Raw genomic sequence first — 72,089 nt, 5'->3', positions numbered from 1 at the left:
AGTGTCTGAACCGGCCTTAAGCCAACGTTGGTAGGCCACTGGCTAAAGGCCGGTTCAGACACTTGCGTTTGAGTCCGTTTGACTGCGTTGCGTCGAGTGCAGAAAGCTAGTCACCGGCACATCTGTGCTTCGTATGAAGCGTGGAATCCAATCCAAGGAATCATCTTGGCACGCAATATAAGCAGCAGGGATGTCCTGGTTTCTCGCTGCCGCAACGCAGTCAAACGCAGTCAAACGCAACTGTCTGAACCAGGCTTAAGACAGGCAATTGGTGGCCAGCTTAAACCAATCGATTGCCAACTTTGGTAACCCGTTGGCTCTATTACAGCTTATATTTCTGAGGGCGTTGTCACTACCGTAGTCAGTACTGCAGTTGCCGTATTTTGTACGCACTTTGAAGTCATTTTTGGGCAAGCAGGCATAATGCTCAGCTTCTTCTGTTATAGACTTTCCAATGTTTACAAATCCACAGCTCAGCGTGCGATCTCCACAGCTCAGCGCGCGCGTGTGCGTCGCTTCGGAAAGCGAGCAAATCACGCGCGATATGCACGAACACTGAAAATGAAACCGGCCAGCAGCCCTTTTCTGGAAAGGTCTATATGTTGCGTGATAACCTTTCTTTGCAGATTGAAATGCGCATCAGCTTTATGTCACCTCTTACCTCAAACATAGGGTGTTCGAGATGTTAATTCAACGCAATTTTTTATTCGTGAAGACATGTAATTGCTTAATCAGTCACTGGATATTTGTTTAAGGTTTTATTTTTTTGCTAAAATTATTAGTGCTTTTTATTTATTTTTTTAATTTTGTCCGGTTCAGTCCGAATTATAGGCCGCGTTTTGCGGCTCAGCAAAGCGGGTTGCCTTGAGGTTTTCAAGATCACATACAGCTGACAATACACCCGTGTCCTAGGTTGGGGAGGCGGGTGGAAATTTCGGGGCTGAACCCTGCCTCCCCCCCCCCCCCCCCTCCCAACCCTCTTCGGAAAGGTTTCCCGGCTGCGTCGCTAAATGGGCATAAGAGAAGAGGCACTATGCTTTTTGCCGTATAAACATATACACAAATCGAAGGAAGCGTGCATTTTGTATTTTGTGTGGAATTTACTAAGCATAACTATCAGTTTTGGGAAGACGCGTGTTAGTTATACTCGGTGACAGGTGGTAGAAGCTCCTCCCATCTCTTTCCATATTTGTAGATCGAAATATCAGGAGGAGTAGACCTCCTCCCCAGCGTTTATTTTTAACCTGTCACCGAACACGGTTTTTTTCTGCGTGGACGTTCAAACTTGCTACAGCTCGCAATGCATACAGCGTTCTAATTCAGTTGCTAACTTGCTCTGCGTGTGAAAACAGAAGAATCGTTCCCCCTGAAGGCATAGCTAGAGATTGTTCTCAGCGTGCGCGATCAGCACATTAAAAGAACTAAGCCAATTATATATAACATTGGTAAGCCACTGGCTAAGACAGGCCAATGTTGCCCAGCCTAAGTCAATCGATTACCAATGTCGGTAATTGATTGGCTTAAGCTGGCCACCATTGGCCTGTCTTAGCCAATCGATTACCAATGATGGCAACTCATTGGCTAACATAGACCAATGTTGGCCAGCCTAAGTCAATTGATTACCAATGTTCGCAACCAATTGGCTAAGACAGGCCAATGTTGGCCAACCTAAGCCAACCAATAGCCAACGTTGCTAAGCCGTTGGCTGAGGTTGGCCAATGTTGGCCAGTCTACACCAATCGATTGCCAACGTTGGTAAGCCATTGGCTGAGGTAGGCCAATGTGGGCCGGCCTAAGCCAATCGATTACCAACGTTGGTGAGCCGTTGGTCAAGTCAGGCCAACGTTGGCCAGTATATTCCAGTGTACCACCAATATTAGTTCCACGATGGCCACATTGGCCCAATATTGGATCATTGTTTGCCAATTGAACACCAATGTTGGCCCGACGCCGTGTGCTGTCTGGGTTATGTCCGATGAAAGTCTGGCGGAATGCTTTAACACTCACTTTTCGGTTGAACAACCCACTGCTTTTAATCCTAGTGCCCTTTCATATGTAAGGCATAATAACGATACTTTTTTCCTAAATCCAACTGACGACATTGAGATATGTAATATATTCTTAGGACTAAAAAACAGCAAAAGTAGTGACGTTGATCAATTACAAATAAAGCCGGCTAAATATGTAATAGATATAATCGCCCCATGCTTAGCACACATATATAATTTGTCATTATCATCTGGCCAATTTCCAGCAAACATGAAGTTGGCAAAAGTTTCTGCTATATATAAAGGAGGCGATAAGAACGTCCCGAATAATTACAGGCCTATATCAGTATTACCTATCTTCTTTAAGGCACTTTAAAAAATTATACTCGCACGTCTAAATTCGTTTTTTTTACAAAACATTCTATACTATCGGACTGTCAGTTTGGTTTCCGACAAGGTAAATCTACTGAAGCCGCCTTATTACTTCAAAAAGAAATTATATTGCAAAATATTGAAAAAAAGGCTTCTTACGTTAGGTGTGTTTATAGACTTCAGTAAAGCGATCGATGTTCTCAATCACCACATTCTTCTTGCTAAACTTGGCAACTATGGTGTCCGCGGAGTACCCCTTGCTTTACTTATATCATATCTACGATATAGGAAACAGTGCGTAGTAATTGACGGTCATTACTCTTCTTTTCATAATGTTATTGCTGGTGTGCCGCAAGGAAGCATACTTGGGCCTCTTCTATTTAATGTATACATAAATGATATTGTTAACATCGATCACCAAGTTCAGTTTGTCATTTATGCTGATGATACGAGCTTCTTTGTTTCTGCTACTGATGCTGATGTTCTGATATGTAAAGCGAATAATATCTTAAGTAAATTTGACATGTGGTTCAAAGTTAACACCCAAAAAAATCTAAAGCCATTTCATTTAGATCGATTAATAAACCAGCTCTGGTTAAAAATGAAATCAAACTTGGTGATTCACAAATTGAATTAGTTAGCCACCATAAAATTTTAGGAGTACTTTTTTCCGAGTATGTGATGTGGGACTGTTATGTTAACTATCTAATTGCTAAACTTTCCAGAGTTGTTGGCATTATTGCCCGCTGTTGTCATGTTCAACTAATCAGTATTAAGTTAAAACTTTACTACGCACTATTTGAGTCCAATTTAAATTACTGTAATCTTGTATGGGTTACAACAACTAAGGCAAACCTTCAAAATATACTATTATTGCAAAAAAAAAAGTTTTACGTTATATCGCGAGTGTCTCATATACAGACCATACAGAACCATTATTTTCCAGATATCAAATACTTCCCGTAGAACGCGTACATAATTATCGTTTACTCTGTACCCTTCGTTTCTCATCGCCAACAATCGTAGATTTTTTGTATTTTATTTCTGAACTTGAGAAACGTGAAACTAATATAAACACACGCCGTGTCGACACTTGGCTCTTTCCTCGGTGCCGCACAAATTACAACCTCCAATCATTGCATTACAAAGTACCGTACGTATTAAATAAATGTTTCACGAACAACATAAACATCTACACAATTGGCAAAAAAGACTTACGTACCTACTGTTTTAACTATTCATAGCTAATTTTGTTCTTCTGCTACTCCAATGTTATTTGACCTTGTTTTATTTTTCTTATCACCCTGGTAAAGTGTTTTATATGTTTGTTGTACGAGCTGCTGCCATGTATAAGGGGGACCCAGACCAAGTCAAGCTGCTTTTAGCAGCCTTTTGTTTGGGGACCCCTCCAGGTTTTCTGGAAAAATAAAGTTTATTGTATTGTATTGTATTGTATCCTTGGAATATTTCGTCTCGAAGGCTGGCAAAAACAACCAACAGCCATGTAGTGTTGTTGTTGACGAAGTTCTCCTTGTACAGCACGCCTTGCCGCATGGAGAATGTATGCAGGATTCTCAAGAAAGCACGGGAAACCGAACTCGCTTGTCCGTCTAAGTGCTCGATGAGCGCTCGCAGTTCAGGGTCGTCTCGTTGGAGTGCTGTCATGTCGCCGATGTCCAAAGCGCCGAGGAAACACTCATCGTCGTCGTCTTCGATACAGGCAGGACCGGCCTCGACAGGAGCTCTTGACAGGCAGTCGGCGTCATTGTGCTTCCGGCCGGACTTGTACACAACGGTCATGTCGAACTCCTGCAGTCGTAGGCTCAACCGGGCGAGGCGCCCGGAGGGGTCTTTCAGATTCGCGAGCCAGCAGAGGGAGTGGTGGTCCGTGACCACGCGAAAAGGACTTCCATACAGATATGGGCGAAACTTTGTTATCGCCCAGACGACAGCAAGGCACTCCTTTTCAGTTGTAGAGTAGTTCCTCTCCGCCTTAGGCAGCGTCCGACTCGCGTATGCGATGACACGCTCTGCCCCGTCCTGCCTTTGAACAAGCACCGCGCCAAGTCCGGTGTTACTGGCGTCCGTGTGGATCTCTGTATCAGCGAACTGGTCGAAATGGCCAAGAATCGGGGGCGTCTGGAGTCTTCGTTTCAGCTAATCGAATGATCGCTGGTGTTCGTCTGTTCATTCGAACTTTACGGCGTCCTTCGGGAGGTGCGTCAGCGGTGCGGATAGTTTGGCGAAATCTCGAACAAAGCGCCTGTAGTAGGCACAGAATCCGAGAAATCTCTCACTGCCTTCTTGTCGGATGGCGGCGCAAATGCAGCTACGGCGCGGGTCTTGTCGGGGTCAGGTAGAACACCTTTCTTGCTCACGACGTGGCCGAGGAACTTTAGTTCCCCATAGGCGAACCGACACTTTGTTGGCTTGAGTGACAGGCCGGCGGTCATGATGGCTTGAAGCACAGCTCGAAGTCGTCCGAGGTGGGGAGGAGGAAGACGAAGTGTCTCTAAGAAGGTTGCACTTTTCTAGCCTCGTTCGGTTGAAACCGAATATTTATTGTTATCAGCTGCCTTAATAGCCAGAATTTGAATCAACATTGAAGAACGCTTATCCGGTCATCAACTGGCGGGTATCCCCGCACTGGGTCTTTCCCAGTGCAAGTGAATCGACCTCGCCATGTCCCTCAAGTCATCTTCACTGCATTCGAATCACAAGGCCACCACCGAAAGGTACAGTCTGCCTTCCTCCATATGCGGTGACTCAATATCCGCATCAGAAGCTGATAACAACAGCCTGACTGGAAATCCTGCTGTGGGTCCCGCTCTAGAGGATCAGGGTGCTACCACATCCCAGCGGCGGGTGATAATTCCCCCTAATGACATGGAAATGTCCGACATCGATGACGAAGGCTGGACCCCAGCTAAGATATAAAAAAAGCGGAAAAAACCTAGCTCGAATTCAAGCAACAGCACGGGCACAATCCGCACAGGCACCATAATGACAGAAGGTCTTACGGTTATCTTTGTACCAGGTGCCGAAGACACTCTATTTACGTCATTGAGCAGTCTAAAAGTATCCGATGCTCTGAACTTACTCTCCCCAGAGTGCATCGTAGAAATAAAGTAAAACAGACGGCTGAACCTCATAGCAATCGATACCAGAAATGGACAGACGACGCGTGCTCTTCTAGGCTGGAAGAAGCTATGTGGGATTCCAGTAAGAGCTTACGAACCACTTTCTCGGCATTACGCTGTAGGCGTAATCACAGAAGTGGACACCGCGCTGTCCGAAGCAGATGTCTGGGAGCATTTAAGATCTCCGGAAAATAGGGTAGCAAGACTTCGTCGACTTGGGCAGAGCTCAGCAATGAAGATCTCCTTCTGCGGTACAGCACTACCAAATTTTGTCTACCTTGGCCTTGTGCGTCATCCCGTGACCCTGTTCAAAGAGCGCCCTATACAGTGCCGCAAATGCTGTCGCTACGGGCATCGCGAGGCATCCTGCAAAAGCGCTCCTGTCTGCAACCGTTGCAGCGGCACTCATCCAGATACAGAATCCTCTACCGCACAAGAGAAGTGTGTAAACTGTGGTGAAGCCCATTCTGCCAAATCTCCATCTTGCCCAAAATGGAGGAAAGAAAAGAAAAATCGCAACTATGCTAGACATCACACGGTCGACTTTCGCACCGCCAAAGTCACCTTACAAGAGCCGAACGCTCCGAACCCAACAAAGGGCAGCGATGAGTTTCCTCCACTTCCCCAGATGTCTGCGGCCGGGGAAACCGGGAAGCAGGGACAGAACCAAGACACATACGCTTCTATTTCAAAGGGACAGGGAAAAGGTAAGCCAAGGGCAGGCATTACCAACAATGGGCAGAATTCAGACGAAAGACCGCAAGAAACCACTACTGAGGCAACAGTGTCTAAAGGTGCCAACCACCAACGTTCTTCGGAGAGGTCCCGTCCACCACCACCAAGAACAACACCACCAAGCCAGGGTTGGATTCCTCTTAGCAAAACTATTTGTTGGCCTAGTTGGTTAAACATTACGAAAATTAAAAAGCGCAAAAGACATGGACAAGAGGGAGACAACACAGGACAAGCGCTTATTCGCAACTGACGTTTTAATTCGGAAGATGAGGAAGATGAAGAACCCTAACGTTAAATGTTAGAAATATTTATGAGAAAGGATCTGAAAAGACTGAGAATTGAAAAAGAAAAAAAAAAGAAAAAGAAAAAAAGGAAATTAGTAAAAACAATAGGAAATGGTGGGCATGATTAAAGTAACAGTGAAAGAAGTGACAGTGAATATATTAAGAAAAAGAAAGAGGAAGGTAAAGCAAATTAAGAATATCTAAGGGAAATATTTCATGTACTCTAAATCTTTTGATGACAAAGCCACCGAAGGAGCACTGATGCAGGCGTCTCCTTTGGTCGCAATCACTTCAGCCTCAAGGATTTCTCGAGTTCGCTTCTCTGGACACCTCTTCAAGATCCTTGCGCTGGACCGTAGCGGGGCGCATCTACAGTCCCTCACATGTAGAGCGAGATGCCCCGACGGAGAGGATTTTAAAGATAGCGCATGTTCTCTGAGCCTTACGTTGATGCATCTTCCCGACTGTCCAACATATACCTTCCCACAGGTGAACGGGATCAAATACACTACCCCGCTGCAACAGTTGACGTATTTGTTGCCGTGCTTAACACTGCATTTGTCAGGCTTTGAGCGCGGGGTGTTGACTTTGGGGCAGAGCTTTTTAAGCTTGTCGGGGGCTCAAAACACAACCGGCACTTCGTATTTAGACGCAATTCTCTTGAAGTTGTGAGAGATGCGGTGTATATAAGGGACGACCGCCGGTCGACTTCTTCTTTCTCCACTTCTCTTGCTTGTTCTGTTTTGTTTTATCATGCATTCAACAACGTCAGACAGGATGGAGGTAGGGTAGCCTGACGCTTTGAGCCTTGATACTTGCGCGTCAAAGCTTTCCCTTGCTGAATGAATGCAAGACTTTTTCAGGGCAGCGCTCAAACAACTAGACACAATGCTCCTTTTGACTAGTTTTGAGTGTGCAGATTCATATTGGAGTATTCGTTTCTTTGATCTAGGTGAATACATCCGACAGACGTGGTCATTTTGAAAGGTGAGTCGCGTATCCAGAAACTGAAGGTTGTTGTTAGTCGGAGTCTCGTGGGTGAAATTCAATCCTTGGGCCTGACCTAAGAATATGCTCTTGATGATGGTGATGTCGTTTGCGTCAGGGATTTTTGTCATGAGCACAAGATAGTCGTCAACGTACCTGAATATGCGTGCGACTGGATAGGACGTCAAACCCAGGAATATGCCCCTGTCACACTTTGAAAGAAAAATGTCACACAAAATGGGAGCTACGCATGACCCGATGCATATTCCTTTTTTCTGTATGTAAGTTTCTCCCGAAAAAGTGACAAACGTCGAGCACAAATAAAACTTCAAAAGCTCTAGGAAAGACGCAACTGGTATGCCACAGGTGTTTTGAAAACCAATGACTCCATTGGAGTCGATGCATTCGCTGACGGTGTCAAACAATTCTCTGTGTGGTATTGAATAAAAGAGGTCTTCAACATCTAGGGAGATACCATATCGTGTTTGGGTTGAGTCGTCTTTCAGGTATTGAATCACGGCTTCTGAGTTGGAAATCAAGAATGGGTCGTCAAGTTGGAGAACAGACAAATGACGCAGAAGGTACCGCGACATTTCACCCTGCCAAGATCCCTTCTCGGTCACAATTACGCGAAAAGGACATTCTTCCTTGTGGGTCTTGGCCGTGAAAAAAAAAAAAAAAAAAAAAAAAACTTCCAATTGGTTGCCTTTGGATGCGATGATTTGTTTTCGTAGTTGGTTTAAATCCAGCTTGTGGCACAGTTGTAGAGCCTTGGCCTTGACAAGTTTCGATTTGAATTCAGGCAGGCGGTTGAAGCTTTTTCCAAGGCCACCTCCGCCTTTTCTAGGTAGATGTTCTGGGGTGCCACAACAAATACAAAAGGAGACGCCTGCATCAGTGCTCCTTCGGTGGCTTTGTCATCAAAAGAATTAGAGTACATGAAATATTTCCCTTAGATATTCTTAATTTGCTTTACCTTCCTCTTTCTTTTTCTTAATATATTCACTGTCACTTCTTTCACTGTTACTTTAATCATGCCCACCATTTCCTATTGTTTTTACTAATTTCCTTTTTTTCTTTTTCTTTTTTTCTTTTTTCTTTTTCAATTCTCAGTCTTTTCAGATCCTTTCACTCCTTTCTCATAAATATTTCTAACATTTAACGTTAGGGTTCTTCATCTTCCTCATCTTCCGAATTAAAACGTCAGTTGCGAGTAAGCGCTTGTCCTCTGTTGTCTCCCTCTTGTCCTTGTCTTTTGCGCTTTTTAATTTTCGTAATGTTTAACCAAGTAGGCCAACAAATCTTTTTGCTACAGTTCCTTTCTTCTACAATAGGCCCCTTTATGTGTAACCTTCCATGTTCTTCTATGTTGGACCCTGTTTCTTTCTACATTAATTTAATCGCCATTTCAACATGCAAGGCGAGGTATTACTCCTTCGCCATCCGACACCATGTGGTTCCCCAAGACATCAACGGTCTGTTCGGCTGCGGAAGACCTTCAACGCATCACGCCAAGAGGATATGTAAGATCGTTCGTTCCGAGTTGTGGAGGCAGGTACGATTTTATTGGATGTGCCTCAAGGTTCTTGGTGGCTGTGGATGTTCGAACAGTGCCCAGTGGTCAAGGTACAACCACTATCTGCGTTCAGCAAGCCAGATGACTGATTTCCTCTGGTGGTCCTACATCCCACACCTGAAACATCTCCGCACCAAAAACAAGGAACACCAAGGCGAGTGTGTCACCATGCTGGGGAATGCGTCGCTTCCTGCACACCTAGGTAAGGTCCTTGAGAAGGGTCCAAAATTCTGTACGACACCCACAAGGCAAGGCGCCCACTTGTTATCTACTGTTCACGACATCGCGGCGAAAGCTCCAGAAAACGACAGGCCGCGATGCATCGATGACTGCGTTGATGTGTTACTGAGGGTGGGTCCTAATCGTGCAAGCGAGATTAAATTTTCAAGCATTGTGGGCCACTTTCATCGTAACAATATGAAACTGTTACTGTCCGACAAAGAGGGAGGATTCGTTGTGGCACCCCAGAACATCTACCTAGAAAAGGCGGAGGTGGCCTTGGGAAAAAACTGCAACCGCCTGCCTGACTTCAAATCGAAACTTGTCGAGGCCAAGGCTCTACAACTGTGCCACAAGCTGGATTTAAACCAACTACGAAAACAAATCATCGCATCCAAAGGCAACCAATTGGAAGTTTTTTTTACGGCCAAGACCCACAAGGAAGAATGTCCTTTTCGCGTAATTGTGACCGAGAAGGGATCTTGGCAGGGTGAAATGTCGCGGTACCTTCTGCGTCATTTGTCTGTTCTCCAACTTCACGACCCATTCTTGATTTCCAACTCAGAAGCCGTGATTCAATACCTGAAAGACGACTCAACCCAAACACGATATGGGTTCTCCCTAGATGTTGAAGACCTCTTTTATTCAACACCACACAGAGAATTGTTTGACACCGTCAGCGAATGCATCGACTCCAATGGAGCCATTGGTTTTCAAAACACCTGTGGCATACCAGTTGCGTCTTTCCTAGAGCTTTTGAAGTTTTATTTGTGCTCGACGTTTGTCACTTTTTCGGGAGAAAGTTACATACAGAAAAAAGGAATATGCATCGGGTCATGCGTAGCTCCCATTTTGTGTGACATTTTTCTTTCAAAGTGTGACAGGGGCATTTTCCAGGGTTTGACGTCCAATCCAGTCGCACGCATATTCAGATACGTTGACGACTATCTTGTGCTCATAACAAAAATCCCTAACGCAAACGACATCACCATCATCAAGAACATATTCTTAGGTCAGGCCCAAGGATTGAATTTCACCCACGAGACTCCGACTAACAACAACCTTCAGTTTCTGGATACGCGACTCACCTTTCAAAATGACCACGTCTGTTGGATGTATTCACCTAGATCAAAGAAACGAATACTCCAATATGAATCTGCACACTCAAAACTAGTCAAAAGGAGCATTGTGTCTAGTTGTTTGAGCGCTGCCCTGAAAAAATCTTGCATTCATTCAGCAAGGGAAAGCTTTGACGCGCAAGTATCAAGGCTCAAAGCGTCAGGCTACCCTACCTCCATCCTGTCTGACGTTGTTGAATGCATGATAAAACAAAACAGAACAAGCAAGAGAAGTGGAGAAAGAAGAAGTCGACCGGCGGTCGTCCCTTATATACACCGCATCTCTCACAACTTCAAGAGAATTGCGTCTAAATACGAAGTGCCGGTTGTGTTTTCAGCCGCCGACAAGCTTAAAAAGCTCTGCCCCAAAGTCAACACCCCGCGCACAAAGCCTGACAAATGCAGTGTTAAGCACGGCAACAAATACGTCAACTGTTGCAGCGGGGTAGTGTATTTGATCCCGTTCACCTGTGGGAAGGTATATGTAGGACAGTCGGGAAGATGCATCAACGTAAGGCTCAGAGAACATGCGCTATCTTTAAAGTCCTCTCCGTCGGGGCATCTCGCTCTACATGTGAGGGACTGTAGATGCGCCCCGCTACTGTCCAGCACAAGGATCTTGAAGAGGTGTCCAGATAAGCGAACTCGAGAAACCCTTGAGGCTGAAGTGATTGCGACCAAAGGAGACGCCTGCATCAGTGCTCCTTCAGTGGCTTTGTCATCAAAAGAATTAGAGTACATGAAATATTTACCTTAGATATTCTTAATTTGCTTTACCTTCCTCTTTCTTTTTCTTAATTTATTCACTGTCACTTCTTTAACTGTTACTTTAATCATGCCCACCATTTCCTATTGTTTTTACTAATTTCCTTTTTTTCTTTTTCTTTCTTTCTTTTTTCTTTTTCAATTCTCAGTCTTTTCAGATCCTTTCATTCCTTTCTCATAAATATTTCTAACATTTAACGTTAGGGTTCTTCATCTTCCTCACCTTCCGAATTAAAACGTCAGTTGCGAGTAAGCGCTTGCCCTGTGTTGTCTCCCTCTTGTCCTTGTCTTTTGCGCTTTTTAATTTTCGTAATTGGATTCCTCTTCTTAAGGCAGCAACTAACATGACTTGCACGCTGCTAGCGACAGTGAATTAGGAATGGTCACGTTGCATACTTACATTTCTTCAAATGATACTTCCACTTGTGAGATCAATGTGAAACCGGGAGGGAACCAGTGCAGCAAGCAACTTACGCGCGTTCGTCACCAAAAACATTCATTCATACCTGAGAGGAATATAAATAACCTTCAAACTCGTTTCCCTGAGCTCTTACAGGCGAGACGGACTGCAGCGATACAAAAATCTAACATTTTTCCTCTAGAGGTACAGATATTTTCTTCTTTTTTCTACTACAACAATGAAGCCCGACCCACAGACCAATCTCGGGTATCAATCCTTCTAAGAGAAAGCTTTAACTACCAATCCACAGACATCCACGATTGGGGACACTAGTAGAAGACCTACAGCCCGCCCCCAGCCTCTCACCTGTTCCGCCCTCCAGTGGAACTGTAACGGCTTGAGAACGAGACTCCCAGAGCTACGCGACCACCTTTTACACTACGCCTACGATGCTGTGGCCCTCCAGGAACCCAGAATGCCAGCCGGCAGCATACGCATTGCGGGTCACGTAGTTTACTGCAGCAGGCCTCTGGTGGCGGGCGTGACACCGCGAGCAGCCCTCCTAGTTCGACGAAACCTACGACAGGTAGAGATAGACCTCAGCGATCTTTGCAGTGAAGGAGCAGATTTTGTGGCAGTAAAATTGGAATTTGAAGACCGTTACTTGACCATCGTCTCGGCATACGTGGCCCCTAATGTACCTTGGGACGTCCATGTACTCACGGACATTCGCGCACGGGCCAAGGGAGAGGTTATAATTGCCGGCGACTTCAATGCCCATTCACAGTCCTGGGGGGACAGAAAGGACTCTCGGCGAGGTCGAGAGCTACAGGCAATGCTAGATAGGTTCGACCTCAGAAATATTACAAGTGGGAACCCGACATTTGTACGGCCTGGAGTGACGGGAAGCGTAATTGATCTGACTTTCACGACTTGGGCCCTACGTCTCAATGCAACTCCTCAGGCGGACAGCTGGGGAAGTGATCATCTACCCATTGTCATCGGAAGGCCGCCAAAAGCTCCTCTGAAGACTTGCCACGTCGTCGACTGGGATCGATTCTGTACCCTGCTCGAAGAAGCGCTGGAAGAAGGACGATCCTTCACCCCGGAAACGCTCTCCCGCGTCCTCCAAAAGGTCACCCACGAAGTCAGAGTGCCAGCAACACGTCCTAACCCCGACCTCAAATGGCTAGAACTGCGGGCAAAAAGACGTCGCGCCCAGCGACGGTCATGGGCCACTGGAGATCCGGCAGATGTAGTGGCATACCGGCGACTGGATGCCAAGTTCAGGAGGCACGGTCAAAAACTAGCACGCCGACAATGGCGTCTCAAATGCACCACCTTAGACAAACCAGCCGGAGGAAGCCGGGCCTGGCGGATGGCGAGAACACTAGCAGGTCGCCCAATCCCCCAAAACCCTGTCCTTGGAATGGCCGTGGCAATGAACCTTCAATCAACAGAGATGGCCGAACTACTCGCGGATGCATTTACTGAGGTTCCACCACTGCCGGCTGCCAGCCCGCCCCCCCCAGGGTTGGAGCAAGTTCCGTCACCCAACAGCGACCCCCATGCAGGAGCCAGACGAAGACTTCACCCTGCACGAACTGCAGCACGTTCTCGATGCTCTCCCGAGACACCATGCGGCCCCAGGCCCAGACGGAATCACCAATCAAGCATTGAGAAACGTTAACGAGTCGGCTGTCCCAGCAATGCTGACTCTAATCAATCATGTGTGGAGGACCTCTAAAATACCAGAAGCGTGGAGAGAAGCAACCACGGTACCACTACTGAAACCCGGGAAACCCCAAGACCAACTAAGCTCCTATAGGCCCAACTCATTGACATCATGCCTCGGCAAAGTGATGGAACGAATGGTGCTACGTTGCCTAGTCTACCACCTTGAGGCGGCCGGGGCTCTGCCAGACTGCTTCTCGGGGTTCCCCCACGACAGGAGCACCGCGGACGGAACTGGTGACATCACCAGCTCGCTGGAGGAGGCCAAAGCACAAGGTTGGTCGACGATGGCCGTATTCCTAGACGTCCGCAAAGCCTTCGACGTTCTCCCGCACCGAATCATCATCTCATCCCTGCGTCGTTTCGGGGTATGTGGACGGCCTCTGGGTATGTGAACGCACCATGTGCGTAAAGGTCGGCGGAGCGCTGAGCAAGCCCCGACGAGTCGACCATGGCGTTCCCCAAGGAAGCGTAGTCAGTCCGCTCCTGTTTGCACTGGCAATTGCATCGCTCCTAGCCGCAGCAAGAGTAGGCGAGGAACCAGCACTCCCCATAAGCATGGCTGTCTATGCGGACGACGTGGCGCTCTGGTCCACGGCCCCAGGCTACCGTAGGCAACGGATGGCACGCGCCCTCCAGAGAGCACTTACAAACACTGTGTACCACTTGCATCAACTGGGTCTGACAACATCGGCAGAAAAGACTGTTGCTCTATGCTACGCACCAAGGAGACCCTCTAAGTTCCAACCGACACTGTTCATCGGAGATGTCCCGGTGAGAGTGGAGAAGACAGTCACGTACCTAGGACTCACCTTGGACTGGAGGCTATCCTGGGGCCCAGCAACGCAGGTGGTGCTCCAGAGGATGCGAACGCACACAAATATCCTCCGCGCGCTCGGTGGAACTACCTGGAGCACATCACAACAAATGCTACTACAGCTATACAAGGGCCTCATTCTGGCTCGCCCACCCTACGCCTTACCGCTCATTCGACTGAGCGGCAATCAGATCGAGAACCTAGAGAGAGCGCAACGCGTAGCTCTAAGAATTTGCATCGGAGTTCCCCGTTCGGCATCGTCAAGACACACTCTTACCGTAGCAGGTATGAATACCGTTGAAAACCTTCTGCAAGAACGAGCGCTCGGACATCTCATCCGAATGAGCAACTGCGACTCTACCATCACGCTCTTGATAGGCATCGCCAAACGTACAGATTCGGAACTGGGAGCGCAGCTCTGCGCTTTAAGCGACATCGCGGGTACACCAGGACCGCTAGCGCCACTTCCAGCACCACACACACATCCTCACCCTCTGAGGGTTAGTATCAGCATACCAGGGCTGCGGACCAAGAAGAGCGCAGCAGTGGTAACCGCTCGGCAGCTGACGGAAAGTCACTTGGATGTGGAGTACGATGGGCGGACACGCGTTTTTACCGACTGGTCGGTAGACCCATCTGGAGGCACAGCAACAGCAGCGGCCTTCTTTGAGGCTGCAGCCGTAGGTATTCACGAGCGCCTGTCCCATCAGGCATCCTCTACTACCGCAGAGCTGGCGGCCATACGACTTGCCCTCTGGGGAATTCGGACAGGCTGCGCACGGGGGTCAGGTGGGTAGTCCTGAGCGACTCAAGAGCGGCTCTCGGGCTACTATCGGGGCTAGGAAGGGCTACGCCTCTGGCGCGGTCAGTCGCACAAGATGCAGCCGAGCTCCGGGAGAAAGGCCACAAGATTATCTTCTAGTGGATCCCCAGTCATTGTGGTATCAGGGGAAACGAAGTCGCCGAGTCCCTAGCAGCGCAGGCTCACAAAGACCACGGATGTCCGCTTTCTACAGTTCCCCGTTTCTCAGACGCCGAGCTTCTGGTGAGACGAACCATCACGCGACAGAATCCGGACCCGAGAGTGGTGGGCGGCACGTTCTCAGCCCGTCTCCCACGAGGGTTGGATCGTCACACTGCTGCGGTGCTCCACCGTCTGCGGACCGCAAGCGCTTTCACACCAGCGTGGATAGGCCGCTTCAGGCCTGATCTCAACCCCAATTGCCAAACCTGCCAGGAAACTGCTGACGCCGACCACCTCCTCCTACACTGCACCGACTACAATGACGAGCGTACTGCTCTCCATAACGCCTATTCCCGCCTCGGACTCTCCAGTGATAGCCTGGAGGATCTTCTGCATCCGCGGGCAACGCGAGCTGTTACAGACATGGCACTGAAAAAACTAATAACATACATGAAGGACACGGAACTCCTAGAAATTTTTTAGGAGACCACCTACAGTTGAACACACCAGAACAAGGCACGGCTACCCAATCTACCGTTCCAGCTCATGATTACGAAATCTGCATTTCAGACACAGCTTGTTCTGCCAAGACAAGAAACGTCATTCCTTCAACCGAACGTTCGTGCCGATATTAGCCTTGAAGCACAGTTACCAGCCAACGCAGCTTTAAGACATTTAGCTATCCGCCCTAAGACGGCTCCACATCAAACATCGACAGGCTTTGCGTTCTGAGGCTTGGGTCGTCCTATGACTCGACATGCCGGCGACGGCCAGGACATCCCCCTGCACCTCGCTCCCCCCCCCCCCCCAAACCTAATCCTCTCTCTTTCTATCCTTTCTTTTTCACCCAATCCCCTTTCCTATCGACAGTGACATGTGCACACTAAGTGCACAAGCAACAGTCGATTTAAAAAAAAAAAAAAGATATAATAAACATCGCTTTCACTCACTCGTCCGAGGTGTTCATCGAAATCTCATGAGAATACCACGACATCGTCCAGGTAGACGAGGCAGCTCTGCCATTTCAGACCAGCCAGCACGGTGTCCATGACGCGCTGGAAGGTGGCTGGTGCTGTATAAAGTCCGAACGGCATCACTTTGAATTCGTACAGTCTGTCGGGAGTGACGAAGGCAGTGTTCTCCCGGTCACGTTCGTCAACTTCAATCTGCCAGTAACCACTCTTCAGGTCCATCGACGAAAAATATCGGGAGTGGCGCAGTCGGTCCAACGTATCGTCGATGCGGGGGAGCGGATAGATGTCCTTCTTCGTCACAGCGTTCAGTCGACGATAGTCCACGCAGAATCGCAGGGTTCCGTCCTTCTTCTTTACAAGCACGACCGGGGACGCCCATGGACTTCTTTAGGGTTGAGTGATGTCGTCGTCGAGCATCTCCTGAACTTGATCTTGAATCACTTTCCTTTTCTTCAAGGAGACTCGATACGGCGACTGGTGGACAGGGAGTGCGTCGTCGTCGGTAATAATGCGATGTTTCGCCATTGGTGTTTGGCGAACTTTCGATGTCGTGGCAAAACAGTCACTGTATTCGGCGAGGAGATGAACCAGTTGCCGGTGCTTCGAAGCTGGGAGCTCGGGGTCGATGTCGAGCGGCGGCGGCTTCGTGCTCTTCTGCTGTGGCGACGAGGTTTCCTCGGAGACTGCGGTGACCACGGCTGGCGCCTGAAGCTCCTCGACGTAGCCCATGGTGGTACCCTTCGTTAGGTGCTGCGGTTCCTCTCGAAATTTTGTCACGAGGACAGTTGTTCGTCCTTCTTGAAGATCCGTTACGCCTCGTGCGACGCCAATTCCTTTTTCAAGGAGCAGTTGGACGCTGCCTTCCAGAAGAGCTTTACCGTGCATGGCTGCGTCGGTTATGACGGTGACGAAAACACTCGACCGCGGCGGCAGATTCACATGGTCGGCTATAACTCGGATCGTGGATGACGTAGTGTTGGCCTCCACCGGCGGCAGAACAGGCTTACGCAGCGTCAACTGGTTTGCTCCCATGTCGATGACGGCGCCATACTCGCCGAGAAAGTCCATTCCGAGGATAACGTCCCTCGAACAGTCTTGCAGAACGACGAACTTCACAGGGCACGTTTCACCGTGGATCTCGACGCGAGCAGTGCATCTCCCGACTGGCGTGATGAGGTGCCCTGCGGCGGTTCGTACTTGGGGTCCATCCAACGGCGTCATGACTTTTCGCAGGCGGCGAGAGAGCCTCCCACTCAAGACTGAGTAGTCTGCTCCGGTGTCCACAAGTTGCCGATGCGTCGTGGCCGTCGATTATAACGTTGGACACCGATGCAGGGACGTCGTTGTGATCCATACCGTCGAGAGAGTGGGAGCGCTCCGTCGTTCTTGGAGGCTCTTTACTACGGTCGTCTTCGGCAACGCCACCTCCAGGCGTTGCTGCACTTAGTTTTCCCGGCGACGCAGGGGAGACACGCTTTCTCGGCGGGGTCGTGACACTGGGGACGCTGAACGTCGCGGCGATGGGGAGCGGGCTTCACGGCGGAGAGACGACACTGGGGAGGGCGAGCGTTGGAGGTACTCCTCGATGTCGCGAGGGCGTTCGCCGTACCTCGGGCGTGGGTCGTTCGGGTGGAACCCACGCAGGCCCATTTGCCGGTAAGGGCAACGGCGGTAGATATGGTCAGCCTCCCCGCAGTGGTAGCAGATGGGTCGTTGATCCGCTGTCCTCCACACGTCGGTTTTCCTCGGCGCCGGCTGTTCTCGGCGGTCGTACTGACGTACTTCGTCGTTGCGTCGGGGGTACGCCTGCGTTGGCGGGTCTCGTCGTGGCGCCACCGGGTAATGTTGAGCAGTTGACGGCGGTCGTCGGGCCACTGCGGCGTAGGTCACTGTCGGCTCATCGGCTGCGGCCACGCTGGCAGGAGTCTCCGGTTGAATTGCCCGCTGAACTTCGGCTATCCACAGCGAAGCCGGCTGGTTGACAGCAGGCAGCAGCTTCCTTAGCTCTTCCTGGACGATGTCGCGGACAATTGCACAAAGATTGTCCGCGCTCATGCCGCCCTCGTCGAATCGGGAAGACGTCAGCGTCGAAGCAGCAGGCGTGCCGGCGAGTCGGTTGTAGTGGGTGGCTCGGATTCACAGGGCCCGTTCGATATTAGTTTCCTCGGCGACGAATTCATCGACAGTAGTTGGTGGGTTGCGAACAAGGCCACCGAAGATGTCTCTCCTCACTCCTCTCATCAGGACGCGCAGCTTCTTCTCCTCGGTGGACTGAGGGTCGGCGCGGCTGCTCAGGCGGAGGACGTCTTCAACGAAGGTGGTGACCGTTTCGTTGGGCCCTTGAGTTCGTACTTGAAGGAGGTCTTCCGCTCGCTGTCGTCGTGTCTGGTTCGTGAATGTCTCCTTCAGACCAGCTATACAGGTGTCCCACGACGTAAGCGACGCCTCGTGGTTCTGAAACCACTGCCTCGCGGTACCCTCCAAGGAGAAGTAGAGGTTTTGGAGGCGCTGCTCAGTGGTCCATCCATTATGGCGCGCTACACGTTCGTAGTGCAGAAGCCAGTCCTCTACGTCTTCGTGGGTCTCGCCATGGAAGGTCGCCGGGGTCCGCTAGGCAACAGGCCGGTAGATGACGGCGGCGGCGGTCGGGGACCGCGATTGCTGGCTGTCCATCGTCGGCTTCGTTGGCTGCTTGGTCCTAAGTGGCAGAAGTTCGTATTCCGGGTGTAGACCTTGGGTGCGGCGACTGGTCCGAGTTTCAGGTTCCGCGTCGAGTGGTCTTCTCACCGGGCTCGGAATCGGGCTTGCACTGCGGGCCCTGGGAGGGGAACGCTGCACGTGCATGCGCTACCCCGCACCTCCACCAAAATGTCACGAATAACAAGTGATGATGCAGCAAATGACTGTGCAAACTGAACGTTTAATGGGGCTGACCTTGTGCCCGAAAATAAAAGGAGAAAGAAAGATAACAACAGAGTGTCGCGGGCGTCGAAGGCGGCGAAGCAGCGGGATCGAACACTGAGGCGAAACTGACTCCGGCTTGCCACGCAGAGCCGCTTTTGTACACGCGTTGGCTTCTGGAACATTCGACGTAGAAGGTTCGACGGGTAGAACATTCCAAACTCCAACCAGCTAGACGGTTCTCGAATTCACCAGAACATCACATTACAGTGTCAACAAAAATGCGTGGCCAGGAATCGAACCCTGGCCCTTCGCGTGGGAGGCAAGCGCGATAACCGTTAGGCTACGGCCGCTTTTTTTCTTTTTTTTCTTTATTGCCTGCTTAGACAGATTTTTTTTACAATACACACAATAGGGAAAGGCTAAAACACTTCAGCCGTACGAAGGCCGTGGCGGTTAAAAGCGTTTAAAACTGGCCAACTGATCCAACAGTGGTAACCAGTCTGGAGGCTCGGCGAGGGCGCGATAAACTTCTCTTACATAGACAATGTTTTCAATAAAGTTTTCACGCACAGTGCGAACATTCACGTCTGCGTGTCGTAAACTCATTCTCGTCTTCCACATACTGTGGAGATTCAATAACATAATCATACCATACGGAATTTCATCTTCATTTTTCACAGCCAGATAACGAATACCGCGTGGGTTGACAGGTAAATCTTTTTTGAGGGTGCGCTGGAGGATGTCCCAGTGGAACACAGCGTCCCAACATTCGATAAACACGTGTTCTACGGTTTCGGCTTTTTTACACATTAAACAATTGGTGGACCAGGGGACAAATAAACCCTTTTCCTCCAGCCAAGTTTTCACCGGAAGAACGCCACAATGTAATTGAAAGAAAAAGGTTTTAACACATGGCCTGACCGGCATTCATTTCACTCTTTTTAGTACGCCTAAACCACTGCCGACACTATATAATGATCTATACAATGGTATAATAAACAAAACATCGACTAAATCTTTATACAATTTTTTTTCTTGAAACTGTAGCCAAATATTCCATAGAAAAACGGACTTTCAACATGCGGAAAGACCATAAAACTTCTTTCATGTACCCATGAACACCTGCGCCTATTACAACACCGGATGACACAACAAATTCAGGCAGAAAACTTTGCAGGCGAACTTGAATTACAGTACGTAAGAAGGGGTCGTTTTGATCCCTAAGAAACATAAATCTCGAAACAATTTGCCTTATAAATAAATGTGCAAGCCCTAGTCCGCCACTTCGCACTGAACGAAAAAGATTTGTGCGGGCACAGCGCTCCCAATTTGAGTTCCATATGAAAACAACAAGAACTCTGTCGAACTTCTGCACATTGGCCCGAGACATATAGAGTACCTGTAAGACATACCAAATCTTCGCAATCAAAAAAACATTACACACAGTGGAACGCGCGAAAATAGACAAATCCTTCCCCCTCCACCCTTCCGCCTTTGTTCTAACGTTCTGAGTCTCTTCATTCCAGTATGCAGTACTGTCACGATAATGCACTAACGGCACACCTAGATACTTGGTGGGTAAACTCTCCCACCTAACATTCATAAAAACATTTGGTTTTCTATCCCAATCACCGTGCCAAAACCCTACCGTTTTGTCCCAATTAATGACACTCCCGGTTTTCGCACAAAAAGAAGAGGCAACTTTGACAATTTCGCGAATACTTTCTTGATCCACGCAAAGAACCGCAAGATCATCCGCATACGACAGGACTTTTACTTCATTCGTGTTTAGCTTAAAACCACGTACGTTATCGTTCCGAAGAAGTCTCAAACAAAACGGTTCTAAAAATATAGCAAAAAGCAAGGGCGAAAGTGGGCAACCTTGCCTAACTGAACAACGTATCTCAATGCTTTCTGTAACTCTCTTATTTACAACTAAACTTGTAATGCAATTTTTATAAGCCATCTTCAAACCTTCTAACAGAACGTACCCTACATTGACGTGTTCCAAAATACGAAAAAGTATTCGGTGCGAAACACGATCGAACGCTTTCTCAAAGTCGAGTTGCAACATTGCTACTCGGCCTTGAAAGGCGTCGCAGCATTTTAAAACGCTTCTAGCTACATGTATATTCGTGTAAATCATACGGCCTTTTATGCCGCACGTCTGATGCGGCCCTACGAGTACTTTAATAACCCTTTGTAATCTTTTAGCTAAAATCTTCATGTAAATTTTATAATCAACGTTTGTTAAAGTAATCGGCCTGTAAGATCCCACTGACAAGAGTTTCACCGAATCATTGTACTTAGGGATAAGCACAGTGTGCGTCCTAAGAAAAGATAGGGGTAACATCTGCTTCTCATTGGCTTCGGTCACTACCTCATACAGCGCAGGCGCCACCGCATGCTTAAAAGACTTATAAAAATCGGCACCAAGGCCATCCGGCCCTGGGGTCTTTCCACTAGTCAGCTCATCGATGGCCGCTTCGATTTCCGGCACGGTGATAGGCACCTTGTGGGGACCCTCTCCCTGGCTCCTCCGCTCTCCGTGACCTTGCCGCTCCCTGCCGCCGTATTGTCGGGCGCTCCTTCGTTCCCCGTGACCTTCCCGTTTCCCGTCGCCGTCCTGTCGCGGAACGTCCGAGCTCTCCGGGAGGAACGGGGCAAGCGCCCCCTCACCCAGCGCTGACGTCGGAGGGTCGGCTCGCAGCAAGGTTCCCGATTGGACGGTCGGCGGGACAAGGACTTGGGAAGGTCTTAAGAGGGGAACGGAGACAAAGGAAGAGGGCTTGGGCTGCCGACTTCACAAGGGACTGGTCATGGAGGCGAGCTCGGACGGCGCTGGACGCTGGCGCAGGGAGTGCGGGCACTACGTCGAGTGGCGGACTCGACGAACGGACCGGACAGCGACCCTGGACGACGACGTCCCCATGACGCGGTGTGGACGACCACCGCTGGGACTCGGAGAAGCTGCTATGGCCGCGGACTCTCCCCCGGCCTCGCTGATGACCGTCCCCCGATCCCGAAACCCCCCCAAGGCAATGAGTGAGTGAATAAACCCTTTTGCCGAGAGCGAAGTATTGCAGTGTCATATTCATCCGGAGACAGGGTTTGTGGGAATCGGAGTGGAAGAAGCCCGCATAAACTGGCGCCCAACGTGGGGCCTGATTTTCGATCAGGCTGGCATTCCGATTCCTAACCTGTTTCCGGTTGAATTGGGGCACTGTATCGCGCTCTTTTTGGGGGTCATCTTTGTCGCGGGAGCGCCGCACGAAGTTTCGTTGCGGGAGCACCGCACGGAGGCCCTGACATTATCGCCTGTCTGATTATAGAGGCGCTGATTTTGACCGCTGTTTTAAGGGATTAACCCTTTTCCCTAGCCTGTCAGGAATTTACTTATCCCCCGTTCTGAGACGCCATGAGTATTTGCTGTTCAGCGCACCGTTCGATGCTGGCAGGTTGATCCTGCTACGCAAAAGCGCTGTGTGCGTCGAATTTACCGCACCCCTCGAGGCCTGTAGCGTCGGGCTTCACCCCACCTACGCCTCCGGCCGTTCACGTTTGCTGTGAAAGATGCCAGCTCACGGTTTGGGGGATGTGACGCGCTTAACCGCCTTTGCTCGCGTATCGATGTAATTGTTTGTAACGCTCGTTACGGATCGGACGCGTTAAAGAGGCATCGCTCTGGGTGGACAACGCTCCCAGTGCGGATGGCGGTTGCATGTACTGTGTTTGGAAATTATTCCCGCATTGCATTTTGTCTGGGAGGAGACTAGCGTCTCGGTTTGATCGCATGCTAGCTCCCAGTTGGCCTTGCTTGAGCTGTCAGCGCGGTTTTGACCGTCGTTAGTTGACAGCGTTTTAAGGTACGGATGCGCTCTTGTGGTTCCGACCAAGATCGCTTTGAACGAGTACCTTGTGGCCAGAGGCTACATTTAGGGGCTGGGCCCACTAAATTGTGCCGGATACGCGATGTCTGGTGCGCAGACATTGGAATGCAGAAAACCACAGAGTTTCCGTGTTCACTTATCAGTGGCTTCGTGTAATGCTCCGTGGAGTCCAGTCTGACGCGATGGGCATGACCCGTGCGTTTCTGGTTGTAGAGTCGTGAGGTTGATTCCGTTTAATTGTGCGCACAGTTGGTTCCGTATCCTCACACCGCCATATCGATGGTTGAGCCACGCGGCGGGAGTCACTCTTTCATTTCGTTTTCTCCGTTTCCGGAAGAGCGGCGGCCAGCGCGCGCTTTGCGCTGCCGCCGGATACGGTTCTCAGCCGTGCTTTGGTTCGCGTTGGGACGCGAGGGCGTAGAGAGCATAATTGGTCGTGCAGAGGCCTGGATTAGAGATAAATTATAAATTTAGGGGAGAAAAGACAGCAGATGAGGAAAGAGCTGGGCTCGTGCAGTGAAAACCTGCACGAGGGGAGTGGCGGTCTTGCGATGATGTGACGAGTTGTTCATAGTTTTATCCTGTACAGATGCGCGGTTGGCCCGGGAAAACGTACGGTTCACGTCGGCGGGTACGTGCCGGGGAAGCCTAGAAATTATGGCAGCGGCATGGCCGTCGGCGGCCTATAACTGTTGTGCGTTGGGTCAGCCCGTCGCTGTACTAACTGCAGCCTTTGCATGAATGGGTAGCGGGTGTTGGAATGCGGCGGTAAATGCTGTAGACACTTCGACGCTGCGGAAACTGTTTATGCAGAGCAAATATAGTTTATTAGCTCGTCCATTTCCAAGACCGGCCGGTTAGATTATTTGGCATTTTGGTATCGCGCTCGTTGCGCGGAAGCTGAGAGGTGCGTGTGTGGGATACTTACATTGTTCGAACCCTGCCTGCCCTCACAGTCGCAAGAAGACTTTTCAGTCATGCGGCGCGTTGACTTGGCTGGGGGCGAGCTTTGTGCGTAACCTACTGCGTTTGTATGTGGACACGTTGCTCGATTCGAGAACGTTGAAGAGTCGCGAGACGCGCTGATGACGTACTTTCATTGCTCGATCCCGGCCGGCCTTGACATCATCTGGAAGACTTTTTAGTTATGCGGCGTCGGGGTTTGGCCGGGGGAGAACTCTAACGTGCGTCGATGCGCTTATCGCGGTTGTCGAGCCCGTGCGGGGTTCGGTGCGGAACGCCGTTACGCGCTCGTCGCTCCTGTTGGGTGGTCGCCTCCGAGCAGTGAAGCGGTAATATCTGGTACATGCCCAGACGTTACGGAGATAGCCGTGTAACTAGGCTGTCCAATGAGATCTGCTGTTCGCACGATCCAGGTACTGTTCCTTTTGTACTGGTGTAAGTGGCCGGTACCACGGAACAACGGCCTCTCAGTAAGGTGATTACCCCTTCTGATGAAGGCGTGCTGCGTAGCTTGGCTGTAGCGTGTTTGTAGCTCGGGTATCGCGAACGCCGAGTGCATGAGTGCCCGTCATGGGTTGTTGGCAGCCTGTTTTTTCGAGTCGCGCCTCGCGAACGGGACTGGATTTGTGACCGTTTCAGTTTTACGGAAATTTATTCTTAGTTTTTGAGGTTTTGTGCGTTCTTCGCGAGTGTGTTGGAAATTAATATTGTTGTCAGAGGTGTGCGGTTCTGACGCTCTGGTAGATTGCTTACTGTTTTAAAAGAATGCGGTTGAGTTTGATAGGAGCAAATGTTGTATAGTGGGCGTATGTACGATATAAGTATGCATTGAGCGCTCATACTTTTTAGTTAAGGAATGGTTTTCCTCTTATGTACCTCTTGAACGTGTAGCTTGACGTTCTTGATGATTGCCTGCCCGTTAGTATTGAAATGAAAAGTTTTGTTTTTATTTCGTGGCATGTCCAACGATCGAAAGATTTTGGTTTCGTCTCGCTGTCTGATATAGCGTGCCGCTATTCGTTTTTGCGCATTTCGCTGTCTGTTACATTAGGGACGGAAGTGAACTTTAAGTGCCGGCGTGTTGTGTGTGCCTGAGTGCCCGTCCGTGTTGAGAGCTGTGGTGCTCCGGACCAGTTCGTGGACCGTGCTTCCCACTGAATCAACGTTCACCGCTGACCTGCTTGGTTTGATGCCATCATCATCATCGAGGGTGCACGTCGTCATCGGTGACACTCAGCTGAACGAGCTCCCTGCCAAGGGTCCTGGGGATCACGCAACCTCAAGCCCCCGGGGTCCGAGCCTTGAGGGAGGGGAGGTGTGGGGACCCTCTCCCTGGCTCCTCCGCTCTCCGTGACCTTGCCGCTCCCTGCCGCCGTATTGTCGGGCGCTCCTTCGTTCCCCGTGACCTTCCCGTTTCCCGTCGCCGTCCTGTCGCGGAACGTCCGAGCTCTCCGGGAGGAACGGGGCAAGCGCCCCCTCACCCAGCGCTGACGTCGGAGGGTCGGCTCGCAGCAAGGTTCCCGATTGGACGGTCGGCGGGACAAGGACTTGGGAAGGTCTTAAGAGGGGAAGGGAGACAAAGGAAGAGGGCTTGGGCTGCCGACTTCACAAGGGACCGGTCATGGAGGCGAGCTCGGACGGCGCTGGACGCTGGCGCAGGGAGTGCGAGCACTACGTCGAGTGGCGGACTCGACGAACGGACCGGACAGCGACCCTGGACGACGACGTCCCCATGACGCGGTGTGGACGACCACCGCTGGGACTCGGAGAAGCTGCTGTGGCAGCGGACTCTCTCCCGGCCTCGCTGATGACCGTCCCCCGATCCCGAAACCCCCCCAAGGCAATGAGTGAGTGAATAAACCCTTTTGCCGAGAGCGAAGTATTGAAGTGTCATATTCATCCGGAGACAGGGTCTGAAGGAATCGGAGCTAGAAGAAGCCCGCAACCTCTAGGCTGGCGCACACGTGCTGTTCTAGCTGGGGCATCAAAAACAAAAAATCCGCATCGAACCCGTCGTCTACTGACGCGATACGCCCAAACAGATTTCGATAATGCTCCACAAAAGCCCTTTCAATTACCGCCCTGTCACGCGTCACCGCGGTTCCGTAACAGATTTCCCTGATATCGTTACGTTGCGCGTAACTTTTTTCGTCGCATAGTGTGCGCTTCGTCGGAGCTTCACCCATCCACAGCTTGTCGCTTCGAGCCCTTACTATCGCTCCTCTGTATTTCTCGACATCGATCAGTTCCAATTTACTTTTACATTCTTTTATTTCGAGCATAAATTCACCGAGATTTGCGCTCTCTTGTGTTACAAAACCGTTTAACTGACGCCGTAAAACATCCTCTTCTTTCTTTTTCTGATAGTTAAGGGTGCTGCTTCTCTCGATTGCAGCCATCTTTACTTCTTCTTTTAAAAGATCCCAACGAACAGCCCACAGTGCATTATCGTTACCATATAAATTTTCAAAAAGTTTACTCACACTTCCTCTAAAAGGTTCATCCGTAAGAATACTACTGTTGAGCTTCCATAGCGCCCAGTCCCATTTAGGTGATTTTGTCTTATTGCCAAGAGTAAACATGACTAACGCATGATCACTGAAAGACATGTGCTTAACAGAGTAATCGCTACAAAGAGGTAAAAGATCAAGAGAAACATAGACCCTATCCAGTCTCGCATGACTCCGGCCTTGAAAATGCGTGAACTGTACATTTCCCTGATTCATACAGGCCGCCACGTCCTCTAAGCAATGCCCCGAAACAAGGTCATTCAAAGAAAAGGAACTCGCGTCTCGAACAGGAGCATGACTCGCTCGATCTTGTGGCCTACAAACGCAGTTAAAATCACCAAGAAAAATAATTACCCGCTCGCAATCGAGATACGTGCTCAGGCTTTCAAAAAAAACTTTGCGTTCACATTCGCGATTCGGCGCGTAGACACAGAAAACGCGCCAATCAGCGTTAGAAAAAGAAAAACCGCAGTAAACAAATCGCCCGGAACCACAAGAATGCACGGCTGTTTCTACCACTCCAATTGACCGCCGAATAAACAAACAACAGCCGGCAGAAAACCCAACAGGATGCTACACGCAAACGTTAAAAAAATTCTGAAAAAGTCGCACCATACGGTCAGTTTGTTCCTGGCTTTCAATTTTGGTTTCTTGAACGGCAATAATATCAAGCTCGTTCTCAGAAAATAAACGGCTCAACTGGCATTGCCTACGCTTGGCTGACAGGCCACGAACATTAATCGTGGCCACGCATAAGGCTGCCTCGAGACGTATTGCCATTCAGGGAAAGGGAGACCGTATGGTCCCTACCTTAAGTTCTGAGAAGTTGGCCGTCCGACGAGCGGACTTCGACGTCCGAAAGCCACCGGTCACGCCAGGTTAGGGGGATGGTTGCGCCCCTTTCTGGTCCTTCACAGGAATGTTCAGTTTGACTTGGAGCCGTCTTCTCCAGAGGGGCGCTGCCTTGGAGGGTGGCTCTTCCTGGCTCGTCACGTTAGGGTCCCCGCTTCCGTCGTCCCGCGTCCGCTTCGAGGCTGCACCGCTTGCCGAAGAGTCCTGGTCTTCCATGGGCGATTCCCCTGACAAGTCAGGGGCGGTGACGTCGCTCGTGCCGGCTGCCGTGTTCCCAGGTCTCGACGCCTCGACGGACGGAACGTCCGGACACTCGGCCCGGCCAGCCGTTCCAGCAACCGGCGCGGCATCGACATCGGACGGCTCCGCGACACCCTCGGGAGCGGCCGCTACGCTCGCCGTTGACGTAGCCGGGGTCGCAGCCTGCTCAGCCTCGTTCTCATCCATCAGCAGCTCCGTGGACTCCTCATTGACCTTGCTGGAGGCCGCACGGGCGTACGTCTTGACGCAGTCCCGGGCCTCGTGTCCAAAAACGCGACACTCCGTGCACCGGGGAGCTCGGCAGTCGCGGCGAATAGGCCCCGTGCGACGGCAACGGAGACATATTGGCGCCCGCCAGGGAACTACGACCAAAACGTTGCCTCCGCTGACACGGAGCTGGTGCGGGAGGCTCTCGAGGGCAACGCCCTCCTTGAGGGCCAGGCGTATAACGACGGTAGTGGAGTCGACGTCAACGAAGCCGTCGACCTTCCACTTCTCTCGGGAAACCTCCTTCACCTCCCCGAAAGGTTCGAAGGCTCGCCGTATCGAGTCCACAGGCGCGTCAAAGGAAACCCAGTGGAGCTTGACGCGAAGCTCCCTCCGGTTGGGGTCAACCGGCAGACACGTCTTCCCCTTCACCTGAAGACTCCCGGCTTGCAGCAGCTTCGCCTTGGCCTCCGGCGTCCGCAACTTGAGCAGCCAGACGTGGCTCATCTGGTAGGCTTCCAGACCCGCCACGTCTGACAAAACGCCCACCTGTTTCAACGGGTCCCGGAAGTCTTCGAGGCGGTACTATGGTGGCTAGAAGGGGAGGTGTATCGGTCCCACGGCTCGCTCCGTTGTGCGGAGTGTTACGTTTTCGTATGACGGCGACAGGTGGCGCTCGCAAGCCCAGCCCGATCTGTTTCTCCGGAGACATCGGCGGCTACCGCTGCTCTGCCTGTGTTGAGTCATTCGTCTGGACCTCGTGTTGGTTGTTTCGTGTGCTTCCGTGAGCTACCCCTTATTAGCTGAAATGTCTTTCTGTTACCCGTGCCTTTTTCTAGCATGTGAGCGGAATATAGCGAGACAGGAAAGTGGACAGAATGGGGAAGAAGCAGACGCACTGCTTTGCCCCGGGGTGTTCAAGCGACTATGTTTCTACACGAGCGAAGACACGCGTGTCCTTGTTCGGTGTGCCTAAACAAGCAGATCGCTTCCAAGCATGACAGCGCGTCGTTCCCAGAGCCGACAAAGGACTCGGCGACAGGTCAGTCCTCTGTGAACTGCACTTTGACCAACTCTATATCGTACACTTTCCGCATACAGTGAGGGGGGAGCTCGTTCAGATCCCTCGCGACCGAACTATCCTCACGGACGATGTGGTACCAACAGTTTTTCCCACTCTGCCGGCGTACTTCTAAAGGCCGCTGCCAAAGAAGCGCCGAAGAAAAACATTGTCTGAGGGGCTCCCTTTGAAAGCAGTTCGAGCTGACATTGAAGGGTCAGATTCTGCACAGCAGCTAAACAACGCTGATCAGCCACGCACCAGAACGAGCGTTCTGCAGGGCGTGGACCTGCAAGACTGTGCACTATCTAACAATTACTGGGAAACCCATGCATCTGGTTTCAGGTGCTCCTGAGATTGTCGTGTTCTCAGTGTGCGAGATGGACGGAAGGAGGGCAGGCGCTTGGAGCGGTCGGTAGTGTTTAACACAAACAACGTGATTTGCGCCCTCGTGATCGTTTAGGGTGCAACCTTGAAAACAGTTCAAGTAGAGAGCATACAAAAAGCCGAAGACTTGCTTTGAGAAGTACAAGCGATGGAAGCCTGCATGGGACTGGAAGAAGTGCAGAACCTTGATGAACTGCTTTGCTCGAAGTGTAAGCACCGCACATTTGGACGCAAAGTATTCAGTTTGAAGTGCACTGGCACTGTTCAGAGCGAGAGCAGCAGATGTGCGCAGTGTAAATATCTGCGCAAGCTGCTGCTCAATTAACTTTCGCGCAAGATGAGGAGTATCAGGTACCAGGTAACAAGGTCGCACTTCCTTGTCGCCACAAAGAATGCAAGGCTGGAGAGCCGGAAAAAAAAACACTTAAAGATCAGGCGTGGGCTGTAAAAGCCGGTATCCATTTGTGACCACTGAAATGTTTACAGTTGTTCTGTTGTCAAGTTGTGAGTCTCATAACTTATGAAGTTATGAGACTGACTGCCGGCTCATTTTTGTGCTGTTAGGGAGATTTTCACAACCCTGTTTTGAGTTTCGTGCTTATTAAAGTGTTCATGCATTCTTTGGATTGACATTGAAGTATGTTACACTGTGCAATTCACGCTTTATTTTTGTTGTGATGTACCAAAGCTATCTATTATATACACTACTTTATGAAACTTAAAAATAGTATTTTCGAGAAAATTCCTCCCTAAGAATCGATTACCCGCACCCAAGAACACGCGAGTAAAATTCAGCTTTCTCGGGTAGCCAATTATTTCGCATTTATCAGGCACAAGCTCGCTTGTACCACTGGATTATTGGACAACAGTTTAAGTACTGCAGTAAAGAAAATTTAACATTAAACGATGACAAATCAAGTCATTATCTCCCTTTGCTTGTAACACTCAATATCTCCGCTCCAATTTTATTCCGCACTGACTCATCAAAAGATAAAGGCAAGAACTTTGGTGGCTCCTGCGTGCAAGGTTCCGTGACCAAACTGACATACTACATTTGTCAAACGAAATAAAAATCTCGGTCCATTATTTCTTGTGATACAAGAGAAACCGCAAACTGAAGGGCTCGCGACAACGTGCAGATGACAGCGCGGACACGGAACGGGCTAATCGGGCTGCTGAGGACAGCGCCGCTCGCGGCGTCATAACGCAGCGTGATGGCCTTGCCTCCTCCGACCGTCACACCTCCCCTTCTAGCCACCATAGCGGTACGGTCTCCCTTCGAGGTCAGCGTGAAGGACCACGCTGAGTTTCGCCGCTTCACCGGTGGGCAATGTCGGCAGCTGCAGACGATGCTCCTTCAAAACGGGGGCAACGTTATCACCGCGGCCGATAACGGCCGCCGCCGCTGGCGAGGAGCGATGCATGACACGTCCGTTCGCTATCGCGTCCGGAAGTGGAATCGGTAGGCTACGGCCGTGCTGCCTAATTGGCGCGCGGCAATATTGCCTTGAAATTTGCAAGACCAACAATGTTATTACAGTAGATCTGTGGAGATTGGCATGATTGATAAGTTGATTGCATTCAGGGTGCTAAAGACGCCTATATTGGCGAGGAACTTTTTCTGTGTGATGAGCCTCCATAGCGATCTTGGAGCGATTGGTTCAGAATGACCCTTTCGAAGCTTCCGCTATTTGAATGGACCGAAACGGCAGTTACCGAGGCAACTGAGACCGATCAACCATTCAGCTTGCGAGGTTTCGTCGTCTGTATGTGAGCATCTGTTTGTGTCCGGCTAGCGGGTAGAGAAGGCAATGGCGCTTCTTTTCCAGGGTCCAGGGACTTTAGTTCTAACACACTACGTGAAGTATTTGTAAAACTATTTGGTGATCGCAGTTGAAACAAATAATGTTTATAGCGTCGAAAACGTTTGCTTATTCATACATTTAATAATAATATTAATAATAATAATAATCTTTATTTTTCGGGTGCCCTAAAACGGCCGAGAGGCCTTCTTTTAGAAACACCAACTCGTACAATAGAAACTCTTAAACAAAAATCCTACTCATTAAAAAATAAATAGATATGCATAAACACTGACGCGCTATGAAGTGACCAAAAGTTCGTCCAACTGACAGCGAAATGTAGGCAGGGGTGTGGTGATGTCAACTTGAGGTGGCACAATGCTGTTATATAATGTCTGTAAACGAGAAAGAGGTGACATACGGCATGGTGAGCAAATATCAAAACAGTGAGCTGTCTCGTCATTAAAGACACGCTAATTTTACATATGCATAAAATTACTTGAATTTATTCCTTCATTTCCCTTTAATAGTTTCAATGCCCAGATAATTTAGCAGTAGGAGTGGTAAGTTGTAGAAGAGATACACCAAACAATACTATACAAAAGAACAATAAATATCTATATTTATTGATCGTTTGTATAATTTGCTGATGGAAGTATGCCGCGCCTGTTCTAATTCATTCGAATGAAGTTAATGACGAGGCACGTACAGCCTGATCGTAACACTGGGTCAAGTTCTAATGAAAAACCGGAACGGTACGTCAATAAGGCCGCCGCTTTTATTATGAGCGGGTCCAACAACATAATAATAATTAAAAAAAAGAAAAAAAAAACTTGCTGTGTTTTCGCGCATCTGTCGCTGCCGTCAAAGTGGTAGAGTCGTAATTCATCTACGTCTGTCAATAACCCACTTTTAGTTTTATTAGTGAAGAGAGGGATCTCCAATCGACTTGCATTTGCGTTGTAAAGCGTCTCCTTTTTAGGGGCGAAGCTCCTCAGGGGCTAGCCATGTTCGTTTGCCCGTCCGATGTCCGGCGTCGGGTGCTCGTGCTCACGAGCACGTGAGCACATGCTCCTGTGCACGTGTAAAGCAAAAAAACAAAACAAAAAAACAACCGCATCTCCACGTGGTGAATGATGTTCATTGGGGTGAAGCTCTTGCGGTGCTTGTCTGCGTAGACGGTGAGCCGTAGCATGCCGAGCCTTTCGATCGTTTTCATCCATGTCAGAAAGAGAATGTGTGGTATGGAACGTGGTTATATACGCATTTGAGCATTTTACCGCAGCGTGACATGAATGAAAACGAGCGAAAGGCTCGGCATGCTGCGGCTCAGCGTCCACGCAGACAAGCACCACCAGAGCTCCGCCCCAATCAACATTACTCACCACGTGGAGATGCGGTTGTTTTTTAAACTTATTTTTATGTGACCACAGAATGGTAATTTTGAACACTGTTCCGGTTCACAACTAATAAAAAATTTGCGTCACTATTTGTTTTGTGCGCTCTTTAGGTACAATTAACCTTGATATATCTTGAGTCTTTGTGCCAGGAGAGAATCGTCAATATTCTTTCACTCTCTCTCTGTAAAAAAAGATTATTTAATTTTAAATTTCAGTCATGAATGTTTAGTTACTGGCCTTAGTGACGTGCCCTGTCCTCGTCCTCTTAATGGTGCTTTCACTTTATATATCTAACATTGCCAAGACACTCTTATTGGTTGACCGAGGAATGTCCGGGTTTTGTGTTTTAGAGTTACTTGGAAAGTTATAATGCCTGTTGTTGGTTAACTACATCATTTTAAAAATATAAAAAAAGAACTAGAGTAGAGCCGTCAGTGTAAATCTCTTTTCAACTATCCGCTCCAGTCAGTGCGCAATACGGGCTGTGATTATCTGCCTAATTTTCCCTCATGTCTTTCGCTGCTTACTCGCCTTCTTTTGTAAGCGTCAGGGAACAAAATTTATAGAAATTACTGTGAGAGCGCAGGCCAGCTGGTGTGTATATTAACAATTTAGATGAATTGCGCGAGTCTGTGGCGAAAAAACTAAAATTATCAACCGGGACTCTTTCTGTCCACAGTTGATGCTTCTAGTTTTCTCGACTCCGTCTCCACTAATTTATCAAAATGAAAAATTGGAAAGTAAGCAAGGTGAGCTGGGTCCTAACATTTAAACTTGTTTAAAAAATAGTAACTGCATAATCGGGGTTATTTTGTCGATACCCGCGGTCAACCATACTAGCTATTGCATTAGGAACATATCTAACATTGCCAACACGCTGCAATTGGTCGACCCAGGGGTGTAATTATACCTGTTGTGGTCTAACTACATCATTTTATTAATATATAAAAAAACTAGAATACAGCTGTCAATTTCTTTTCAATTATGCGTTCAAGTCAGTACGCAATAGGGGCTACAATTATCTGCCTAATTTGCCCCCCAAGTCTTGCCGCTTACCCCCGCTTTCTTGTTAACATCAAGGAACACAATGGGCGGGTAAGCAAAGTGAGGTTGGTTATCAAATTTAAAGTCTTTTATATAAAAAAAATGTAACTGCATATTCTCGACTCGTAGAACGTCAGTGTCGGATTGCGGGCCCCACGAGAGCGAGCTATACCGCGCCCAATCAACGAAAAACTCCTGCATGTTCTAGCGTGTGACCTACGAAAAGTATTTAAATGTGACAAGCAAGCGTAGCTGCATTACTGAATCACGCGACAAGATAGAGAAACAATATTTAAACCTGTCCTCCGCACAGCTGGCGATTCATGCTTCTGGCGATCTTTCTTGAATCAGTTCCCAGAAACCAAACAAAACTTTTCGGGACGCGGATACCTTCCCGTTGAATACGATGCTGTGACATTTGGGTACCCTTTGCATTCCGTACATTACTTTACGAAGCGCGAATCCAGCCCGACAAGCGCTCCAGCCTCCCTCGTTGTCTGCTCCTCGTGCTTCTAACAAGTATCGGCGCGCCTCGCCAGGGGGAGGAGTGGCGCTGCGTATGCGCGGCGAAACTTCAGCTGCACAGCCATATAGAAAAGGCTATGGTACAATATGTTGTTCGATTGATGAGACTCGTTGAATTTTGTGTTGTAAGCGGATAATACGCACATATCTCGGCTATACTACGTTTTCAAATATTTTCGACGGTTAAGACCTCTGTACATTGACACGGCTGAGTGTATGGTTTAGTAAAAAAATCAACATGAAATGACACAAACGTTCCAAATGCATTTGTCCTGTCGCGCACGATCTCACAAAAGTAGTTCTTATTTGTTTACTTTTGTTTCCGAAACTAGTACTTATATGCTTTTTTTTTCAAATCTTGAGAAATTCTGTTGGCCATAGAACACAGAGGAAACAACAAAACGCGTTAATTAGCCCGCCAGAAGCGTCCGGAATTGCGCTTACGCAGGCTGCCACGGCCCACTAACGAGAAAGCCCACAGCCCAGCGCAGTCGGGCAACACTGACGCAACCTCTCAAAACGAGGGACATGCTTCGTTCGAGATTGCCGCTGGAAAGGTCTATACAGTTCAGACTTGTGCCTATCTCAAATACTCTACTCAAGATACTGTATTTTAAATACTTTTTGAAGTATCTTGGTATCTTGCAAATACTTTTGACCGAGAGTATTTGATACTCTATCTTAATTACATTTTCGAGTATCTTGTACTCATTATCTCAAATACATTTTTGACATTCCGTCATTTTCCAAGTTTTTCGGTATGAAGTGGCATGGGCGTGGCACGCGCAAACGTGAACACTCTCTCGAACAACCAAATCCTGGTTCTAGCTCCGATTAGCTACGGTGACTTTGATTAAGCTCGTGAAAACATCGCTTTTATCCGATTTTGATTCATATTTGAAATTTCAGCCCAAAGCTCGTGCAATGAAGGTTTTCCCCTCGCCTTCCCAAAGGCGCCTTTTGTTTCCTAGAATTTCCCCCAAAACATCTTCAAACAAAAGGGGTGGTTTTACGGAAGTAAAGATTGCCACACTGAGGCGCAACGCAGACCGGGAAACGACCTACGACAACAATGCAGACTTGAGCTTTAAAACAAAAATTAAATGCTGACACAAAAATAAGACTTTTTTTTTTGCTTGAATATTTAACAACGCTACTGCAAAACGTCGATTTTTTTTATTTTCTTTGTGTTGCTAGTCCGGCACTTATTGCTCTCGTGAACACTGCCGGTAAACGGTCATTGTTAAGCAGAGAAAAGGACAGGAAATGAACTAAGAGTTGGATAACCACTCAAAATGTCAACAAAGCGCCCCCCACCGTTGAGTGCGTTTCGGAACGCAACCTATACTTGAAGGTGCGACCACTGCCGTGGCTATTATGTGGGTTCTTTTTGTTATCCATCCACTCACCTCCGTATCCTAGGTTCGTTTATAGTGAACTTAGGGAATATGGATTGTAGTTTAACGAAGCGCCTAAGGTGCGCCGCAGGACGTGATATTCAGCGATGCCACTCTCGGCGAGGCGCTCTCTCCCGTTTGTTGTCCCCACACCGCGGTGTTTACCCAACACAAGGCCTGTGCACGTGCTTACAGGCCTTGTGGGAATGTCCATGACGTTAAGTGCCGGATCTCTCCCGAAAGCGGTCGTCAGAGGATGCGAGCTTGACCCACTTGGGCTTTTGTGCTTAGCTGAAGACCGTGCATGCTGCATTGTTCATGCAAGCCGGAGTGGTAACAAAAGAGCCCCTCCTCCCCCTCACCGGAGAACACGAACTCTAGCCGAACGCTGACGCCGCGTTCGGTTAAGTCAGCCGAGCGCTGAGCCATTGTATTTATTTTCCCCATCCATCTAGTTCTGAACTTAACCGCTTGGGGCGCCACGGTCTGATCTCCCCAAAGCGAGCTTTCTTTTTGATATAGAGATGTCTTGTAATAGCGAATTCCACGGGGCGCTTTGGAGCTCCCCGGGGTCAGTTGACCAGATCCGGACTGGAGCACACGATCCGAACGGGGGTCGCGCCGCCTACGGATCCCCATGGAACATGACCACTGCCCCGGGATCGGCGGATGCCTTGCAGTCATTCACATGCCCGGGAATCCCCTTTACGCGGCCGCCGCGGTCGTTTCGAAGACGTTCTCGTTATCGCGGCACTAACACGTGTTCGACGCACGAGCGGCAGGAATGGCTCAGGAGCTTCTAGCACTGATTGCCGGAATGCCGGAAGCTGCTCGAGCAACTGGACGAGGAACCGTCGTCAAGCAGCAGCGGCAGTAAGGCAGGCGCTACAGGCGGCACCTCCCGAGCGGCCATTACGAATTCTTCTGAGTCGAGATCAGGCGAGATGCCCCGCGAGAAAGGAAGTCACGAGTGTGCGTCGAGGGCTGGCCCGGCTGGTTTCCGGTTGAATCCGTCGAAATCGGCAGAGCGACTTTTCTCGGATCCAGATCGAGATCTGGAGCGGGAGCTAATCCGAAACGACCTGTGGAACACGTCTGTCTCGATCTCGATCGCCCAGTGAAATAGGATCGCTGCAGAGAAGTCGATCCCGGCGCGCTCCAAAACGACCGGTGGAAATCGCCATAACATTATCAGTGATATTGCCATGCGCGTTGCAGAGCGAATGCGTGTCCGAATAGATGCCGCGCTTGGCTCTCTCGCGGAGGCTCCGGGTTTGATTCCCGGGAGCGGAATTTTTTTTTTTGTTATTTATTCTTTCAACTTGACATTATCGCAAGTTGAAAACCTTGTCGTCTGATCGAGTTACGAGTGCTTTACGCGCCGAGCGTTCTACGCCGAATGTTCCAGAAATCCACGCGGGTGCAAAAGGTGCTCCGTGTGGCGGTCCAGAGTCAGTCTCGCCCACCGTGGTCTCGCCCCAGCGCTCGATCCTGCTGTTTCGCCGACATCGACGCCTGTGACACTATAGTCTTTTTCCATCTTGTTTTGGGCACAAGTCCGCCCCATTAAACGTTTAGTTTCTTCAGTTATTCGCCGCCCCCTAATTTTTCATTCGTGATAATATCCTGCTCCTCATAATATGACTGCATAAAATTACCGTAGGATGCCTTTTTTTTCTCGTTTTGTGTTGTTGCGTGCTGATAAACCATTCCGCTAAAGTAGATTTGCGCAGATGTATAATTGTCGTTGTCAATGACGTCGATACAAATTAAGCAATGCGGAAGTATCTTCAAAAGTAACTGAATTACATTTCTTAGTATTTGTAGTGTACTCAAGATACTTTACAGTGAAAGTAGCTTGAGTAGTATTTTAAATACTTTATGAAGCAGGTATTTAGTAACTTAAATTAAACACTTTTATCGAATATTTTGTCCAACACTGACAGTTACCCTAACCTGGTCAAGCCAGCCAAGCGAGAAAACCCCAAGTGAAGCCGGAAGTAGAAATCGATGTCCGTGGGAGCGCCCCCAAGGGTGACCTTTCCGTCCAATGGCGTCTTTTGGTTTCGTTCGGTTTTTGGTATCCTTGCATTCGGCTCATCAGCATAAGTCTCCCCCGGCTTCACATCTAGTGGCGTCATTCGGGCTCCGGGAGCTTCCTACATTGATGAGGCAGTGTGCCTGCAGCTTTCGTCTTCATCGACACTTCCCCGCAGAGAACGCGAAAGAAATAGCGTTACGCAAAATGCCCAATATTTTTTTCTTTACGGTTTTTGAGGGGAAAGAGGGTAGACGGTACCACTGGGGGGAGAAGTAATCTCTCAGTCAGGAAAGAAATAATATTGAGGGACGAACCTATAGGTAGAATCTTTCGCAAGATACGGCAGTTGGCGTAGCTGTTCGGGTTCCCGCTTCCCGGCTCGGCTCGTCGGAACCCAGACCGAGCCCCCCCCCCCCCCCCCCCCCCCCCCTTCCCCCTGCCTGTTCGTCATTTACTCCCACTCAAGTACAGCTGCGCTCATTGGGAGCGTGGAAAGTAGCCCATGCCTTCGCAATGCTGGCACAGGTGCGCTAATCTCACTGCCGCGCTGCAGCAATCACTGAATCAGTCTCAGGGACACAGGCGCGCTTAATATGACGTTTGTTTCCCCTCCCGTAGGGCCTCTTGTCAACCGCCTGAACATGTCTGGATGGTCTCGTTGGATCACGTTCCTGCTATCGGCGTTCGTCGCCGCCAACATCGTCATCTTTGTTGCCAGGTATCCTCTGGGAACGTGCGTCACCGACCGTTCTTGCAAAACACAGTCTTCGGGGCAGCCGAAGCAGCACAGCCCTGCTGGAGTCGAGTAAGTAATTTGGCTATGCTAAACTAGCCACGAGAGTATTACTTAACTGCCGTGGGTTTTACGGTGTTCATCCGTAGGCAAAATGAACGGATGTTTTTTTTCGGTTTTATTCATTTTTAGGATGTCAGTGAAGTTTGGTGATCTGCTTCGGATGGACGCTAAAAACGGTGATTATCGGCGAAAAAAAAAATCCCACGAAATTTAAGATTTTTGTTCTAAAAGGGATGGCTTTGTCATAAAGAGTACTTGCTAGAGCAAACATCCACAACTTTCTTGGACAACATCGTCACGGAGTACGCACTAAAATGGGAATATCAACTGAACAACAACAAACATCTTAATGTCCACCGGAGATATTTTAGATTACAGTCATAAAATCAATAATAGTCAATATTCATACAATCATAAAATATCAATAAGCAGTAATTATACTTTTCGACGCGTGAAGTTTTTTAAATCCACGGCTCTACAAATATTTCTGCACTGGATCCATTGAGACACATTCACAAAATTATACATTTCTGCTTTTCTCGACAACATGTATCGTAATATTCCCGAGGACTACGATTGCCTGGGTATCATAGGGCGCAAATCACATAGAATGTTGATATTTTTTTCCAAACGTTTTTTTCCGCGGAAAATACTCAAAAAACTGGCCATGCAAAAAAAAAAAAAACGAAAAATGTTTGGTGTTCTATTGGTTTGAGTCAATTTTGTATGTGTTGACACCAACGGCTGTGTATCGGTGTTTCTAAGGTTAAAACCGGAAAAGTGCACGGCTTGGTATTACTACGGTTCCGAAATTTTCGTGTTTTTTTTTCTTTTTATTTCGGTGCTGTTTCATGTTTTTCGGTGTTTTTTGGTTTTCCTCAACTTTAATAAAACAAACTCAATGGTTAATTTTTTTTTTTTAGGGAGTTGGGGTGGGGGGCAATTGGTATCGACTGAAACAAAAATGGAACCGTACGTATTTAAAAATAAAGTTACGTGCTTTTTCGTATTTACCAATAAACACCGGAAAGTCACCCCTGAAACCGTTTTGTCAGAATCGGCAACTTCGTTCGGTGTTTATCCGGAACGTACAACCCAGACAGAACTGTCTGCGAGGCTGCTTCTTCCTTCGGAAATCACACCCAGTATCCACTGGCGGCCATAGCTCTGTAAGCGACTGTTGAGCGCTTGCTGACGACGAGCTTCCACGGTTCTTTTGCAACGTGTATTCGACACCAACAGGATTAATGTGATCTAGTTTCGAGCATGCGCTCTAAAAAAACACCCTCGAATATGGCGTCAAGTGACTACCCTCCATACAGCCCTGCGCGGATAACAGTTCGATCATCCGCATTCGATCCGCATCCGCTCACATTGCATCTGCATTCGAACCGCATCCGCAAAATTCGAAACTGAAACTCGACCCGCGATTGGTGTACTCAAGCTAGATCATGAAATTATGCGTGAATGAAGAAACAAAAGCGTATTGATGAAACTGTATAAGTTATAAGCCGTTTTGCTTATATTTTGTACAAATAGCACCTTGGGTCAGAATACGGTGAAAGTCATTTCATCGTATTTTGTTTTATCGCATTTATATTATAAGCGATCATCCTCCTAGAGGTACTCCGCGTCGCTGGAAGGATAATCCCTGTTGTGAGATCGCCCTGGAAATCTGCGGCAGTCTTCCCTGGAGATGTGCTCTGACAAACATTTTCATGTATATTTTCCTTTTTGCTTCGCAACATTCATTCCAATCAGAAACGAAGTTTCTAAGTATAAAAATTAATAATGAACGAACTAATAACATTGTGTCATTTGATTTAGGTGAAAGAGTTAAAAAGTGAAGAAAGCAATGCAGTCACTCCCTCCCCCCCCCCCCCCCCCCCCCCCCCCCCAAAGCGGAGTACTTGTATACGAAGTAAGACGCGAGTAGAATCCAGGGAAAATATCACGACGTGCAATAGTGGCAACACCGCCTATCAATTTCAGTTTTAAACACAAACGCGTAACTGCGTGCTCCGAACCTCATACTTTTCCAACTTTCGAGAAAAAAATAAATAAATAAACCGCCAAACAGACGCTATGTTTTACTTATCGAGGAAGTTTCTACTTTCTTATGGCTTCAAGCTTGCCAATTTGCATTTTCTTTGCTGAAAAAAAATTTTTTTCCAAGAATTTTGTAGAGAACATTGGTAGTTGCAATCGGCCGATGATTGAGAGTGATGTTGGCGACCTGTTTTGTAAATGGAACCACTTTCCCTACTTTCCAATCTAAAGGAAGAGCAGACTCTTGCATAGATTGATCCAAAAGTTTGGTTAGTATAATTGAAGAATATACGTTGGTATTTTTTTAACTAATTATTTGTACAATCCATGCTATCGATGATAACAACTTTAACCCCTCAATGACATGTTGATCCCCAGCACAATCAAGCAGAATTGGGGGGAGGGGGGGGGGGGGGTCCATGGTCAAAAACTTAGAACTATGCAGTACTGGGCATTTTTAGCTATTATCATGTGAGAATGATTCAGAAAAAAACTCTATTGAAATATTAGCACTTGCTTCCAGCGACTTATTAGCGCCGCTCTCAGTTTTTAGCACGACTGAAGAATTTGATTTTTACTTATAATATCCCCGAATTGTGCGAATATCGTTATTTAAAGGGATACTTCAACGAAATTTGAAATATTCCCGTCGTGTTCATAAATAGGTTGAATATGATCCACAATATCCGTAAATGACAATCGCACGTTTGTATTTTGGGCCTGGTGGCTGCATTTTTCGTTATAAACGGCCCACTCGGGCAAGCGCTCGGAGATGGCCCAGCGGAGACCACGTGACATCCAACGCAATCGTGACGTAGGTCGTCTCGGGACGAGCAAAGGTACGGCGAGGCTGACGTCGACAGGATGGCCTAGTCGCTCCAGCCACCGAAGCGGCTGTTTTTGTACGAATTATGAGTGACGGGTTAATCTTCTATTATCTTGTAGGGGGACAATAGCGACTTCTGCGACACACAAAAGGTATTCTCGGGAAGAGGGGAGTTCCTCCTTCCCCTCTTCTCTCGTCGTGGCCGGAGGCGAGACACTCACCGTCACTAGGTGTCAAGGTTCCTAGACGGGCATTACAAGCGAGGCGTTAGCGACATCCACCAGGTGCTCTTTGCTAATCGTTTACTTCGTTTTAAAATTCCTTTTCAAGACTTTTTTAACAAGATATTGGTATGTTCGATGTGATACTGCTCCTTTGAACACATACAGACCAAAAAATGAGCGCTGAAATTTCGTTTAGTATCCCTTTAACATTTTCGGTTGTGTAGGCGTAAAAAATTGAAAATTTGCTTTGTCAAGTTCTTTTTTGTATGCCTTCGCTGCAGTGAGATATTTTGTCCAACGTTGTTCACATATTGTTAACTTAGCAGCACGAAATACTTGTTCGTTTTTATTTGAGGAACGCTTGAGGTCCCTGTTAAACCACGCTGACTGGGAATTCTGCGTCGCCTCCCGCCGTTGACGCTGGCAAGTTTCTTGGCGCTATTTTTTACAGAAAGGGAGGTACGCTTTCTAAATTTACAAGAAAAAACCGACCTGTGAAATCCATTTTTGACGAAAAGTTCAGATTGCTCTCTGCAGGCGTCGATTTTTACGGTCCATTTTAGACTGAGCCTGGTGACTTGGGACACCATATAGACCTTTGCAAAAGCTACCTCCTGCGCGCTGCCATCTTCGTCTGCTGGGCTGTGGAACGCCTTCTGAGCACGTGTATTTGCTCTTTGTGCGATATATCGGACGCTGTGCATACGTCCACAGCTCAGTGACCCAGCATTTTTCGCCCGGGTGATAAGCGGTGCAAAGGTCTATATTTGCTCCGTGGTATACGTGTCAGTGCGCTAGATCCGTCATGGGAAAGCGAGTTTTTCGTCTGCTTATCGAACCCTCGCGGCGGCTCCGTTTGCTTGCTACTACTGAAGAGGCTAAATGTCGCCTGGAAGTGAAGCGCTGAAGAGAACCCGGGATCAGAACAAGTCGACACAAAGCAATGAAGATTAATCGGATCGAGTGTTCGAGATCGGATTGGATTGCTATGGCTAAGGTGAAACGACTTTATGTCAGTGTTGCCAGCTCGCCCTCCAACTTCTCCAGGCAGTTGATACGTTTACGAAATATGGCATGAAAGTTTATGAAACTAAATACCACGTACGTTTACTTCACCGATATAAGATGGTGCGCTATCACAACAGAGAACCATATGCGTAAGATTAGTGCTCTTCGTACCCCGAGTACCGTAATTTCTCTCGCGCACTCTTTTGAAATGGGGATGCACGCTTTTCTGAGGTAGTGCTCCACCCGCCAGCCTTCGGGCCCTAGTCCGTCGTAGGGTGAGACGGAGTATAGAGATACCCGTTAAGCGGGGCGTATAATTTTCCTGTCCACGGCAGGGAAGCACGTCTTGATGTTTAAGACATTGCCTCTTTTGTTTTCAGATCTGTTTCCCAATACAGGTTCTTTTCTTTTATTAACTTTGTAATTTATAGTCCCAGGCGAGTGTCTAGAAACAACTCGTATTTTATGACACGGGCTCCGAATAAGAAAAGCGTCTGCTCATGCCCCTTCCCGACAGCAGCGCCACCACCGGGGCGTGACATCAGAGCCATGTGTTGATGTGCATCGACGAAGTTTCGTACATATCCAAATGTATTTTTCTTTTATTTGAGTGTTCAACTGTTTGTTTGCACCATGTGACGTTATCTGGAATGCGCTCAGTCGCAGTGTAAACAAATAAAACGAATAAAGGTGTGCGGGCGATTAGACACGACTGCACATTCAAAGGACAGACAAAGTACATTCAAAGTTCAGAGTAGAATCGAGTCGGCTCCGCGAATAGACCCTCTTCAAAGCCCGATCGAGTAACATTGGCAGGCGCCATCGCTTGGAAACCAAGCCTGTGATTGGATCCGAGTGCTCGCCGAGCGCTGACGTCCCACTCGCTTTCGATACAAGCTTAGCCGAGATCGCGCCGAACGATGACGCAGGCCTCGTGTCCGATAGATGCTCAGAATATGTGCCGAAAGAATGGCGACCTCGGCTTATTGTCGCATCAGCCAATAGATGGCGCTCTTTTGCAAGACCTTATGCGAGAGCATCGCGTCTTGTATGATGTGAAGTGGCGATGTGATGTCACGTGACACGGTGATGGCATGTTACACCAAGGCGTCGCGGGACACTATTCTCGCATAACGGTACCAGATACCATGACGTCTCGTTACAGCGTTACGGGATATCGTGACGTCACGTGACAGTGCGACGCTTCACAATGTCACGTGACACTACGACATGGCGTCAGACCATAACGTCACGCGACGCTGTGTCGTCGCGCCGAATTTCACGTGACGGTACGACGACACATCATGTTACTCGACGTCGGGTGACCCCTTAATGGACGTGATGATGTGACGTCACGTGGTACATGAAGCCCTCAGTTCGGCTGTGAAACTTTTGACTTCAGATGCTGTCGCCGTAGAAGCGATTAAACGGAACGCGCCCCGGAGGTTAAAGGCCGGTTCTCACATGCAGCGAAGCGCTGATGTAGCGCTCCTCACGTGCCGTCAGCTACTTATCGACTGCCATGATCAACAGTTTTGACGGTGCGATACAAAGCTGGTGAACGCTCCCGTCAGCACGCGCTTAGCGCGAGGTAAGCGCTATGCTTGTAGCGCTTTGCTGCATGTGTGAACAGGCCTTAATGCGACCGGAGATTGCGGTACCTTCATACACACGCGCGCTTTTGCTTCAGTGGTGATATCTCAGCCTTTTCTTTTTGAGTCTGTTTTTTTATGTGCGCGCTATCCGGTATGACCCAGCTCTAGCGCCTAGCCTAGGCTAATGCTGAAGACGGCATTTTGCCGCAAAAGTCACGCATTGAGTGCGCGAACGCGTCATACAGTGGCCCACTGACTCCAACAAAATATGTCTTCACCCCGAGGTAGACAGACCTGCAGGCACTCTATCCCAGACAAATTCTTTGCATCATCTGGACGGCACGATGCAAGGTTTTTGTCTGCTCCCCCGGTTTCTGCGAGTAGGATGAGATTCGCAATCTTTTAATGAGGCAGGCGTAAAAAAGAAAAACAAAAAAGAAAACAGCGTTTACAGAGGGTTGGGAAAAGAACGTCACAGTAAAGTACTACGTGTACAACTGCGACTACGCTGTGCCTCGACATTAGAGGAAGATTCCAGATGTGCGATTCGGTCCACGCAAGCCGTATGAGTGATAGTTTCATCGTGTATAAGCATTAAAACTTCAGCGCGGCGGAAATACATTCATTTTCGCCGTTAATTTCAGGGCTCGCAAGATAATTTTGTTTTTCTTTTGCACGTAAGGGTAGCGATGTACGGTCACTGTTCTTTGGGAACACATTAAATCCGATAACGCAAAAACGAAGCATCATAGGATTTCGGAACAATGACACCCGTGTCTTTCCCGGCCGTTTTTTATTATTATTATTATCACGGCTAATACCTTTCTTTGATGCGGGTCGCGGAATTCAAACTTGTCTGTACTCGAGTATGTCCATCAGTCGACAATTTACTAACTTTATTGCTCTAACTTTCGCACAGCGCGAAAAAGGCCTCGCAATTTCAGGTTTGAGCCTGGTAACAAAGGCCCGTTTTCAAACCTCAACGCAAATATGCCGTTTTGAAAATCTAAAGTAATAGAAAAAGTAATGGTTACTTTTTCAAGTAATGACAATTATTTTTCTTTTCAAGTAACCAAGTAATCTGAATGAATACTTTTTTTTAACGAAAACCAAATATGATTTGTAATTGGTTAACTTTTTGTTATTTTGTTTTGTTTAGTATATTGTACAAAACAGTCCTCGACGCACGCAGTTCTTACTTCCGCAGCAGCCTATGCGGAAAGCGAGTCGTCTGCTTCTTGCTCAGGAGTTGCGGTGACGTCGGAACGACGCCGAGCTCTGATTGGCTTTGACTGAAACGATAGTGGGCGGACCTCAATGCTCGATGCACTTAAGGTCTACCCACTATTTTTCTTTAATCAGCCAATAAGAGCTCGGCGTTCTGACATCATCCCAGCCCACCCCTGTGCAAAGAGCAGACGAACCTGCGCTCCGTATACACCAACAGAGTGTTTACAAACAAGCCCGCTTCGCCCCTCACCAGGGGTGGGCGCTGCGCTTGTGCAGAAACCAAATTCGGGGAAAGTAAAGCGTTTTCGCATGCGCAGTACAGACAGCAGCGCCACCAAAGTGCCGTGACGTCAGTGAGTTGAGTTCGTCTATAACCTGTTTTGCTTCAAGGCCTACCACAGCCAAGGCCAAAATCTGACGGTGCCAATCCATCACCGCAAAAAATGCATCTTCACGGGAGGTCGTTGTCTTTGCGGGATTGCTATATCACCGACTACAGACCAATCACGCCGTGAATGCGGCGCCATCTTGCAGCACCTTTTGTTTGGGCGTGATTGGTTTAACGGCTGACGGGAAACGTACAAAGACAACGAGCTCAGTGACGATGCACATTTTGCACTGATTGGCTCCGTCGGACGTAAATAGAGCCTAATGTAAGCCTAAGAAGTGCGGTATATCTATTTGCTTTATGTTAGAAAGGGGGCGCTAGAACGTTATTGCGCAAGCGCAGCAGCTTTTCTTCTGTTTACTGTGAAGTTGTATGTGGACAGTAGTCGACAGAAAACCCACGCGCGTGCCATATCACTGTTCGCGCGCGCCTTATCTCTTCTCATGTGGTTTTCACGCTTGTTTCAATAAGAAAAGCACAAAAGAAGTGTAAAAACCATGTGATAGATGATAAGCACGTAGCACTCCCCGCATGCGTTTCACGGTAAAGATTCCGGTTGCATAAGCTGTCGCGGAAATGGCAGAGTATAGGAAATGTGGAGTGACGTCACTAGCCCCACTAACAATGCGAAGCAAGTACCGCTCCCCGCATGCGTTTCGCGGTAAAGGTTCCGGTTGCATAGGCTGGCGCGACAACGGCGGCGTATGAAGTCTTCCAAATATTAAAAAAAAGCTTTGGTACAGTGATATTCACTTTTCTTTCGTGAATCATTTGGTGTAGACCCTTTTGCTGTTTACAAACAGGAACGAAGCTTGCGTTCCAAGTGACTTCCAGTCGCACCATCTTCGCAAGCCTTTTGAGCTTGCTTATGTCATTAGGGCCAGAAAGAATAAATGCTACACGAAGAACAAAGTCGGAGATTTAATGGGGGCCTTCGACTGTACAATACACTCTAAGAAAAAATGGAGGAAAAAAGTAGCAACGGCGCGTCTTCCTCCCTTCTACTGACGCGCCCCCAACCGGACGCGAGAAAAGGGGAGGAACGAAACGTTTTTCTCCTTCTCCAGGCAGACGGGAGAAAGCTTTCGCCCTCCCGACTCATCTTCTTTCGGTTTCGTTTTTCGAGCAGGTCGCGCACGTTGTTTAATAAATAGCTGTTGAGTTCATTGAGCTTCAGCGGCAATAAAGGCCGCCTGTAATTCCGTTTTCTAGTCTAAACGTGCAGAACATTTCGGTTGCATTGACGCTTTCATCACTAATTTTATCAAACGAGCAAACGAAGCCGCTGGAAACAGCGAAGTTGCGGAGCAGTGCCAGCAGTGCCACGTACACTGGGGGATGGCCGTCTCCGGATTGCGGGCTAAACTCCTTGATTGCGGGACTCGCGCGCGCGGCGAACCGATGGAACTACAGTCGCTACAGTCACTACGGTAGCGAAACCACGCGGAACTGTGTCGACGTTTTCGACGCCATGGAAACCGCAGGAACTGCGTCCAAGACAGGCAGGTTTTGCTGCCGGCTGCCTGGGTGCCTTCCCCCCTGAGTTCGGTTCTGTTTTCCGATGCCGAGTGCAACCGGCGTTCAACGTGGTTCTGTATTTGTGCGTGTCAGCAACATAGCTGCAACATCGTGATGGCAGTGTTGTGGGTTGTGAACAGAAGACTGGAATTATCGCCGATGTGACCGTGTGTTCGCGTATCAGTGGTGTAACAACAATATGAGATCGTAAACTGTCGGTCATTGATGCCGTTGGTCGGGCCGTGATGAGGGGGCGGGGTGTCGCAGGTTGACATTCCGCTTTACATTAAAAAATTTAATACCACTTGAGGGATTACGTGCAATCGATCAACGTGCGGATAGTCATGTTGGAACGCTGGTCTGAACAGTAGAGGCTCCTATCGCTATCGTACAATGGCCAATGTGACTGTCGGAATTGTCTCGTCCCCGAGAGTGATTGCGCTCTGGGGCAAGGACTGAACAGTACGAAATCGTGACGGAAAGTACGTATATTTACAGTATGGAATTCCGGCATTAAAAAACAATAGAAGGTAAAATCGAAAAAAAAAAAAAAAAGCTGTCCTTTATTTTGCTGTTTAAATATACTACGGTTCCTGGAGAAACTGCCTTCCAAGTGGCGCGCTGGGATGAGCGCTAGACGTTTTTGGGCTCGCCACGGCGTAGCTCCGTACACTGAACACCTGCCGCAGGTCGCGGCTTTGACTGCATTCAAGTTGATCGAAAAGCGATTTCTCAGCGTGTGAAGCATCACTTCCAGCTGAGTGAATATCCGCTCTACAGAGATTAATTCAAGACGGCAATTGCAGCTTTGCGCGAACAGCACAAATAGAAAAACCAATAGAAATACAGGCTACGACGTGCCGTGTGGGGAAACAAACTCATGGCTTCGAACCGCATTAGGGCGGCTCAATTTATAGGCTTTCAAATAATTACGGCTTGATCGAGCGTTTACTTTTAATAAGAGATTCATCCCTTGAGCCATTTAAAATACTTTCAGAGGTATGACATTGATGGGAAAAAATCAACATGCTGGGAATATTTTTTATTGCTTAGGGGGTCACCGAAAAGTTCCGTACGTTCAAAACGACCAGTATAAAAGACGGAAACGCAGAGCGCGGGTGTAGTGTTCGGGTTAGTGTGGTGTTCCGTTGTATTAATACTTGTGTGTGTGCCGTGTATGTGCTCAATGTATGTTCACCTAATGCTTGTAATAAGTGTAATGTGTGTGAATAGTATAGTAGAGGATCCCCAAACGCAGGAGAGCGGCTCTGAAGCGCAGTAGCCTGAAAAAAAAAATTATTTTTTGTAGAACATGAATTGGGCGGTACCAAGCGCCACCTAGCCTAGCTGCTTGCAATTACTCTGCTTGACCCCGCCATCTGGTGGCTAGCGATTTAACCTTTCACGCTACGCGATAAACAGCGGCTTCGAGTTTGTTCTTTCGAGAGCGGCTTTTGGTTTCGCGGATTGAGTTTGCCCTTCTCTGTGATGTGCGGTTGACGAAGGAATTGTGACTCGAGGAACACCAAAGGTAAGACTCAAAGTGCGCGAAGTAACTGGGTATCGGTTGTCTCCGTTTAACATCGCAGTGCTGTCGACGAGAAGACTGAGTAACTGCTTTCGAAACGCAAGTTTCTGTACCTGTGGGGGGAATCTGGCTTCGGAAATAAACACAGTTTGCGGAAAGCTCGTGTGACGCTTTTATTTGCTGCTGCTCTCGTCCCGTACAAGAGACGTAGCGTCCTGGTTAAGCCTTATTGGGCTCGATTTGCTCGATTCGGGGCCGCCATATTGAGATGCAAGCGACAGAGGAACGTTGCTCCCCTGCTTCAGGGACGAACGTTTCTCCCTTTCTAAAGGAACATAGGTTACAAGACCGTTCCTCCCCTAAGGGAGGACTATCCATACCCTTTTTTCTAAGAGTGTATTACATCTTGGAGGAAGCAAGTTGGTTTAAAAGAATACTGGAAACATTTTAACAGATCTCACACTCCAGGCACGTAGCCAGGATTTTGTTTCCGGGAAAGGGGAAGGGGGGGGGGGGGAGGGGGTGCCGCCCATGGCAATAGGCTGTATGAGGGGAAAGGGGGAGAAAAGGTTCCGGCAAAATAGAAGATTTCGGCAGGGGCCCGGGCTTCATGCCCCCCTCCCCCCCTTTTTTTGGCTACGTGCCTGTCGCACTCCTACGTTATTTTTGAGTTAATCTGGAGAACTGGTGGTTAAACGTTTCACCTACATTTCGAGCAGCGGTGTTAAGGTGGCCTTTGCGCATTGTTTCTATGAACCCAAAGTTCTCTGGGACGTCAAAGATTGAAGCACCACTTGGCGGCGTTTGCCAAAAACAAGGGTCTATAGTGCAGTGGGCGATCGTTGCAGGTGATACCTCAGCTTCGCTGTCTAACAACCTTCACAGCGCGGATTGGCTCCTTCATTTTTGTTTGCTTTCTTTTTTTTTTTCGAAAAGAGAATTGCATTTGAACTACCGGTTTTCGAATAGTGGTACGAATTGAAGTATGTGGCATCCTGCTCTTGCTTGAAGTTAAGGGGTTGGACGCTTCTGGTCTCTCCTGCAGGCATGCTTTTATTACGCCTAAATTTAAAAAAAATAGTTACTAAAACAACAAAACACAAAGGCGATATAAAAGAGAGAGAGAGAAAAAAAACTACGATTCGAGTGGTTATTCGACAGTGGTTACTAGATGTAGATACGAATGGCGTGACTTGGAAGTTCGGAGTGTGAGTGCTGAAGTGAGCGTCCATAGCATCGATTTCACACTATCAAACACACAGCATCAAACACATTATCAAACGCACCACCAAACACAACATAAAACACACCATCAAATACAACATCAAACGGGCACGCTTCCGTGTGCGCAGCCGTTCCCTGCCAATAAACCACCTGATCACTTCATCGCGTCAGCAATAATTTAGAAACAAGTGCTGGCCATACAGGGAATCTGTGCGTTTCGCTGTAGTATAGCGTTATCAGTGCTGCCAATAGAAACTTTCGAATAAAAAAAAAGGGGGGGGGGGCGTAGATTCGTGGCACCAAATCAGTCCAAGGAAAAGCATTATTTAGGCGTACTTACTGTACTCGTTTTCACATCAACCCCCGTAGAAAAAAAGAAAAAGAACGTAAGTTTTTTTGTTTTTTTTTAGAACATTTTTCATTTCCCCTTTACTACAGCCTACGTAAATGCGTTTTAAATAAGATATAAGATATCTTATTAAGGCGTGCATGTTTCAAACGCCGGAAGCATCGCTTCTTCCTTCGACAACCAAACCTCGCACGAACTACTTCGCACGGCGTATGAACAATGTTTTGTGCATTGTTCATACGCTGCGCCAAGTAGTTCGTCAGGCGAATCTATAGACATTTTACGAAGTTACCCATGTACCAAGAAAAATTACAGACGCTTTGCAGGAGCTATGCATGGGCGCCGCCATAACCGACCTTCAGTTTTTGTTTCCACTTACTCCGTTTACTTCACTTCATCATGACCACCGCAGGGCAGGCTATTGCCATTTTAGAATCTACTGCGTCCTTTTCCCCAGCACTCGCCTTATTGGAGGCTCGTCAAATCCTGTTTCAGTGGCTCAGTTTCTCGGTGAGACAAGAGAAGGTCAGCACTGGAGGTTGTATTCCGTCTATATACCAACTCAAGTCTACAAACAAACCGGAGCGCCCCTAACAGGTGCCACCGGCGCCGCGCATGCGCGATGGAATGTGGGCAAGAAGCTCGCCGTCGACCATGAACAAACCATTGAAATGCGATGTTGCCGGCGTCGGTGTGAGTCCCCGCGCTCTTTTTTGCGTTGGAATTGTTGATTCTACGTCCTCCTAACGATGTCTGACTACTTGAGCGGCGTCGGCGAAATTAACGAGGTTCGTTACATTGCAAACTTTGCGTGAATTATCTGACATGTGGGGATTCGTTCCGCATGGACGCCGCAGAATGTACGCTAAAACCTGATTCACATAATGAGATTTCGCTCGCAAATTTTAGTCGCGACGTCGCTCGGGCTACAAAACCTTGAACAGTAGCTGAGATGGTCGACGTCGATACTGAAAATCGTAAGCAGAGTCGGACCAAGTGAATCAGGGTTGGTGACGACCACTGATAAAAATGATCAACAATTCTTTGTAGCTATCGTTTACATCGAGCATGCTTACCAACCTTCAAACTGAAGTCTTTTGATGCCTGCACTTACTTCTTATCGCAAGTACCGGGCCAACATTTGGTCTACGGGCCGGTGTCGTCTAAAAGAGTAGACGACAAGAAGAAGCGTTTGAAAGAGCATACAACAGTTCGAAAGATCAGGTGGCCGTTCGGACTTGAAGACCCACGGAACGTAGTCCGCAGGTGGTCCGTACAATTTGACGGTTTTCCGGCGTTCATGTTGGTACAAAGCAAATAAATCTGATGACCACAAGTATCCGTGAATTCAACCCAAAGTGCTTCCCGCCCTAGCAATCGTGGTCCGACGGCGTCTAGCTTTCCATTTTCACGGCACATATCCACGTTCTCGGACAAACCGAGCGCATGAAAACTAATCTTCAAACCTTTTTTTGACTCTTTTGATACAGCCCCAGTAGCGGCATTCTGACGAGAAGGCAGGTTTTTGTCAGATTCCTTTCGAAACAACGCAGGAATACACGTGTCATATGAGGACTCTCGCCCACAGCCCCAGACTGGAAGTGCGCCCGACGCGCCAACACCGCGCCGTGACGAAACAGAGATGAGTTCGTGTATAGGCATTCGGTGTGTCGGCGCCATACTTCCAGAGTTTTTAGTGGGCGCCGCCATTTCGGCGCTCTGTGCAGCCATATCGTCACAATCCGGGAATGTGACTTTATGAGCTCTCGATGCGGTGTAAGGAAGCCCAGGCGACATTGTTTCGCTGTGTCATGTAGAAAGTTTAACATTCCCGGTGGACGACAAAAAGGTTTCCTACGATTTCAAAAAGAGTTTCGTGTAACTGGCAAGGAATACTTTAAGTAGGCCACGACGTTAAGCGTCCTTACACTGTAGCGAAACCTATTCGGTGCATTTAGGCCAGTCGTTCTGTCGTCCACATGCCTGGCGTTTTATGGGTTGTTTTCGTCATATGGAGGCGATTCAAAACCCGTAAAAGACTCGGCTTGAAAACTGCGCTCACGAGTGGTAGGTGTAACAGCTTCCGCTGGAGACCCATAAGCGCTAACATACGACTTCCTTCGTCAGGCATGCTGGAAAAGCAGGATAGCCGGGGCATTGCCTGGCAGAAAGTAATATACTTTTTTCAAGGTCGCGCATGTTAACCTCGTGAATATAACATGTGGGCATGTCGGTCGGAGCATGTGCACATCACAATAAGATTTAAACTAGAGATACCGACTTGTGTCATTCGGGTACTATCTCTAATATGTTATAAACCTCGCAAAAAATGAAGTAAAGAGAAAGGCATACAAAGCTTTACTGAACAGAAAGAAAGAGAGTAAAAAACTGCGGGCGTTGAACCCGCGATCGCTCCCTCAGCTGAAAAGTAACGCGGGGACATAAGTATGCTCCGTTTCACGCCAAGTCCGACTTGCGCAGACTCTACCATTTGATTGAGCCATTCAAACCACGTCACGGTTATATTTCTTTTTCTCTCATTAACTTAATTATTGTTTAACAAAGACTTTTGTAGTATATTTTTCGACCTCGATGTTGAGGGAGACCGTGAGTTGAGGGTTTAATTTATTGCCAAGGCACCGCATAAACAATTTTTTTTTCTTTTTACAAAAAAAAAAAAAAAAAAAAAAAAAAACGAGTTGAGATAGAGATGACTCTGAGTTTTGAAGTGCTCACTTTGTAAAAGAAGTTCGATCAAATGTTTTGCGACACCCTTTGAAGTATAGGGTGGCTCCCAATGAACATTACGCTGTAAACGATCAGGAAAGGTCAGCGCCTGCACGTAAAAAACATTAAAATTTCATCGAATGTGCACTGAGGTGGTGTATTCTAGCTGATTATATTTTAAGGTATAGCTCCCTTTATGTACATAATGAGGCCATCAAACTTGCCAGGGTAAACGGCGGACAGGTTCGCAAACGATCGGACATTTACGTAATGCGTAACTAGTAACGAGTTAGTTCATTTTTTCGGTAACGAGTAACCTATTTATTTACTCTTTAAAAAAGGAATGAGTAACGTTCTTAGTTACTTTTAATTCCAAGTAACGAGTAACGATACTTGTATAGTTAATCGTGTAAGACAACGTTTAAACAGCCTCGTTTTAATTCTAACCTAAGTACGCCTGTATTGCGTTAAAGACCAGATGAGCAACCCCCCCCCCCCCCCCCCCCAAAAGAAAAACAACTAAACAGTATGACAGTATCTTATGTTTATCGCGAAACACGTCAGACGAACTCTACAGCTGGGAATGTCCTATACCTATGGCGAACACAATAAGGTTCGTTTGTAGAACCATCCTGAATCGTTCGCAGGCCGAATGTATACCCGGAGGTTGCCAACGCGGGAAGGCACAAAACCTCTTGTCAACTTCAAACTTTAGAAACAGTGAGAACAAAAGAGAGAGAGAGAAAGGAATCCCAGATTCGTCAGCTCTTGTTGAAACACAACACTGCCGTTTCTTCGAGCGCGTCAGTAGAACGGCACCTCAGCGTCGCGGGAGATCTATTCTCAGGGAAGCAGGAAACATGACTGATGAAAACTTCGAGAGGTACTTACTGCTTCAATGACGCGGCTACTAATAAGAAAATAATAAACCATAAAATAAAAACCAGTTGTGCATTTGGTCGTCAAAGTATCAACAAAGGTTTCTCGCTACTTTTGTGGAAAAGTAACGCCTTTCTTTTCAGTATCGTTAACGAGTAACGTATTTAGTTATGTTTCGAGCCAGTAACGAGGAACGGTATTGAGTTACTTTTTGGGGGTATCGCGTACGTGTCTGCAGACGACTCAGTTAGCAATGATTGTAACGTGTGGCGCCACCTCCCGGCAGACGCAGCGAGCAGACAACAAAGTCCGGCATCTGCTCGCTCCGACTATCGGGAGATGGCGCTACTGGTTAGAAGCATCGCGACCTCGGTCGTCTGCGAAACAGTCCGCCGCTGACAATGGTAAGTTTGTTGGTCTCGCTTAGTAAGGAAAGAGAGCGATGCCTTAACATTTAATCAGCTAGTATGTACCACCTTAATGCCCTAGATGAAAGGTTGAGATTTCTATCTGTAGGCACCATCCTTTTGTCTCGTTTTAAGTGTGGGTACTAAAGCAGTAATGAGCCTTTACCGTCAGTACTACTAAGAGACGTCTTGCGCAATTCATGTATGCCCTTCAGACGAGTGGACTTCTTCGGGCTCGTGACCCAGATGGACTTTAAAAAGAAGACTCATGGAGTCGGCATCTACTCTTAGGGGGACCGTACAATGATATTGTGTAGGGATGGTTCTCACTTTACACAAGCTTACTGGAACTATACTTGTAGTCAACTCAAAGCTCAAGATCGGCAGTAAAAAAAAAGTTCTACTCCCCGCAGAACACTACTAGTTATCACCTTTATTGGGTGAATTAAGATATGTGAAGGCGCTTTATAGATTAGCAATACGCTGTTTTATCCAAAAGTACACGGTTCAAACGCCCAATTCAGTTTCTCTCCACGACAACCAAATCTCTTAAGAGCTACTTTGCGCAGCGTAAAAATATTGCGCTAAGCCTGCTTTTTTTCTTGATTGTACAACGAGTACACTGGGACCCAAGTATACTCGCACTCGAGGACACTGAACAGAAAGTATTTTAGTGGCCGCGTAGTCTCAGGGATAAAAGCGGACGTTTTATTTCAGCCTCTCCTTCGCCAAACTCCAGGACGAAATCTTGAAGACCGCATTGCTGACAATAGGAACCTTTAGCGCCCGGGTGGTACCGTGACCACGGGGCGCGCGCTTAAAAGCATGCTTCAAAGGCTCCAGTAGTGCGGTACGCGTAGCACGCAACGCTTTGCTAAAGGTCCCTATTGTCAGCAATGGGATCTTCGAGATTTGGTCATCAAGCCTCGCGATCCCTGTGCTGACGATATTTAAGCGCGGCCCATACAGTGGACAGGAGCACTGCACGAGTAGCGCTTGTGTAGTGGCTCGTGCCCTATCGCTACGATGGCGTGAAAAGCCGAACCTTAAAAGGATACTACAACGAAATTTCGGCGCTCATTTTTTGGTCTATATGTGTTCAAAAGAGCAGTATCACATGAAACATACCAATATCTTGTTAAAAAAGTCTCGAAAAGGAATTTTAAAACGAATTAAACGATTAGCAAAGAGCACCTGGTGGATGTCGCTAACGCCTCGTTTGTAATGCTCGTCTAGGAACCTTGACAGCTAGTGACGGAGGTTGTCTCGTCTCCGGCCACGACGAGAGAAGGGGGAAGGAGGAACTCCCCTCTTCCCGAGAATCCCTTTTGTGTGTCGCAGAAGTCGCTATTGTCCCCCTAGAAGATTATAGAAGATTAACCCGTCACTCAAAATTCGTACAAAAGCAGCCGCTTCGGTGGCTGGAACGACTAGGCCATCCTCTCTACGTCAGCCTCGCCGTAGCTTTGCTCGTCTTGAGACGAACTACGTCACGATTGCGTTGGATGTCACGTGCTCTAAGCTGGGCCTTCTCGGAGCGCTTGCCAGAGTGGGCCGTTTATAACGATAAATACAGCCACCAGGCTCAAAATACAAACGTGCGATTGTCATTTACGGATATTGTGGATCATATTCAACCTATTTTTGAACATGATGGGAATATTTCAAATTTCGTTGAAGTATCCCTTTAAAGGGGTATTCACACGAAGGAGAAATCCCGGGGATTTCTCCACGGCACGCGCATCCCGCAACGTTGAACGTCAGGCTTTTGATGTGCAAAAGCCTCGCGTTTTCGTCTCGTGATGCGCGCGCGCCGGGGGAAATCCCCGGGACTTCTCTCTCGTGTGAATACCCCTTAAAGGCCGATGAGCAGCCAGAAAGGAGGGAACTCTCCCTCAATTCCTCCTTTCCATTCGAGAAGTAGGGAGTGTTGCAGAGAGGCCCGCTTTTGAGGGAAGGGGGAGAGAAGATTCCTAGAGGGAGTGGAGAAGGAAACCGGGAAGCGGTTTTCTGCTCGGCAGAAGACGAATCTGTAGGTCGCTTCAAAAGGGGCGATAAAACATTTTTTCTTCTTTCAATAAATGCACCTTAGAATTATCCCTCGAACATTTATAACCCATTAAACACACGCTGCTTTTTTTTTTCTGTACACAATGGCAGTCGCAAAAAAAATCCAAGAAAAAAAAAACAAAAAAAAAAAAAAAAAAACAACAGACCAGTTGCCCCCTCAACTCGCAGCCAGAAAAACAAAAATCGGTTTCGTGATTAGGAGTGCTTTATATGCCGATAATGTTTTTAATTTAGCCACGCGTTGGGTCATAGCCTCCCCTATACTCACAAAACCTGGTAGTTTGATAGACGGAGCCATAGAGTGCCCGGTCGCCGATTGGGAGCGCGAGGATCTGGTAGCACAGAGCAGTTCTCAGGGAGTCTGGTATTCAACGCACAGCTTTTGCAGCGGCGAGGACCCGAAACATGGTTATCAAACCCGACGAGAAAAGAAGCAGTAGCCCGGGGAACGCGAGAAGCACGAGCGGACATTCCATCGTTCCGGACAAGTGTGTTTCGGTTTCTCGCCGCAGCGGGGCGCCCGTTACCTGACTCTTGTCTGCCGCTCTACCTTTTCACTTTCGGCGGCCGCGTCACGTGACGATCTGCTAGGCTTTGTCAGTATAGAGGAGGCTGTGGTTGTGTTGACAAAGCACAGGACCGGAACTGAGTATTGCCGAGGTTCGACTATTCCGTAAATCCCAGCCATTGGGCAGGAGCCACAACCCGAATGCATGTCGAGGCATTGATTGTCACGAGCCATTAATCGACTCTCCACCTATTCTTCGCGTCCACTGCATGAGCAGCGTTTAAATATCATCACAGCGGGGTCGCGAAGACTGATGACGCACTCCTGCGGTTTGCAGTGTTGGCGTTGTCGCCACAGCTCCGTCATCAAATATTGCGAAGGAGAGACTGAAAGAAAAGTTAGGCTTTTATTCTTGGAATCTCACCGCGACAAAGACGCTTTTTGGTCATTGCTGCTGCGTTCGAGTATTCTTGGGCTCCACTTTCATCCGTTTAACAATAACTTGGCGCACTTTGGAGGCTAAGGCCCCGCGGCTCAATAAGAGCGTCGGAACGAAACAGGTGACCCGACGTGGAGGGAGCTTTTGTGCGACCAATGCGAGGCCCGGAGGAACCGGCTCTTGTCCGCTAGCCATGAGTCGTCTTCTCCGAAACAAACCAACTTCGGTTGAACTCCCACCGCAGCAACATTTCCGTTCGCTAGAACAGCGAGCACTCCAGGAACATTCATGAGACAACCATACGCTCAATTTGGCCGCGAATCTGTGACGGGTGCTAATGCCAGGGCACAGTGCGATGGTTTGAGAGGAAACGGCCGATTACACGGCTGCGATCGCCGGCGATCGCCGTTGGCGATCGCCGTTAGAGAAAAAACGCTGGAGAAAAAAAAAATCGACAGTGGATACGGATGCAGCGTCTCTTTTTTGGTTTAAATAAATTTGAAATTCATAAATTTGCGATTGTTTATTCTTTATTCTTTGTATCTTCTCGTCAGAGATGGAATCGTGCGGGTTCCATTGTCGTTAAAAGAGAAAGGAAGCCTAGAACTACTTTTTGTCGCGGACGGCGCCGTTTCTGTGGTTGGTAACGTGGCCCCCTTGGCTGGACCATGGAGCGTTATGACCTGCCTTGCTCTGGCGCTCTTAGTGGGTTGCGGGGGCCGCAGCCTCCACAGTTCGCCGAGTTATCGTGAAACGGAGTATAGTTCCTGTAAGCCGGCGTAAAGTGAGAAACGTTCTTACCCAATATCGTTGCATAGCCCCTTTAAGAATATGTGGAATTAAGAGCGTGCACTGTGCTCTGGCATCTCAGCGCGTGGCTATGATAGACGTTTGCGGCATATAATCGGCCCCAGATTACGTCGCCGCTTGTTCTGGCTTCGAGTTGAGGCAGTTGTTGCTGCCCGTTTACTAGGTTTTTTTTTTAAGTGGTTGTTAGTGTGTCTAAATAAAAATAACGAACTAACGCGTGCTTTTGTTACTTTAAACCTTAGAGGGTGAGGAAACAAAGGGCAAGAATAACACGAATTTTCATTGTCGTCTTCCTTAGGTTACGAATGTCAAGAAAGAGGTCTAAACGATATTACGTGAAAGTAAAAAAGAGAGAAATGTTTACATCGCGCCTTCAACGCAGGAGCCCAATTACGATGGTGGTGGTGACCTGCGGCAACCGCTTGGAAACGACCATGATCAACCTGAAATCAGTTCTGGCTTTCTCCACGGCTGACATTCGTCTGATCCTGTTCGCTGATGTCGATAACATCCAACGTCTTCAGGACATGGTAACGTCCACACGGAATGGTTTTCCTTAGCAGGGAATTATCCAGACCCATTTGCTCGGGGGCTTTGGGTTGTTGAGCAGAACTAATATAGCTTTCACTATTCGCAACTCCAACCGTGCGTATTTAGTTACCTTTGCCCTGTTTTACATTTCCGCCGACAGGCCGCGCCAGTTTTTGCTCCACACTTAGACAAGCGGTAGCTGCAGGCTTCTCTCCTTCATGTCTTTTCCGCTGGGTGCGTCACCTCCTCAGGAGTTACGAATAGTGTTGAGGTTATGATCAAACCAAGGTCAAGTGACTCTAATGCTTCTAGAATATGGAACTAGAGTATAAAGTAAAAAGAAATCAATGAACAGTTCCTTCCAATATAAAGGTCCCACCGGGAGCAGGTGGCCGAGACGGTGGCTGGCGGCGCTGCGCGCGCTCAGGGCGATTCCATTCTGCCCCGAGGGGAGGACTCACTCGGCTGAAGGGGGCGGGGACTTATCTAAAGTTTTTGGTTTCGGTTTCGCGATGAAAGGTGAAAAGCAGGTCGTCAGCGTCAGCCCCTCGAAACATACGCGGATGCTTCATTGCTCTCAAAAAGCGGGTTTTCTCGCGTTAGCAGTGCTCGCAGCTAATATTGAAAAGCAAATCATTTTATAAACATTGATTCGAGCATTAAGACTCATAATGGGAGTTCAAAAGGTGCCCCGGTGACTTGCGCCAACAGACCCCTTTCCAAAGTTCACGCCAGCGCCTGTTCGCCATTGCTTAATCACATACTCTGAGCATCTATTGGACATGAGGGCTCCGTCAGCCTTCGGCGCGAATTCGGCTCGGCTTGTATTGAAAACGAGTGTGACGTCAGCGTTCGGCGAGGAATCGGATCCAATCACGCGCTTCGTGTCGAAGCAATGGTGACCGCCAACTTTGCTTGATGAACTTTTGAGAAGGGTCTATGGCTGCATCCTTTCATCGTTCCTATTTCGCACAAGACATTCCCTTTAACCGTACGTTTTTTGAAAGCTCGTGAAGAGGGGGTGATGATGTGCAGTGCAGCCCATACACACCAGCTTGGAACCACCTTAGCGAAGCTTGTTGAATGACTGTGTTTAAAAAGTATGTCGCTTGTACCGATGCTCTTTCCAAGCTGATGCTCTTAGTCAATCTCGAGAATTTGTTTCACGCAAAATATTAATGAGATAAAACAAGATGTTTGTAACTATTGCTGAGGTTGTCCCCTGTCGTATCCGTTGACTTCCAAAGGTCAGGTATACATCCCGCGGATGAGCTTCACCAAGGACCGAACTCCAGTGTCGCACGTTCTTTACGACGTTCGTATTCGTTGTTTCGGAATACGCGGTGCATGTTAATTGCAGAAATGTACGCGTGCGTTGAGAGCGTAGCCCGGGGTAGCCACAAAATACGTATGTAATGTTTTTTTTAATTTTTTTAGTTGATAGCTTTTGGAGGGTTATCACCATAATTGCCCAATAGGGGTAGAACACTTTAGATAGTTCCTGTAGCGGCTATAGCAGTGGTTCTCAAACGGGGGTCCGCGAAGCCCCGCCTCATTTGGCAAGCTCGGCAAAAAGGGTTGTCTTTCTTTTTTCAAATTCAGAAGAAACGTTCCAATTTTCGAAACAGTTTTCCGCTGAGTATTCCAATAAGAGAAGTCTGCTACCCATTAACCCTAAGTTATATTCATATATTATTAAGTCATTATCATAATTAACCGATACCTTTCCCTTTGCTCACCATGAACGGGGTCCTCCATCATCGCCGCCGCGATCCACCAGGGGTCCGCGAAACATCAATAGTTGAGAACCACTGCAGCTATAGGTTCTACTTGAAAACCCTACCGGCAGTCAGCACCCTTTTAGGCACAAGGGGTGCTGCAGAAACATCTTTATTCTTCGTCTCGCCTGAAGTCCGGCCGCAGTTGACGGTATGTGGAAAGAAATTGGTCTGCATCTTGTGTAGGAGTTGCGATGACGTCAGAACGACGCCGAGGTCTGATTGGCTTTGATTGAAGAGATGATTGGTATACCTTAAGGCTAGGCGCCTAATTGTCTACCCACTATTTTTTGTTTCAATCAGCCAATATGAGCTTGGCGTTCTGACATCATCGAAACCCTATGCAAGAAGCAGAGGAACTTTTGCTCGGAATACGATACAAGTGGACCAAACAAACAGCGCCAACATATGCATTGTCACGACGCCTGGTCATCTTTGCGCGTTTGCCACCACCGACTAAACCATTGAGGCACCTGAATGTCCGGCGATCCTGCGCTTCTTTCTGTTCGTAATCGGTTTAGCCGGTCACGAGAACGACCAGCACCGTGACAGCGCACTTTTCGTGCTATCTGGTTGGCTTTAGCGAAGGGACGAGGTAAACCTCACTGTTGGTTGTATGCGGAGAGGCAACCACGTGACCCACGCATGGTGTTCCTACGCAGATCCAGGGATGGCCAGCCATATTCCTGGAGCGAGTCGACTACGAGCTTCGTCTCGTCCGCATTCCGAAGCGCCCAGATATTTTTAAGCGGTGCGACTACCAGCGGATGTTCCTACCGGTACGTGTAGACCCTGTCCAAAGAACGGCTCCTGGCCGGTTCCATTTTCTGTGTTTGTGGGAATGGCGCGTGACTGCTCGGCTTTCCGAAACGATGATCATGCGCTTGCTGTACTCAGGAGGGCGCACGCTTCAGGCTGAGGACTTGTAAATATTGGAATGGTGTGCATGAGGGCACATTACTGGCACGCACCACGTGCCAGCAAGCGTCGTACAGCGTTGTACGCGGCGGCGTGTGCCTTCGAGACACCTCTGATTGGATCCATTCTGTTTCGATGCATGCATGTGGCAGTGAGGAAACTCCGAGAAGACAAGGGGGCGTGGTCTCCTTGTCTCCTTGGATTTTCTGGTTCTAAGATGACAAATAGTGGTGGCATGATGCAATGGTATGGATTAAAGCCCCTTCATGTGTTTGTGTTCGTTTTAGAAGTAGAGCTTAATGCGTCAGTGTGTGAGGCCTGCGCCCCGTAAAGCACTAGTCGGCTGTACGGGGCGCTTCACGTGTCTTAAAAGTACCGACGACAACCGTTGTGCGTTCGCACAATGGCTGTCGTCGGTACTTTTAAGACACGTGAAGCGTGAGTTTTGCGTATGTCAAGGGGCTTTATATTGTTCGCTTGAGAGCAGCCAACTGGTCAGAAGGAAAACTATTTGTGAACACTTGATACCGTGAAACATTATTCAAAGTTGCCAAAAAAGATTTTTTTTTTGTCATTGGTCAGAAGGGGGTGGGGTGTTTATAGCTCTAGTAACCAGGCTATAACAAAACAGCGGTATAAAGGGGGTACTGTGGAACTGAAATTGAGTAAATGCACCTACGCCATGATGGCTTGTGTGGCATACGTTGCTGTTCCGCAGAGCGTGCTCCCCAAAGAAGACGCGGTGCTGTACGTCGACTCCGACATCATGTTCCTCCACCCCGTCGAAGATCTTTGGAAGTACTTCGGCGAGATGAACGACCAACAACTGACCTTCATGGTTTCCGATGTGGAGGACCCGTCCCTCAGCCTGTACTTCCACAGACAACGGAAGATGCCTCGCTACGGACGCTACGGTACGTGGACGCGAGGGCACCATTGGAAGAATTGAATCCCGGACAAAAGCTCACCGGACAGCCTGTATTCGATCGCGTGAACTCCCAAAGCGGCGAGGGGAAAAAAGAGGGAGGGGAGGACTCCTAGCAACGATAGACACCCTAGCAACGGCGCTCACGCCGTATTGGCTGGCTTGTGGAGATAGACGCTGCCGCCGTCAACATAGGCAGCGGTTACAACGATTTTCCGAAGCGATAGCGTAGCTTAGTGGTAAGGTATCTGCCTCATACGCAGCAGACCCCAATTCGATCCAGTGTGGGATTGCTTTTTTTTTTTTAGAGCGCAGCTCTTAGGCGCTAGTTTCCGGCTTGAGCAGCGTCGCCGTCGCCATCGGCGTAACCGTAACGCATCGGCATGACGCGTCGGCGTAACCGTAACGCGTCGGCGTAACGCATCGGCATGACGCGTCAGTGTCGCCGAAACGGTAACGCATCGGCGTGACGCGTCGACGTCACCGAAACCGTAACGCGTCGGCGTAACGCATAGCCACGACGCGTTAATGCACAGGTGTCGGCGTAACCGCGCGGTACATTATGGGAAATGTCCCATAATGCACCGCGGGGGAGAGAGAAGGATGAGGAGAAGAGGGGGGAGGCGAGGAGCACGGAAGGGGGAAATGAAGGGGGAGGAGGAGAGGGTACGGATGAGGAGGAGGGGCATGCCGTCTCTCCGTACCTTCCCCTCCTCCTCCTCAATTCGCCATTAGCTAAGATAAATCGGTGACCGTAGATAATAACAGGGGATCAGGACCTCACTATCTAATAATGCTAAGGAAGGCTCGCTCGCGGGTTGCCTCCTCCTTTTTATTCATACTTGCCACGACCAATCTGAACGAAGGAGAGCTTTTTAAACGGTCATTTTTTGCTAACATCTATGGACGCATTTTTTTCCAGATCCTTGCACATAACAGCTTCGCTGTAAAAATTCGGCGCAACCCTCCTGGAGCCGCATTTAAACTGCTCATACATTAGTTTAATATACACGATGTTTGCAACCGACATGTTGACAGAACTATATGTGGACACGCCTCAAGAATGTTCAGAGGATGTTTTCTTCATACATATGCGTGCTGCGAACGATCCTGCAGACAGTTTTTGTACAACCAAAGTGACAAGATTGTCACACAATAAAAAAACACGCCTCAGACTATGTCAGAAGACTGTCTTTTGTACGACGTATTAGCAGTGTAACCGCGGCCTAAATCTCTTAAGGGGGCAATGTAGCAATTATTGCACTTGCGCAAATACCGCTTAGAACGGGTCCCTGACGTTAATGACCTGTGAAACAACCTTTCGTTTTTCACCACACGCAATCGAAGCCGCATAAAACAGTTAAGAAAAACTAGCAGCGTTCACTCCCTCAACTCGCAACCAGAACAAGCGGCCACGTGATCTGGAGCCGAATATATGCCGCCAATGTTGATCATATCAACATTGGCGCTACACTCTAAAATATCTCTTTAAGTCTACTTTCCCGCACAACACTTGGAGAGCCAATCACAGCAACTTACGGAGGCAGCTCAGCGAATGACGATACGGAAACGCATGTTTAGACTACAAAACGCAGTCTGAGTTGTGACATTAAGCAATGCAAAACGTCACGCTTGGATTGCTTAATGTCACCACTGAGACTGCGTTTTTCTGGTCTAAACATATTTTTCGGCATCGCCATTCGCTGAGCTGTATCCGTAAGTTGCGGTGATTGGCTCTCGGAGTGATGTGCGTGAAAGTAGACGCAGATACTTTCTTTAGAGTGATAGGGTTGGCAAGGCACAGGAGCCTCGCGCTGATTTCGAGACGTTGTTATGGTTCGGCTATTGTCGTCATTGCAGCGAGTGGACACGGGTCGCTACCCGAATGCTCGTCGACCTATCGATGATAATGATGATGATTATCACGAGCCTAAATCGAGTGCCCACGCAGTGCTCGGGTCCAATCCATAAGTTGCATTCGAATATTGTCAATAGGCGGTGCTGCGACCGCCCAGCTACGTCACCAAGTTTTGCGAAAGAGAGATTGAATGAAAACGCTCGCTTTTTTTCTTGAGTTTACGCCGCAACAAAGGAGCGTCTTCGCCAGTGGCTTTGAGTGCGAGTATCCTTGAGTCCCCTTAGAGCCAGTAAGCTCGTGTAAAGTGAAAGACATTCCTATTGAAAATCCTTGTACCGCCCTTTTAACTACGACCATGGTGTACAGGTCTCAACTCCGGTGTGATGCTGATGAACCTGACACGGATGCGTGATTTCGGCCTGGAGGCTCGCCTGGTGGGGCTGGCGGACGAATACCGCAATGACCTCGAGTACAGGGACCAGGACCTCTTCAACATCGTGCTCCACGACCACCCTGATAGGGTACTCGTGGGGCCGTGCCGATGGAACTTCATACACGGTGTCTGCTGGTCAAAGTTGGCCTGCCAGAACGAGATACCGGCAATCGTGCACGGCACGGAGAACACCTTCTTTGATCCGCTGAAAGAGAAAGCTTACGGTGCCATCGGCTCGGCAATGCAGCAGGTAGGGCATTTATGCGCTCTGTTAGGTGGCGCGGTCTGGAATGCCAACGAGAGCTCGGGTGTCTGAATTCGGATGCATTATCATGCAGTACGAACTGGGAACAAGCCTGGAGCGGAACTTCGTGGACGTCCTTGAAAGGCACCTTCAAAGTGTGGGAACGACACTCTGCGCGGAGAGGTTTCGACGCTTCGTGAAGCACTGGAGAGAACTTGCGCGGAAGGTCGACGCCGACCGTGGCTGGAGCACGTCATGATGTTCCTGCTGTAACTACTAGCAACATTATTTAGACCATCCTGAACACTAGACAAAAAAAACAGCCAAGAAGGTTTGCATATTTAGTTGACTCATAGTTCACTACTAAACACAAAAACAGTCCGTCGTTTTGAATCGTGGACCGTTACATGAGGATCCAAGATGATCACTAAGGCATTTGCAAAAAAGAGATGTCCGCACGCGCATTGGATACTGCAGGTTACCAGTTCTTTTTACGCGCTTATGCGCCTCCACATATACTGCATAGTTGTAATGTGGAAAACTATTCGGACCTATTGCAAATACAAGGTTATTTTTAATGTTGGGCCAAACAATCTGTTTGCAGTGAAAGGAGGAAAGTGGCTGAAGAAGGTGCTGGAGTCGAGTCAGTACCACAGCTACAGATGAGGGGACAGTTTGGCCATCTATTGTTTTATGTGACCTCTTGCAGCCTCTTGGCTCCTCCCACAAGTCTAGCAACCGCCTTGCAACGGGGGACGCTGTGCGAACAACGCGCACCTGCCTGCCGTCAACGATTTCACTCCCCATGCCTGAGCATGCCGGGTCACATGTTATTCCGTGTACCGAGCTCAACGATTTGAGTTTTTTGGTTCAACAGTTGTCGGGTGTTGTGCCGTTGAATGCTCCAACCACAACCGTCAAGGTTTACCTCTTCGTATGACCCAGAAATATATATATATATATATATAACCATAACCGTCAAGGTTTACCTCATCGTATGACCCAGAAATATATATATATATATATATATATATATTTCTGGGTCATACGAAGAGGTAAACCTTGACGGTTGTGGTTATATATATATATATATATATATATATATATATATAACCCCAAAATTAAAAAAAAATCAAAATATAAATAGTATGTGAAAATCAAGTGGACATCCAGAGCAGGTTCCCGACTTTGAGATGTAGGAATTTTTCTTCAGATATAAAAGTTGTATTTATAGAACATAGCTGTCCTCAAAGATATATACGATAACACGGGTACGGGTTTCTAAAGAATGGTTAGTAGCTTCGGTCTCGTGACATAGGTTCTTGAAAGAGCTGCTTGCGCATGAAGTTATGATGCTGATCTTGCTCTGGTCAAGACCATAGTGTGAATAAATGCAGCGGGAAACAGGGACACGTCATATGCTACACGCTGCGCAGCTTATTTTCCCTGACTTTCTTCCCACACCATAAAATAAATTAATCGAAGCATTAATCGATGGCTTCCAATCAATTTAATTTTAGGCATTGAAAAGTGAGTTTGTTTATTTTTGTCTTCTGATAATTTTTTTTAACTTAAACAATTTCCAATTAATTTAATATATATATATATTATTTCAGAAAGAGTTAGTTCACTATTTGCATGCGTACAGTCGTCTAACGCTCAGCCGCTCGAAGTTTACTTAGCAACCGTCCGGCTTCCTCAACGATGTGAAGAAAAAGGGATCGGTGTCTCGTTGGTGAAAGATCTCGGTTGAGGCTCGCGGTAGGCATCCTATTCGCGTCGAGAAGTTTGGGTATTTCCGCCTGGTAGAATGTTTTCGCAACCGAGAGTGAGGTACTTGAACTTCCTCGGCTGGTGCAAGCACTGACATTCCCAAGCATCTGTGTACTATGAAGATTAAAACATATAACACGTGAGTAGCATTGGCACTATCCACAGTGAGGAAAACAGAAGCACCCATGGCGAGCTTCTCGCCGCGAAAATCAGGAGCCTGGCCTCGAGAAAGCAATCTTATTTGAGACGCTGACAAATAAGTAAGAGAAAAAAAAAAAAGATAAAAAAAACGTAGTTTCGTAAAACTATCATTTGGGTTGAATGGCTTGAGCTCCTTTTACATTCTAACGGACAATTATCTAATTAAAAAAAACGGGTGCAGCCCAAGTTCTCGGGTGACGATCGCATCCTGTAATCCATTGACCACCTGTTTACCTTCGCCGACCGTAATATTGTACAGAAAGTTTGCCAGCTGCGAATTAGTAGTTGGTTATGTGCCCCGTTGAAAAACACATGACATTAACTAAAACTGAACAAATCTAAGTGTGTGCGACACGTCGAGCGCATGCTATGTGTAGGAACAGGCTTTTGTCGCTGCGCGAATGGAAGGAGAATTGGCAAGGTAACCGGGAACTTACTTACTGGAGCGACTGAATAAACACGAAGCCGCGTAAATACTGCTAGCGGTTAAGTTAAAACAGAATCAAACGGACCTACGTTTAAGGAAACCGAGAACCAAGCACGCAGTTATAGGTCCCTGGAGTCGGCCCGGCTCGAAGATGGCGAACTGGAGTGTGGCCATGGCGTTCGTGTGACGTGTCAGTCACGTGGTTGACGGGCTGTCAAGGAGGCCACGCCCCTTGGCCAAACTCTTCCCATATCTATGGCTTTGATGACTGCAACTGCCCTTATATACGAAGCATTCGGACAGTGTATAGAAATATTTTCGACGTCGTAACGACTTTGGCAACGTTGCACGGGGCCATTTTTTTCTCAATATATTTGTTTCTATTAACTAAACAGACACTTTTTTTTGCCAGAAACACGCCAAAGTTGTTAAGAACTGCAACCAAATTAGAACGAGCTTGTTATCCGTCATTTGTGTACTTTGTATAGCCGTGGCAGTACAATCTTCGCGTATCCGTTGTTGAGACAGAAGCCTATGGACTACAGCCAAAAAAAATTGTAGAGATATTGCATCGGGTTTTTAATGCCTATTTGTAATTTACATTTTACAAACATACGTAAACGTGTATAGCATTTGTTGACACAGAAGTTTATAGATTGCAGCTCGTAACACTTGTATGGACATTGAAATAAATATTTGTTGATATCGGCCTTAATACGCTTTTTGACAACATGAGTGGACAGACCTTGTACAGCCTTTGTTTGAACAGATTTGAGGATCCCCTTTTTTCCCTCCTTCAAGGTTATTGTTGCTTTTTAATGGAACTGTATTTCTAATGTTTTATCACTAAATGACACTGAGACTTGGGAGTATCGGTGGCTGAGTGTGCCATAGACGTTTTCCGTTTCCTGCCGTTCTCAGTCAAGTGGGTTCTGTATCTGGTATGCGGGACGAAAAAATAATAAAACATTTCAACCTGGAGTATGCAAGAAAATATAGGGGAGGCTAAACCACGGCCGGAATGGAAGCGCGCGCTCTCCTTCTCTTCTTACGGCCTTTGCAATCGCCGGGGAGTCAATGGCATTTTTTCTCCGTATGTAGTTCACTTGCTTGCCGCCAGGGGCGCAACCACCTCACCCCACTTCACCCCGCTCAGAGAGTCCCTTCGAGCTGCTTTGCGCTGGTGTTCGAGCTTTGTAGGTTGTTGTTTTGGCAACTTTGGTCTGGTGTACGTCGATGGCTATCTGGTAAAACTCATTAGTGAGTTTGGGTGCGAAGCCTGTGTTTTGCTGTTGACTACGAGTAACAGAGGTGATCCTCTGTTCGTCTTATTGCAAGGCCAGGATAAAAGTGGACTTCATTATCCAAATCCTAGGTTCCTCGCACTTCTGGACAACATTGTTGCTCTTTTCTTTTTGTTTTTTAAAGGCTGTTCAGCACTTTCCGTGTACCAATGTGCACGAAGTCCTGCAACTAGATAGGGTGCAACTCATTGCACCCTATCTTGAAGACGCGCAAATCCTAATTTGCCCAGAGGGCATTAACAACAGTCACTCAAAGCGTTTGACTGGTTTAATTTCCAACGAGTTCCTTAGAATACTTCTGATTAACCATGCAAAGACGGTTACGGAGAAACGAAAAATCAGCTGGATATGTGCACAAGCCCTCGAGGAAGCACTTCAGGCTGTAATATTCACTGTGCGAAAATTGTAGACACCCTCGTCTAGTGCAGCTGACCGATTTCATGTGCGGCCTATGAAATGATGATGCAGACCACGGCACTCGATAGATTGGGCCTGCTTACATTTCACGAGTGTACGAATTATTTATCATTCAAAGTTCCTTCATGTAGAAGGGGTCCGTCTCCTCCTGTTCTTGAGTTGCAACAGAAGTCCTGGAGGCAAAGACGAGTATAGTTTTTCCGCAATTGCATTCGCTGTCTCTATTGACTACTTTTTACTCCCGAATCTCTCTGAGACGTGCGCCAAGTATTCACCGTTTTGGGCTCATCAGAAGCGCATTAGATAGTGGCTGAGGGTCTAAACGTAATGATCAGGTGTCAAAGGCTATAAAAATCTCTGCCGGAAGTTGCGACAGCGCAGACGCGCTCTGTGCAAACAGCAAAGGGCAGCCCAGGGGTGAGGTGACAGCGCCCCCCGCGAATTGCGGCGGGAGGTGGCGATTGCCCCAATTGCAAAGGCCGTAAGAAGAGAAAGAGAGCACGCGCTTCCAGCCCGGCCGTAGCTAAACAAAGATGTGTGACAATCACGCCTTTTTCGTAAACAACTTTTAGCGGCGTGGAGAGATTAAAACGATGTTTTACCGCCAACCGGAAGTGACGACATTCATGATGGCTACGCCCTTGTGAGAAAAGGTGTATAGCCAATGCAAGCATGGTGTCACGACTGGTGCTCCATGAGTGCAAGTACGTGCAGCTTGGGCGGGAACATCGCTTTGAAAATATTGAAATTGTACGAACTTGTTCGCGTGAATAGAGGCATGGCGGCGGCCGGTGTCCTTGCTTGCAATCGCCCTTCACCTTTCAGCTAAGATTACGGCAAAAGCTACAAGCGCGAGCTACCCAGCGCTCCTGCCTCTGAGACATGCTTTTCAAGCGCGAGCGCTCGTTCTGCAGAAGAACATTCCAAAGCCTCGATCTCGTGCAGTCATGCTTGCAGAATTGGCTGCATGTACCAGCTTAAAGTGCAACTCCTGTTAATGCTTTCGATTTTGGGATTATGACTGTTTTTAGTGCAGTCAGCGTCCCTGAGTTGCAAGGTGTAATTTTTTTCTCGTTATTGTGTGTAGTTTTAAAGATATCAACGCCTCAAAGTTTCGTTTGGGGCGCGGCCAACAAAACAAACTATAGCCGCTCGAGGCCCCGGCAACACTGAAAATCAGCCGCTATGTGGACGTGACGTCAGGATCGTTCTCGTTCAACGAGTGCGCAGACCGAGCGGCACCTACCTCTGTTGCGCTAGCCGTCTAAAGATAGGAGGTAAGCTGATATTGTTTTAAGTCTGTATACGTGGTAGTTATTCAGCATACGTAGCAAGAGTTAGTGCGTATACCCAAAAGCTAGCGACTGGAAAACCCGTGAACTAGTACAGTGCCGTACTCGGCGGCCGCCACCGTGCGTGCGCTATGCCGTACTCGTCGCTTGTATACCGAAAAGCTAGCGACTGGAAAACGAGTGAACTCGTTCGGTGCCGTACTCGGTGGCTGTCGCCGTGTGTGCGGTCTTCCGTACTTGTCGCTAGGCGTAAATTGTCATCGGGGCTCCATGGATGGAGCGGCGTTGGTATACGCCGCGCTGCCAGTGACGTACAGTACTGGGGGCCCTCTCGCATTCGCGCTGCGGGTCAGTCCCAGACACGAAGCTTTGAGGCTCTCTGGCGCGGGCCGGGGCGCCCGAACACACGTGTGCCAGGCTTTACACCTTTTTTTTCGTGTTTTTTTTTTCCTCGGACGCGTAAAAGCCGAAGTCCAAAGTCGACTAGTCGAACAGCGTTCACCCACACCTTCTCCAATTTCCGGTTCGTTGTAAACTTGTGAAAAAGCACCTCCGTGTTCCGCAGCGGGTTGTTTGAGCATCCCACAGCGCTACAAGTTGCACTCGGCATCTTTCGAGGAACAGCTGGGCAGTCTTGGGCGCACCGAGTTGCTCGCTAAAACGAGTCTTGGAGTCCTCACAAGAAAATAAACAAACGGATATACCGAGGCTACACGGGCTATAGATAAAAGCAACAGCTAAACACGCCAATCACAAGCCGAAGTAGCGGTGGTAGTGTGATGTTTGCCGAGTCCAGGAACCGAGTTATATGAAGACAACAGCAGTCCAGTGTGATGCGCAAGCAGTGTTCTACAAACGCGGGCCAAATCGTTCCTGCTTCGTGTCTGCTTCTGCAGAGAGCGCGTGAGGGGCCGGCACGCAAAACGCGCTGGGCTCGTGCTTCTAACATTCTAGCATTATCGGCCGTCGGGTTTGTGCGACGGCCGATAATCATGATGTTGATTATGGCTGCACCCAAGCGCCACCTAGACACTGTCACACTCCTCCCCCCTCCGCACGCACCAGCTGATGTTCTGCCGATGTTCATGGTGAGAAACGCACTACGGGTTGTTTTAGTCTTGTGCTTCTCCTTGGTAGTGGGGTGCTAGGGGTTGCGGCTGAAAACGCAGTGTCACATGATGCTTCTACCACCTCTACTGCTCCTGCTGCATCGAAATGGAAACAAAGGACTGGCGCCATTTCCTGCTTTCGCTGCGGGGGCGAGCACTTCGCCACTCAGTGTCGTCACGCAAGTAGCATCTGTCATAAATTTCGGGGCATGGGCCATCTTTCACGAGTTTGCAAGGAGAACGCGAGCTTCGGTGGCCGAGCGCCGCTAACCAGGCCAGAACGATCGGTCCACGCCGTGGGCGAACGCGTGGGGGATGTCTCGCCGCCGGAGGTCTAGGAAATGTGGCAACTGGGGGCCCCTGCAGTCGATGGCCAGCCTTTCCGGGTGGAAGTTTCGGTGAACGGGACTTCGTTACTGATGGATTTCGACACAGGCGCCAGCGTGTCCGTCGTGGCGGAAGAAACACTTCGCTAACGATTTCCGCCGTTGCGGCTCGACCGGTCAAGCGTCATGCTGAAGAGCTACTCGGGTGAACTATCTCCTGTACGCAGACGCCTCGCTGCAACCGTACAGCTTGGAGACCGCCGGTGCCAGGACATTCTGTACGTCGTGCCGGGTGCCTGTCCGTCCCTACTTGGGCGGGGGTGGATGAAGGGTCTCGGCATTGAGTTGCGCGGGGCAAAAGAAATAAACGTGGTGACGTCTGTTCAAGATGTCATCGCTAAGTACGCGAGTGTTTTCACTGATGGCCTAGGAACGTTCAAGGGCGTGGCTGCAAGGATAACTATAAAAGAGGACGCCAGGCCAAGGTTTTTCAAGCCTCGGCCAGTCCCGTTCGCGATGCTCGACAAGGTTAACGAGGAACTGCAGCGTATGGAACGGGAGGGAGTCCTGCGTACCGTGAGGACATCTGAATGGGCCGCGCGTATTGTTCGGGTACTGAAGCGGAGTGGGCAGATTCGCATCTGTGGGGATTTCAAGGTGAC

The 72,089-nt window shown here is 48.4% G+C and overlaps 1 protein-coding gene across 1 annotated transcript; it reads left to right on the top strand.

Moving 5' to 3' along the window:
* The first annotated feature begins 58,247 nt into the window (after nt 1-58,247).
* On the top strand, nt 58,248-64,650 carry LOC120841074 (glucoside xylosyltransferase 1). Its single transcript, XM_040211900.3, has 4 exons — nt 58,248-58,421; nt 60,863-60,979; nt 61,837-62,032; nt 64,268-64,650. Exons 1-4 carry the CDS (start codon nt 58,248-58,250, stop codon nt 64,648-64,650), a joined length of 870 nt encoding a protein of 289 aa, XP_040067834.3.
* The last annotated feature ends 7,439 nt before the right edge of the window (nt 64,651-72,089 follow it).

This window comes from Ixodes scapularis, unplaced genomic scaffold (genome assembly GCF_016920785.2).
Source record: "Ixodes scapularis isolate PalLabHiFi unplaced genomic scaffold, ASM1692078v2 PGA_scaffold5__190_contigs__length_132052651, whole genome shotgun sequence".
Lineage (NCBI taxonomy): Eukaryota > Metazoa > Arthropoda > Arachnida > Ixodida > Ixodidae > Ixodes > Ixodes scapularis.
The sequence above is the reverse complement of the archived record's forward strand: the minus strand, read 5'-3'. Positions and strand labels throughout refer to the sequence as shown.

What these genes read in the sequence shown, in the direction of transcription:
- LOC120841074 (XM_040211900.3), top strand. Translation starts at nt 58,248, where the DNA reads ATGTTTACATCGCGCCTTCAACGCAGGAGCCCAATTACGATGGTGGTG. An exon ending in TCCAACGTCTTCAGGACATG is followed by an intron (nt 58,422 to 60,862) that starts GTAACGTCCACA and finishes GTTCCTACGCAG; the next exon opens with ATCCAGGGATGGCCAGCCAT. An exon ending in ACCAGCGGATGTTCCTACCG is followed by an intron (nt 60,980 to 61,836) that starts GTACGTGTAGAC and finishes GCTGTTCCGCAG; the next exon opens with AGCGTGCTCCCCAAAGAAGA.